We start from the raw sequence: 68,288 nt of genomic DNA, 5'->3' as shown, positions 1-68,288 counted from the left end.
AGCCCACTCTAGTAAACAGCCTCCTGCTACCTGAAACCCATCACGGAACAGGGGAGAGGCACACCAGCAGTGTCTGCAGGGCTCAGCAGAGCATGGGGGAGGGCTGCTAATGAACTCAAACCCACTGTAGATGGTGCTGCCAGGCTGGGATCAATGGGTGCCCTACAGTCTCATTTTGAGGTGGCTAAGTGACATGGGCAACATGCACAGCACCTCTGACCACGGCACTAAGTGCATTTCAGCCTCTCCCTGCTCACCCACCCCTTCTCTCGCCCTTTCGCCTTCCTCAGTTCAGAAGTGAACCTGTGGCAAATAGGGAACTAGAAACAATGAAGTTCCTTGAGCAGCAACACATCTGAGTCGGTGGCAGAGCTGGAAACAGAACCACGGGATGACTCACTCACTGCACAGCACAACCAGCACCAGGCTCGGGGGAGACAGAAAAGCCAATTTTGGACCACACAAGCTGCAAGTCACGTGCCTGGGAGGCCAGGAGACCTGCTAGCACAGAAGCGCACTCACACTAGGGGAGATACGTGGTAACCGGGTATTGCTGTTTATTTTACACAGTTCTGTACAAACCAGCATTTACACGTGTATACAAGTCCTTATACAGAGTAAACCACCTGAAGAGAACAGTGTCTTTCAGCAGGGCCATCCTGGCCTCCTCCGTGAAGGTGTGAAAAGAGAATTAAACTGTTGCATTCCTGCAGAGCCTGAGTGGAGGCCAAGCACACCTACTGCCAGTCTCCAGGGACCCTCAGCCACAGCAGGGTACTGAAGGCGCAGTAACCCCTCCAGGCGGGAATGAGTTTACACATGGGCTGGAAACCGCTCTGAGCGTGTAAGGCAGGGGTTCACACTTAGGTGTGGGAAGTGTTGACTGGATCCCCAAGCTGTGCTGGTTTCCAGCAGCATCTCCAGGCTACCTGCTAGGCCTTTTGATCTGTACATGCAAAGGGAAATCACACAGTACACACAACACTCAGCACCACAACAGGTCCCTGCAATGGCACCTTCTGTTGCTTTAGGCATATGGAAGGCAGGCAGGGATGTTTGTGTTTTTCCCTCAGGAGTCAGTAACATCAAGTCTCCTCTTCCCTGTGTGTGGTGGAGGACCAGAGAGCTGGAACAGGCACTGGCAGCCTGTAACTGACGCATGGGCAGAGGGTTTCAATCTTTAACAAACGTTTTTCCTGCCAACTGCGTCTGGTGTTGGAGCTAGAGCTGTTGACAGGAAAAACAATGTTAAAAGCCGACTATACCTCTCAACGGCTCAGTATTTGCTCCTCGACCCTTGTGATATCAATCCTACCAACTCTCTAGTTGCCCTGCATTTGATAAGCAAAGGCAGGTGAGACAAGACCTGAATTTCTAATGTTTAAAAAAGAAAAAAAAACAGATTTTCAGCTGGGTGTGGGAACTCCTTTCCAGCTACCTTTACACAACAGAAAAGGCCAACCCCCCCCCCCCCCCCCCCCCCCGTATTTTAATTGTAGAGGTCAGGCAGGAGTTGCAGAAACCCCTGAATTAGGAGCATAAACCCCACTGAATGGGACTTGTACTTCCAACTCATCTAAGTGCTTTGGAAAAATCCTCTCACACACTCCCTCTCCTCTTAATTCCCTGCCTGGGCCTATCACAAACCACACCAAGTTAAACAAGGGCCAAACACTGCAGAAAGGCTCAGCCCTTTTGGTAGCTATATAGGAAAGTATCTTCTGTCTCAATGAGATCAACTGCAAGTATCCAAGGTGCCCCTGATGGAACCAGGGTCCTGGGTTTGTATTTAGGCAAGGAAGGTAAACCATGTGAGCAAATAACCCCGGGCTGAGTGCCCTCCTCTTCTAGCAGTGGTTTGTTTTTTATAAATAAAGTGCTTCATTTAACAGCTCTCCCCATACCCCCAACTCCATTTATTGCTACACAGAGGATGCCACCAGCAACTTCCCATTGGTTGGGCTGCCCACTCCCATGCAGCTGCAAATTGACAATACCTTTTACACATGCAGCATGTTAGATGACAGGCTGGCTAAGGGGAAGAGTGATTGCTTGAGTGGAAACAACCTGATCAGTGACTAGCCAGATGTCACTAGAAAGCAAGGTGCCCACAAAGAGGGGCCAGCAACAGAAAGGGGAATGGTGCAAATTTCCTTTTTTTTTTGGTTTGTTGAATCAAAACATACCACAGACATCAGCCACTGCAGAAGCAAAGGGCAGTTTGCTCAGAGCCCTGCTCCCATCTGAGAAAGTTATGCTTGTATATAGGTGAACACTGCTATGTTATCTAGGCACTGTTACTTCCTTATGCTGCAGTTCTGAATGGCATGGTGCCTTCAGGACTGACAGCACAGTCAGAGTAATTCAGATATAAAATTGACTGCATTAAGAATGAATAAAAGGCTCTAAATTACTGCAGGGCACAAAGCTCTAGTATATTCAGATTTCCTTAACTCTTCAACCAACACCTAATTTCTAGGTGTGTAACTGCTGGAAACGGGGACAGATGGCATTGGGTGGGATGCGGCAGGGGACAGTCAGTCACCTGGGAAGCAGTGGGGCAGGGTAAGGGCACTTGTGGGAGGGGTTAGCAGCAGTGAGGAGGAGGTAGAGATGTGTAGTGTCTATTGGCTTAGTTTAAGTTAGACAGTACTAGGTGCCTGGAGGTTTTTGGGCTAGGAGGAGGAGAAGCTGGCAGCAGATCTGGTGAGCAGCTGGGCTCTAGGCACCTGGGGTCAATTTTTGGAAAAGTCACTCAGCTGCAGCATTTTAAGGGTTGATGCGAAAGTCTGAATGGTTAGTTGGAGAGACATTTTAAAGGGGCTTCCAATGGCAATGGCTTCTGTCCTGCCACAAGCTATTCTGCATGGTGGAAAGATTCTTTTTTTTATTTCAAAGGCTGTGTTTAAAAGTGAGCAATTGAAATGGCTTCTCTAGGTGTGGTACCAGGAGCTGGTGTGGCCGGGCAAGTAACTGTTCACACCTGGGACAAATCATTCACACTCAGCCCTGTCTTATCTTGCTGAACTAAAAGAACCGACTAGCTTACTACCAGTCCAGCTAGTGTGGCTGGCTGAGAGCTGACCTCTCTCCAGCAGACCAGAAAAAGCCCACAGATGTTCCCTCCTGTAAACATACCAGACTGGGGAGATTAGGACACTAACTTAACTCATGCAGTTATACAGTGGTGATAACCTTGAACCCTAGTGTTAGTCAAGGGGGTCTATTCCCAGGAGAGGAATTTGCAAAGAGGGCTCTGCTCTACTAAAACATTGCCTACAGAGCAAGAAAAAGATCCGAGTGTTGGTAAGACCCTGACTCTGCAGAAAGCGGAGTGCTCTGCGGGAGGGCAGAAAGGGATGCTATGGGAACCTGAAAGCTACTTACACCGTTTGTCAGGAGTCTAACCTCCCCTCAAACCCACTGAGTTCCCAGACTGATTCCTGGTGCAGATGTGACCGCTCATCTACCTGAAAATATTTAGTCATTTCCTCTCCTGTTACACTCTGGGGGGAGAACATCAGAGTGCTTCAAGAGATAGACACACACAGAGCTCTGCAGGTGTCCAGCCACTGGGTGTGAAACCTGACCCGCCAGGCTGTTCCATACACGGCCAGCTCAGGAAGCGTTCGCTTCTAATTCCTCAGAGTAAGAGAGGAGGAGTTTCCTTGCTGCTCAGGGAGACAAGAACAAGGTGAGCATCCTCATATGGTGAGCACTACTGCTGGGCCAGTCCCCCTCCACCTTGGAGACAAAGGCAGGTCGTGTTATGGAGAGCAGCAGGACTAGAAAACTCTCTACGCCAGGCATTTTTAGACAAGTCCTTTCAATAAAGGAAACACCGGCCTCTCCTGCCATGGCAGGACATGACCTTTAAAGTGGCAGAGCACCATTCTCCCTCCATCAGGGGAAAATCTGCAGTTCAAACTTGGGTGCCCATTCTAGGGCACTCTTCACCACGGCAAGAGCAGCTGCCCCCAGTGCCACCGTCAGCCCCATCACTGCCAGCTTGACAAAGCGATTGGTCCTTGGTTTTGTCAAGATGGATTTTGTCCGTTCCTCCACTCGGAGCCGGTCTCTGATGCGCTGTCGCAGCACAGTGTCTGGTCTCTGCTGGGCTGAAGCCAACTCAAAGTCTTTAAAGGTGGAAGCAGCGGTCCTGCAAGTGAAGAGACAGAAATAAACAGAAAAGGATTTGAATGGGTCCTTCTGCACTCAGACACCCTTAGCCCATGGAAAGCTGCTCCAAGCAGGATGAGCATTGCTCAGCATACTCCACCCCTGCTGGCTGAATGAGAGCGATGAAGGAGCAGGGACTGCGAACCTACACTGTCCTGAAAGCAACTAACTGAAGTGCAAAGAGAAATGTTGGTAAAAACCACTGCTCCACAAGATACTGCCAACGCCACAGGGACAAAACCAGAGGGCAAGTGACTGCAAAGGATGGAAACTGGTGTTCCAGACAGAACCCAAAAGAGACATTTGTCATGGAAAAGCAGCACTCTGGAGTAGTGAGGCCCTTTCAGCTTTGCTGGTTTGATTAGGCATGAACAGAGCATGACTAACACTTGAAAACAGTTAATGGAGGGTAGGTCCCTCAATGGCTCTTAGCCAGGCTGGGCAGGGATGATGTCCCTAGCCTCTGTTTGCCTGAAGCTGCGAATGGGCAATGGGGGATGGATCACTTGGTGGTTCCCTGTTCTGTTCATTCCCTCTGGGGCACCTGGCATTGGCTATGGGACAGGACACTGGGCTGGATGGACCTTTGGTCTGACCCAGTAGTGCCGTTCTTATGTTAGTCAGCAACTAAGTACTGTTCTGCTGGTGTTGTATCCACCAGCCTCAAGAACAGTCCATCCAACAAAGTGAGAGTATCATCTTAATACCACATTGAAACAAAGCTCTGTTATCCTGACCAAGCGCTACGGAGTTTGGATTTGTGTGGGGACCAAATGGCAGAGAGGAGCTTGGGCTTTTGGACCCCAAGACGAGGAATCCCAGCCCACAGAAGGAATGGATCCAGCAGGCAAGGGGCAGCACAGTGAGTGCCAAGGGAGCAAGGAAGCTGTCAGGGAGTTTGTGCAGAAGAGGAAAAGGCAGAGCCTGATGGAATGAGCCAACCTGCATGGCTTGGTTTTCTTTTAAAGAGCTGTGACCAGGTGAAACGGAACATTCTGCCTGCCCAGGTCAGAAGAACGAGGATTTAAAGCACATGCTCTGATCCCAGTCATACTCCATTCCTGCAAGCTCTTTCTGAGATGGACACTGGGCTTCCCTCCTGAGCTGCGCTAATGCTGCGTGCTGGGAGTCGAACAGCGAAAACGCACGCTATCTGGCACTCACCTCTCAGCACGCTGCTGTGCTGCCTTCCTGGCAAGCTCCGACGGAGGAAACTGGACGAAGAGATCCCCAGCTCTGCTAATCAGGGTCTCATAGGGAAGGTCCTGTGGGATCTGGGACAAGAGATGGTGGACAGAGGCCATGTCGCATTCGCAGTCCAGAACCTCCTGCTCCCGATACAAGACGATCTGCAAAGGGAAGGAAGCAGCAGCTCAGTGCTCCAGGGTAGAATGGTGCCCTTTCTGTTTTCATTCATGACTGCTGCCTCTAGTGCCTGGAAGGAACTTGGCCTGCCATGAAAAGGGACTGCCCCCCACCCCCACCAGTTCTTAATGAATTCCAGGATCCAGCCTGGAGGTGCATATTAGAACATCACACTCCTGGGTGAGGAGACATAGTAAGTTCCCTCAGCTGCTCTGAAGCCATGAAAAGCTCCTGCCGGAGGTGCTGTGGCTTTGAGAGCAGTCCAAGACTCCTGATCAGGCCCAGTCAGTGTCTGAACAAGGCACCCTGGGGTGAAACTGCTTTAGAAGCGACATGTGCTTAGGTGGCACTCACATAAATGGCACATGGACACAAATCAGAAACCTGCTTGCAACCAAGCCCTTATTGTAAATAATGCCTTGGTAAGTCTCCATCTCAAATTGCAGTGGCAATGCCAAGAAAAAGAATTCCAGTCAGTATCGCACCCAGGGTCTGCCCAACACAGTCACTCATTGCTGTAGTATGAAACAACAGGCTTAAATTTGCTGTATGTCCTGCCTCCCTCTTAGCCACACGGTGCAGCCATGACGACTGCCCTGTATGGGAACAGCAGGAAGGTGAATACAGCTGGGATTCCACACCCAGGGTTCAGAGATCAGGGCGGTGGGCAAAGAGGGACATGTGATGTTCTTCACTAAAAACACAGTGAACTCACTAAACCCCATTCCCTCGGAAAGGGCTTTTGGTACACCTGACACTCTGGATGGAACACAGTCAGAAGCCAGTGCTGTATTCACTAGCCTCAGCTGTATAACTGTTAATGGTGCACACTGGTTCCCTTCCGTTACAAAGTCACACCAGCTGATACTGACCACAGCAGCGAAGTAAATGGGCATCAGTGGGTGACATGCCAGGAAGAAGTCATACAATCGCACCACATGGCGGAAGTCAGCCAGGACATGCCCAAACCAGGTGATCAGCCAACTGAGTGCAAAGATGGTCCCCACTTCAGCACTGTGCAAACAGAAAACACTCAATCAGACAGCTCATCTGCTACCAGAATCTCCTTGGCCACACCTCTCCAGTGTGGGTAAAAGTACCTTCTGGTGATCCCTTAATGCCAGGGGCTCCTCCATTTCTGGTAAGGGACAGGCCATTGGTCATCAGTGATGAGAGGTTAGGGCCCAGCCCACCACTGTAACTGTGTTTCCCTCCCCATGACAGACAGATGCTACCACCATGGAAATGCACAGTAACTGCACCACATACACTCAGGTCTTGGAATATCACCCGTAGCCGAGGATTCCCTCAGTTCCCAGATCACCACCGTGTGGAAGCGGTTCATTCAGAGGACACAGTTCCATCACAAAGGTCGGGAGCTTGACCCTGGAATCTCTCTTCAGAAGGGTTTTAAAGACAGTGATGTGTGCTACACCTGCGTATAGCAAACTGCACGGTACGCGTTACAACCCTTCCGGCAGGGCTCCCCACCCTGAAGAGTTACCAGCCCCTGGGAGTCTGCTGCCAACCTCACTACAGAGATATTGCTAGCGCAATGAGCAGCGCAGCCATGGGGCTAGTGGGCAAGGGACTCTGAAAAAAAGTTTCCCACCTCTGCTTTTCTCTGGAGAGGTCCCCTGTTCTCAACCCACTGCCATTTTTGAAAGATGCCCCAATTATCCTCAGGGCCAATGATAAACTGCAGAAGACCCCAGAGGAGATGTCTCAGCACCCACAGAACTATACAAATGAGGCAATCAGAACTGACTAATTAGAACTGTGTCCCACACCAGCTGCTAATCATTTTGTCATGCAAGCACAGAGGATAAGGAGACAGGGTGGTGATGCCACAGTATGAACCAGCCCTCAAGACACAGTGTAATGGCTTCAAAAGCAAGGGGCAGCTAGGCTGCCGGAAAACCAAGGGCCACAAGAGTTTCCTCATTTATCAGCAGTGGGGCCACAGCTCCACTTTGAGGAAAGCACCGCTGTGCTGCGCAGGTCCTGAACCAGCTGAGCCACACAGTGCCTTGGAATAACACCAGGAGAACGGCAGGGCTTGGCTGGGAGCTGCTGCTGGGCCCCGTGAGAAAGCGAAAGGTTTGGTGAATCTTGACGTACCTTTGCATGAAGTCATGGAGATCAGGGTTCACCTGGTCTATAATGAGCATCAGGTAATTTAAAATGTGCTTGGTGTTGTCCATTGTTGGGTCCATAAAATCCCTGCCATGAGACAAGCAAAAGCTCCATCAGGCAACAATGTCATTCTGGTCCCATTCACCACCATGGGCGCACAACACACAGCAAATCAGAAGTTAAGACACACTTGCAACCTAACTGACCGCTGGGGTGGGACTGTCCCTACTACTGCATCTCAGAGGTTTTGACCCTGCTGCATTCCACCCCTTCCAGCCTTACAACAAGGAGTCAGAAAAGAGCCAGGGACTCTGCCCTAGCACACCCTCTTCCCCGCAACAGCCACCTACCATTAGCAGTAACAACTGCTGGTCTACACACAACCTTGCACTGAAATTACAGCACTGATTTTATTCACACCTTTTGCTACGTCCGTGCACACCTGAGTGTGGACAAGCCCAGAGTTAGGAAAGTAACATTAGCATAACCCCAACGCCTTCCCAGGGCCAAGGGTTGTAGCCAACAGCTCCCCACTGAGGGACTGGAGAAGACTCCCTTCAAAACCAGTCCCACTGGCCAGAGGCTGACTTCCAGCTTGGCTGACACACACAACTCACTCAGACTCAGATTCTCCCATGGTACCTGGCCATGCTCACTGCTGAGCAGGTCCAGGACAGCCTATTGCACTGCATGAAGTGGGCCATTGTGTTAGGCCACGCTGCGGGAAGCCCTGGACATGACAATGAAACAGGCGATCCCAGGAGGAGCTATGAAGTGGATTTTTAAGCTGCAGAGGCAATGCATTCCACGCTGACATTAGAACAACCAGCCTCAGTTCAGCTGTGCCCTCGGTATGGCTCTCTGTGAAGCCATGTCATTACCACTGCAGTTTCATAGCAGCCCAGGGCCTTGTTAGCACTGTTGGCTAAAAGCAGCCAGTCTAGTCATGCTTTGCTTTTTGGGCTCTAGGGGCTTCTTTGTTTTCCCTACATTTCCAGACTCTTCCCTATGTGAATGGCAGGAAAGGCTTCTCCTCCACAACATGCGGCTTCTGACAGGGAAGGCAGGCAGGAAGCTCCTTGTCACCCCACTCTGCAGGAGACATGCCACGCATGCCCAGCTGAAGTACCTGAGGTGGTGAGTCGAAAGCTTTTCCACAAGCGCAGTCGCCAGTCTCTCCCCCACGACCAGCAGAAAAGTGACCACAATGTCATGGTAGCCCTGGTAGTAGTGCAGCTGGGGGTTGCGCTGTAAAACCTGCAGGATGATGTCGATCAGTTCTTCCTGGAGTCCTTCCCTCTGCTCATCTGGCATCCCTGTGGGGACAGCAGCAGATGGGTCTAGTACAAGGCTGAGTCAGAGACCTGACAAGGTACCTGCCACATACTGCGTCAGTCAACCCACAGAATCCCAGGAGCAGTCTAATTAGCTGTGTCATGCAGAGACAGCCACAATCTCAATGTCCTGACAACTGTCAACAAACCCTAACTGAGAGTGGGGCATGGTGCTGTGGCCTGAGCATGGGACTAGAAACCAGCAACTCCTGGATATTAATAGTCACTTTGCAAGGATGGGGTGGATCTGCTAGTATTTGTAAAACATCTTGAAGGCTAAATTACATTCCATGCCTGTAAGTGCTGAGGATTTTAATTATTTTTAATATTCCAGAAGTGCTAATTAAACTAACCCCTTTTCATGGAAACTGTGCTGAGTTTGCAAAGCTCACAGAAGCCACTGCACTGCCCACGTATAGAGAGGTTTCTTCTGCCCACTGACAGAAAGCATCTTTGGAACAGAATGCTATGTGTAGAGAAAACTGTATCCACCTTTTGCCAGGACTCCTTTAAGTAGATACAGTGCCCTATGGCAGAACAAGCTTTACAAAATCCCAAGCAAGGTTCTGACAACACATAGATCTCTTTTTTTTTGTCTTATGAATTCTAAGCATTGTCAGAATATGGCCGTTCAAAAGCAATATGGGGTTAGCAGAACCTCGAGCAACAGGGATCTGCATGGTATCCACAACATACTGATGATCTGAATATACTGACTGTTTATACAAAGGAAAAAAGCAAGCAGTGAAAAGCAGTTTCTGCCCAGGAGCAACAAACAGCTGCTCTGCAAAGTCAGATAACTGCTAGTGTAAAAGGGTTTATAAATAGCACCAAGCACCAACCAACCATATAAACTAAGAAAAGCAAGGAGGTTTTGTTATTATATGTTGAGAGCTGTTATACATTGGTGCATGAGAGTCACTGGAAGGAGCAGGCCTTGTGCAGGAGGTCAGACTAGATGATCAGATTGGTCCCTTCTGACCTATGAGTCTATGAGTCTATGAGTCTATGAGCAATGATTAAAAAAACCAAAATCCAAGTAAATCATTCGTGAACTCAGGCTCCTAACCCAGACATGTTTCAGCCCAGGATACATGTAGGAAAATGGTAAACCCCTTCAACGCCATACATGAGTTTGTCGCATCCTATGAACAGCAGCAGAATGGCCAGGGATGGTAATATCTGAGTCAGGCCTCTCTAGGTACAGGGCGAGTTTTAACTGTACCAGATGGGCTGGCAGAATGAATCAGCAAGTTAAGGGTGAGAATTTAGTGTGGAAAGAACATGTTGAAAAACAGCTGCAGTGCAAGCCTGCAACCATATCTGAAAAGGGTGTTGCTGCAAACAGATCAGAAAGCCCTTTCCAGAAGACTCCATTTCTACGGGCCCCTGGAGTGCTGGTCCTGCAGATCTGCTGTGGCCCCTGAAGTGAGATGCATCACATGGACATGTGGGGACAGGGAGCTCCTGGTTCACATGAAGCTTCCCTGCTATAAACAGGAAGACCATCTCACCGGGTGGGAAGCGGCGCAGGGATCGCCTCACATCCAGTAACACCTGCTGGTAGTCTTCATTGTCCTCTCGCAGCTCCTGTCCTGATGCAGAAAGAAGAGCATTACAAACCCACCCAGGTCACTGAGTAGCATACAGAGTGCGTTAGAGGGAGCTGGTTCATAGAAGGACTCTGCACAAGTCAAGGGCATGAAATTTAGGCCCCAAACTGTTCAAGTCCCCAATTTTAGATCCCCATTTTCACTTGTTACATGTGAGCCCAGTACTGCCATACATTCTGGCAGTGTCAATACCAATTTATGACATTCCAGTGCGAGAAAATAGGACACTAATTTCTTTGCTACAAACATCATTTTGAGATCCTTACATCATCATCTTTCCTTTGTCCTTTGGCATAAGTCTTTGCCCCATCACCATACCACTGGAGTAAGGCAGAATATAGCTCTAAGACACTATGTAGGGGTAGAGGCAACACCACACAGTTTAATAAATAGAAATTAAGTGAAATTAAGCATGGGTAGCTAAGATATTTATACACAAGTCTCCTGCAGCTCTGCACTTTTAATACAACCCTAGCTACTCAAGGACAACCAGGAATGCACACTTTGAACATTCTGCTCACAAAAACCCCATCTTACCCTCTGGGAGCTGTGGAAGTAAAAACCACTGCATATGGAACTCCTCCAGGTGGGCGTGTCACTAGAAAGCAAATTTTCCCTGCCTCAGATGCAACTTATTCTACATACAAGCTTCAATTTACAGAAATTTGGCCACCGATTCACTCATGCCGAGGACAGGAACCTCCATTTAGTATTCAGTAAAGCCAAGCTTCCATTCACGATAAAGGTAATTAAACTAGATATGTTTGCAACATGGCAGCTTTTTGCTACCGGTTAACGTGCATTTTGCAAACAAATTACACCAGACGGCACCAGCTGTGTTCCAAACACGCTTACTTCCATCAGTGTGGCCCAAAAGTAAGAGGGCTTTTGCAGTGCAATGGAAAAATAAAAAATTCAGGTTGTTCCTGGATCTGCTATTCATATAATTAAATATGCAACGCAGGTGAAACCACGGGAATCATTCTGCACCACAAGTATGATTCTCAAGCAAGTGCAATGGAAAAGGCATCTCAATTTACATGAAGAAAATGCGAGTTAAAAACAGCCCAAAGATCACTAGAGTTTTTCCCAAAGCAGCAACGAAAGGGCTTCTCTGTACCTGGAGCAGGAGGCAGATCATCCATCTTCACATTGAGAAGCTTTGGCCATACTTTGCAACGAATCTCATCTGTCAGGAGACCCCCTTCACTGATCGCCATTCGTCTGAGTGCAGCCACATCAATGGGATCGGTGTTCAGGGCCTGACAAATCTCAGCTACTTTCCTTTTCTTCTTAAAATTATACTCTGCAAGAGGAACAAAAAATAAAGGGTCAGGATTACAGCTATTGTCCAGCATGCAAAACAAAGGCACAGACCGGATTAGCTCACAGATGCAAAGACCATGTAAAAAAAATTGATCGAAAAAACATGTTGGGTCACCCCAGCTAGAGATGGGAGAGGCCTAGGAGATTATTCACTCTGCTTCCCCTGCAGGGCAGATGATATATGACTTATCACTGGATACCAAGAATCTTCACCAAAGGCCAAGCATAACAACGGCACTTTCACCACTTAAAGTGCCAACTCCGCTACCCTGCTTCCAGCTCTGCAATTCCTTCACACCCTGTGAGATCTCACTGGAATATAGGCTCCTGTTCTTCAGATGACATATGAATTCTGAAGTGTCAGAGAAGCAATCACTAATGTTCTACAGGATCCCTTGTCCTTCAATTCTAATGTCAAAAGAACTGCCACTGCACCTGACCCAGTAGTTACTATTCAGAGCCACTCTGCAACTGTTTGTCTTCCACTGCTGGGATGGCTCAGCTTCCAGCTCAAGCGTTTCATAAGACTTGTACTCTGAATTCCTACTGGCTGGCAGCTAGACTCTAGTATTGCTGAGCTGAGCTTACCCCAAATCAGTACCTAGAAATATCACGTAACTGAACATTTCCCCAATGCTGCCATATGTGCAAAGGAGCATTTACATTAGAATTATACTCAATTTCCATACAGATCATACCTACCCACCCCTCCGGAGTGTTGCAAGAATATGCCAATTAATATTTGTAAAGTGATGTCAGGGCTAAGTACTGTCAAGCAAACATACCATGATGCCTTTATAGGACATTTGATTTTTAGGGACATTAGGTAGGGAAAAGAATGACACACACAATGCATGTAGTGAACTGCCTGTTAACAGGTTAAAGGCATTATACAGGATACAGAAATATTTCCTTAGAGCAGATTCCAGCATGGCCATATTTGCAGTGGGTTACTTGCCAGCACTATGCTATATGTGGGAAAAGAAAGGCAACTGAGAATCAGCTGATTTCCATATCCTTTGGCAGCAAAATCCTTCAGGACACCTGAAGGTTCTGTTTGAGAGCCATAGTTCCAGTGAGTAAAATGAGAGAGTACATCTAGCCTGCCTTCAAGAGCTTTTCAAAATAGATCATGTTTATGTGACTTCCAGTCTAAACTCCACTCTCATCACCTATTATATCACCCCTTTGATTTGAACTGCATCAAACTGGTACTAAGTCAGCTGGATGGGATTTTTTTGGGGGTGGCTGGACGGGGATGGACTAAAACTGGCCTAATGGAGATAACTGTTGGTTTTCCCACCATGCTTTCACTCACTGCAGTTTACAGCAGCCCTTTGAACATTGGATATCAGAAGTGTTTCCTCTCCACTGCTCTTGCACCCTTGTCTGCTATTAGAGAGTTGCTCCTGGGTGCTCAGTTTACAGCATTATGTTCTGAATGAAAGAAATGAACAGGATGACAGGCTTTTCAAAGACCTACAAACAAGTCAGTAGCTCAAGTGGTGTATGATACCCATCTAAACATCATCCCTTTCAAAACTCATTTTGTATAGCTTGTTTTTCAATCAAGATGTAGTTCTGTTAGGTTTTGATAGGTCCACAACTCCCTCTTAAGAAACAAGTCACCTGATGCCAGTAAACAGAGAAAGTTATCAAAACCTCACCCAGTAATTCTCCTCCCTGCTGCATACCAAGGTGTTAGTGTGTGAACAGAAGTTACCTCCTTTCTACTCAGCTCCTGCCTACTGAAGTCAAGCTGTAATGTCAACACAAAAACAAGATTGACACATAGTGAATGAATCAGGAAGGAGAGAAAGCTTATACAAGAGAAAGCGCAGAGAATTTAGGAAGCAACACCTAGGAAAGAAAATATATGCTGCACTGGCCTCCCCCACATTACATTATTTTTAAAGTTTACCAGCTTGAAAATTGAGAACTGTTGTGTGGGGGTGGAAAGAACATGTTTTCAAACATGTTTTTGATCCACCAACAATTTCTACTCAAATCTCTAGCAAGTATCAATCACCACCACCTTCTCTGAGGACTTGGCTACACTCGAAACTCCAAAGCGCTGCTGCGGGAGTGCTCCCATAGCAGCGCTTTGAAGTGCGAGTGTGGTCATGGTGCCAGCGCGGGGAGAGAGCTCTCCCAGCGCTGCACGTACTCCACCTCCCTGTGGGGATTAGCTCCCAGCGCTGGGGCACTGTTTACACTGGCGCTTTGCAGCGCTGTAACTTGCTGCGTTCAGGGGTGTGTTTTTTCACACCCCTGAGAAAGTTGCAGCGCTGTAAAGCGCCAGTGTAGCCAAGGCCTGAGAGAAATGTGCAGCCAAAGGGATAAGGTAGGTTTTGCTACACAAGTAATTCCAAGTCCTCCATAAAATAAGGCTCAGCTGGATTTTGTTTATGTCCAGGACTAAAGGTGGAGCTCAAAGCCCTTGACAGATGCTCTTTTACACAGCTGTACAAATAGAAAGCTACAGAAATGAAAAAACCCAAAGATGCAGATGATCACCTAGGATGCTAAAGGGCTATACAGAGATGGGCACCTGTACCAGTGTCTGATTTCACTTGTTACAAATACTCTTGGAGGGTAACAAACCCTTTGCCTGGGTCATCAGTGATGTAGGTTCTGCTCCAGACTTGCCTACCCATGGGCAGTGGCTTTAGGATACACCGTTCAAGAACCCCCTACACTTTTCAAGGACAGCTCCCGACAGAAGCATTCAAGGCGGTAAACAACTAACAAATCCCTTCGCGGTCCTTGGGGTTACTGCCAAGAGAGCGCGGCTGGCGTGTCACTGCGCCATGCCAGGCCAGGCCAGGCCGCCCCCGGCTCGCTTTGCAGCCGCCCAGCACGGGCCCCGCCAGGGCAGAAGCTGCCGGTGTTGCTGTTCGAACAAGCCAGGGAGAGAACCGCCGCTGCGGCCCAGCGTGGCGGGTGAGAGGCGACGGTCGCTGCCTGGTCCCGGCGGGGCAATGGGGGGCGCCGGGGGCCAGGCCCGCTACAGACCCCCCGAAACGGGGAACAAGCCGCCGAACCGTCGGCCCCGGGGGTAGGAAAGCTCGTTTGTACGGGGGCTAGAGTCCGGCCGAGTTCCGCGGGCTTCAGGGAGCCCCAGCGTCGGGGCCGGGCCAGGGGAGCACCGAGACAGGCGGCGGGGGCCGGCCGGGTCAGGCAGCGGGGGACGGGGTGCGAGGCCGGGCGGCGGGGGCCGGGCCGTGGGAACACCGAGATAGGCAGCGGGGCCGGGGCCGGGCCGGGTCAGGCCAGGCCAGGCAGCGGGGGCGGGGGAGTGCGAGGCCGGGCGGTGGGGACCGGGCCGGAATAACACCGACACAGGCGGTGGGGGTGGGGGCCGGGCCCGGTCAGGCAGCGGCGGGGGCGGGGCGGGGCCGGGCCGGGGTAACACCGAGACAGGCGGCGGGGGCCGAGGTAGGCAGTGGGGGCGGGGCCGGTCCGGATCAGGCGGCGGGGGCGGGGCCGGGCCGGGGTAACACCGAGACAGGCAGTGGGGGGGAGGGGTGCGAGGCCGGGCGGCGGGGCCGAGGTAGGCGGCGGGGGCAGGGCCGGGCCGGGTCAGGCGGCGGAGGGGGGTGAGAGGCCGGGCGGCGGGGGCCGGGCCGGGGGAACATCGAGACAGGCGGCGGGGGCCGAGGTAGGCAGTGGGGGCGGGGCCGGTCCGGATCAGGCGGCGGGGGCCGGGCCGGGCCGGGGTAACACCGAGACAGGCGGTGGGGGGGAGGGGTGCGAGGCCGGGCGGCGGGGCCGAGCCAGGCTGGGGAGCGGGGCCGGACCCCCGAGCGGCGCCAGGCACGGCCCCGGGGGCTGCTGGGACACGGGAGCTCCGGAGGGGCGGGGCTTGCAGAGACCCCCCCCCAGGCCGGGGCCGCGCGCGGGGCCCAGCCCCCCAGTACCGTGCGGCGCGATACCGTCCGGCGACGGCCTGCGCAGGGACATGGGCTCCGGGCGCCCGAGCGCATCCCGGGCGGGCGGGGCCCGGCTCCGCTTCCTCCGCTAGCGGCGCGCGGCCGCCTACGTCACCGCGCCGAGCGCTTGCGCATGAGGCTCCCGTCCCTTGACCAGGGCGGAAGAGGCCAGTAGAAACCACTGCGCGTGCGCCTGACCGACGCGGCCGCCTGAGAGTCCTGCCTGCGCGCGCTCGGGACACGTGGCTGTGAGCAAATCGGTGCGGGGCGCGGGGCCGCGGGCAGCGCGTCAGATACCGCTGCAAGCCTGTCCCTCCCCCGGCAAAGGCGGGCCCTGCCCGCTTGTCTGCGCTGAGAACTCGCTCCGGGTAAAGGAAAAAATGGCCGGACTGACACTAACAGAACGATGAATATTCAACACCAGCATCATGTCTGTGCTTTGTGGAGCAGCGTCCTGGGCCCCTAGGAGAAAACTGGTCAGATTACTTCATTCCACAGTAAAGGAATGTGAAAGTTCAGAGTGTCTCGGAAAGAGTTTCGGCAACATCAGAAGTTCTAAGCAGAGCCAACCACCCTAAAGCATCAAATATGGTAAGAGGACAAAGCTGATCACATTTAGGACATCGTATGGGGTGCCACCAACATGACTTCAACATCAAGTAAAGTCCACATGGACACCACCTGGAAAGAGAGAGGGTGACCCAGAGAAAGAAGCCAAATCCATCAACTGACACTCAGAAGGGCTCCTCTCTACGGTGCAAACAAAGATGAAAATAAGCAAATTGACCATCAATGATACTGTACCAGAACAGCTGTCACAAGTAGTTGTACTAAGATCTTGTCTGAGAGACATACAGCAGAGCTAGCCAGCCACCCTGGAGTTTTTTTTACTTCTAATTTGCTTTTAATTTTTTCCCCTACATTTCAGGCCCAGTTTAATAGTATCATTCATTTACATAGCACCTCATCCACTAACACTTTACAAAAGGGAGTTTTTGCAGGTATGGACTTTCTTCAGTGTGTATTTGTACAGCTTCTGGCACAATTAGGCCCTGATCATCACTTGGGATCTTCTTGGTGTTAAAGACAAACTTTGAGATTGCATCACTTGCCATTTAAATGCAGCCAGAATCTGGGTTGTAATGTGACAACTTTTTAGCAGCACACCAGTAGTTTAGGCCAGGAATTAAATACCCGATCACCAGAAGCTCAACATTTGCTTTGCAAGACAAAAATCCCTTTTCAGTTAACTACATATCCTCCATCACATTGCTTGTGCTCCTGAAGTTTCATTCCATGGATTAAGAGGAAGGGCTCCACACACTCCTAATTCCAGAATTTGAGAGTCATTGCCTTAATTCCAGCTCAAACTGCAGGGGCAGTTTGGGTGCAAATATAATTATTCGAATTATCCCCACTCTCCTACACAAAATCTAATACTTCCAAAGACCAACATAAGCTTTTTGGTGACCACACATGACCAGGACATTTATTTTCATCCTGCACTCAAGTGACAGTATTGCCAGCAATAGCATGCCCTTAATCGCCACAGAGACTGACTCAGAGGAAAGAATGCACCCCCCAAATCAACCCCACTTCCTGCAGCACCTGTGCGCTCTTTGGAGGCCTCCATCCAAGCTCTGACAAGCCAGGACCTGTTTGCTTGTGTGAGCTTGGAAAAACAAGGCACAAAGTGGCACAGGTACAGAAGATGAAAAAATACTGTCTGAGCAGGGCACAAATTTCTGCAGTATTAGAATGAATACAATAACATTTCATCTTTATTTCCTTTTATGGAAGACACCAATGTAATTTGTGTAAAATCAAAGCAATTTAGTATGCATGTGCAACTAGCTGCAGGTTACTGTACTGCTCACTCTGCAGGGATGTTTTTGTTTCAATGTTTTTATTAAAAAAAATTAAAGACCTCCATGGCACCACCTCTTCCCAGCATGGTTAAGTTTAGTTATAACAATTACAATACAATTACAACCAATAAAATCGAGAAAAGAAAGTCTAACTTCAACAAAAAAGGGCCACTTCAAACAAGATAAAAAAGCTTTAAAAAAAAAAAGACCTTGAAGGTTAGTTGCCAACAGGACTAATATATTGGCATTTGATTTCCTGCCATTTAACACAATGCAGAGACAAGTAGTACTGAGAAACAAGTGTTCCAATACAAGGTATACAGATGAGGTAATCTACAACACAGAAGTTGTTACAATCTGTAAACCCCTTGCCCTCCCATCACCACTTGGACACACTATCCCAGTCTATTTAGTGGCATGCTTGTGCAGTGAGTCGGATGTAGCATTTTATATAAAGAGCTTGTGTCACTTCCAGAAGGGAGTCCTTCCATTCTCATCTTGTTTTCTTGCTCTCTTTTGCAAGGCTTGATGGGCATGAGAACCTTCAGCTGTTTGTGGTTTCCTTATTATCCAGCCTTATCTACAATTATGCTCTCTTAGCTAGGAAGAGAGCATAATTGTTTTGATTTCCTCATTTACAAAAAATAAATTGGTTAAGTGTCCTGTGTAGCTCCTGACCTAGTGCAAACAAACCACAAGTGATATCTTTGCCATACTTGGTGCTTTTAGCTACTGCACATCAAGGAAACAGTCAACATGGTCCGATTTTCACATCATTCTAGGATATAAAAATATTAAGTACAATACATTTCCACGGATGACATCCTGGAGAAGAAAGCTACCCTGGTGTTCATTAAAAATTCATCTCCCATTTAGGTGATCCTAATGTAAAGAGGACTATGGGTTCCATGCTGGGCAGTTTCTCTCAATTTAATCCAGCCCATGTACTCAACTTACTTTGCAGAATTAATTGAAGCAATAAGGAAATAATGGTTGAAACCCCACCACACAAAATTAAAGTGGTAGGTGCTTATAGAACAAGCAGGGGTGAAATGCCAAGGCTTCAGGACTTGTTGCAAGAGCCAGAAGAGTACTCAATGCCCAGAACAAGCAGCTGCTGCAATGGCATTAAAATGAGGATCCAGAAGTGATGGGTGCTATTGTGCTTAAAGTCTCTCTAGTAGAGCACCTGACAAGCTTAAGTGGTTTGATTTCAGTGAACAGCAATGCACAAAAAGCTGGGAATTGTTTCCCTACCACAAATCCCAGCATGGTGGAGAAACAAAAGGAGTTCTATGGCAAAAGATCCTTATCCCAGGAGATACTTTGGCTTGTGATGCTTCTATAAGGCTTCTCTGCATTGCTCACTACAACAGATCATTCAAAGGTGCATATGAATAGGAAAGCAGCCTCCCTCAATATGTGCAGGCCTGCAGGCCACTCCTGTGTAAAAGTGTGCAACACCAACCCAGTGAGACCTCTACACAGGGAACTTAAATCTAACCTTGATAAATAAAACCAAATGTTTATTTACACCAAAGAATTCCAACACTGGATCTTTCACATATGAAGGACAAAGTATATATACACAGCAAAGGGTAGCAAGGCTGTAACAAGGGTGCTTTGTCATCAATAGTAATATCTGTCCACAATTACAGGTCTACCATTTCAGTTTAAGTTAGTCTACTCGCTTCTTCCTCTCAGTGCATATTTACAAGACTGTGAGGTAACCAGTATTCTCACCACATGGCACATGAGGGTGGGGGTGCTGGGTGATGACTCAATATGTGACTTGGCGCAGTCTGATTTTCCAGCTCTTTAAGTAGCCACCATTTTGAAATCCGTATAAACAATTTAAAAAAAACAATATACCCAGTAACAAATTAATTCCAGAATTCCAAGCCAAGGGACTGGCCGGAAGAACCTTATGTGGAAAAGGTACTGATTAGAGTACAGTTTACCCTACTGAAGCACCTTCAACAGGAGATGGCAAGAACGTCAACTGGATCAGTAACTTTATGCTTTAAGACTAAAATTACATGCAAGGGAGAGAGTCGCCGCTCTGGTTAGCTCCTAGAGAGACATGATTCATACAGGACAGAATAGGGTTTTAGGCCTTATCTGCGCTTATTTCTTATAAGTTTTTACCATCTCTACAAACTGAAGTTGTCTCCTCAATGTACCCCAGTTGAGTCATATGCAGAATATGGTGTTAAAGTGACTGGTACTTTAAGAATCCCCCTCCCACTGCCTTGTGAAGATTTGGTCTGGCAGACTCCAGAGAAAAGCACAAGACAATCTCCTCACAGTGTGAGCTGGTGGAGGAGTAATGGTGGGACTATGAAGAGAAGAGATTTCCAGCAGGATACAACGGCCTGGAAACGTAGTTGGTTCATCTTTGTTCTCAAGTGATGAGGAGTTTGGGAAAAAAATTGTCCGAGAAATATTCCATCTGCAGTATTTTCAGGGATTCCCCTGAGTTATGAAAAGTTCAAGTAAAAAAAAAAAAAGAAAAAAAATCAGCCTATAATAATTTTTTTTATATAATGACTGAACTACTATAAATCCACAAGCAACTGTTCAGACACGGTGCCTCCAAAGTGTTCCATCCCCTCCCTTCCCCTGCCAGGTGCAAGCTGCAGCCTGGGGATAGGTAGAGGGGGAACCTCTTCCCCACCTGACTCAGCTCAGGCATTTGGAGACAAAACCCATCACTACTGCTGAGCTCCTGCAGCAGCCGGAACTGGCATCCCCAGAGTATTGGTGGCAGAAATCACGGGTGAGCCTGCTAGAGGTCCAAGGGGCGAAGGTGTTGGCACTGAAGAGATCCCTGAAACAAGACAGTTCAGCATGAATTAAAGCAGGGATGGCATATCATACCTGAGGCAACCCAATATGCTTCTAAAGGCCAGCTACTTTGGGAGGCCACTTTAGTGTGAGTGTAACAAAATGCCACTATCTTCTAAAGAACAAGAGGTGACTGAAGAGCTTTCATTGGCCTCTAAACAATCACCATTGGTCTCAAATGGTGAGGGGAGAATCACGTTTGTACACGTCTCCTCTTGGGAGCAGACACGCAACGCTGGATAAGTACTATCCTCCCATCTCAACATCTTTCAACCCTGCCCCAAAGGCATTCAAAACAATAGAGCACTTTCTTGTGAATCAAGCAGGGACCATGGCAGGTTAGTGAATCTTTACTCCTGTTTCATCCCCAACTCGTTTGTACCCCCTTACATAGGTCATACCCTGGGGCTGATGGCTAGTAGCACTGCCTGCAGAATTCACTAGTCCTGATTGCTTTCCTCACCTCCCATCTCACTGTTGTACAGGAAGTTTTACAGCAATTACCAAGAAGGAACTGACCTGACATCATACTTGCGCTGCTGACAGGAGTGCTGCCACCTGGCATGCTGGATGAACCCATCCGAGCCTGGTCCTTCACAATGGGATCTAAGAACAACATACAAGGGGTTAGGTTTTGTTCTGCCAGACAGCATCTCAGAAGCACAAAGCCTGTATATGCACTGCTAACTGATATATAAGTATGCACTAAGCATTTTTATATGAGATGTCAAATTGTGCCCTTGGGTGCACAGAAGCAAGTCCCTGACTTCAGCAGGAAATGCACACAGATGTATGAGGGTAGCATTTGATCACTATAAGCTGCAGTAATGCAGCACTCTAGTCTCAGTGGGTGTGCTTGACATAATAATAGGCAGCTGAGGGAAATGCATCCAAAGTTAGTCTGGGAAGGAAAGATTAAGGGACTTGACTAATAATAAATTGATCTCTGAAAGTGAGTTTAGTGGATCAGAGACCAAGATTTATCTCAAATTAACAGATAATTTCTAAATACAACCCTAAGTTGTTCAGTGTATTGAGGGTTTAACATGATACTATAACTTCGGGGGTGACAATTACTTTTTAGGTCTTAATCTTTCATAAAAAGCCTGTTTCATTAGCTGCCCCTTTTCTTCCCAGCTTCAGACTGACAGTGCCCTACCCATGGCTGATAATAAAAAAGACCCAGAGCCTGCTTCTGCAGCAGCACAAAGAACCATAAATGTTTCCCTGGTTGCTGCTGAGCTACAGCTGAGCAAATCTTGAAACCATTTTTCTGCAGATATTTTGTTCATATTTGGAATTCATATTTTGCATTCGCTCTTCATGAAAGTTCTAGCACTCAAGCTTTAAAATCAAATTTTTTAGCTCTAACATTTGCCAAAAGCAAACTAAGTTGTGTATTAAGTTGCAAAATTTTCATTGTAGACTGTATTGCTTAATTGTACGAATCAATCAGGGACCAAGAAAACAACGTGACTAGTGTTACTAAGCAAATAATCAGATTTAACATTTTTGCAACTATTCACAAAAAATCTGCGGACCAAGAATTATTTGTTGAAGAAATCACAAATAAGTTTGAACAAATGTATGAGAATTTTGCCATACTAGCAAACAAAATATAGGCAAAAACTATACATTAAACAACAAAATGGGATGAGATACTATTCATTTGGTTTTATTAAAACACAGGAGACAGGTAAGAAATCAGGCATCTGTGCTGCAGTCATCACCAAAGCAGCACCACTAAGTGTCTTCATTAACAGGCTGATTGACTGGCTTGACAATACATATACCACAACTCATTCTCCATCCTGGGAGTGCCCTTCCTTCCCAGAAGGGCAAGTCCAGGCTGGCTTAGGTGTAATGGACTACCTCATCTAACACAGTCAGAGGCAAACAATCTTTCAGATCCTATGCAAGCATCTGGACAGACAAGGCTCAGTTTACAGCCACTTGCCGCATCTCCATCATTAACCAATAGAACCAGCAGCTCGAACAGTAGCAAAACATGAGAAGGTTTCTACTTACAGAAGTAGGGGTGTTCCATGGCTTCTCTTGCTGTGAGTCGTGACTGGTGATCATACCGCAGCAATTTGTCTAAGAAATCCAGAGCTTCTGGGCTCACCAAGTGTTGGTTCTCACTGTGAACAAAGCGCTCCCATCGCTTACGGGAGTGCCTGTAGAGTGAGGAAAGTCAGATGAGTGGAGTCTGGAACACCACTGTTGAATATGGCTTTTCCTCTTTGGAACAGGGCCTGCTGGCCAGGTGTATGCCACAAGAGATACTGTCACTATTCAGTGAGGCAGCAAATATGATCAGAATTGTACTGGAGATTAGAAAGTTGGAGTACACCATGCCACCTCTTGGTGGCACAGTAGTCAATGTGACTTCAGGTTGTGAAATTAACTCCCAGACCACACTGCGTACTGGTCTACACTAAGGGCTTGTTTACATTACGCACTGGATCGATGGGCAGTGATTGATCCAGCCGAGCGCTCTCCCATCGACTTACCACAGGAAGTAGATCTAAGTACGTACTTGAAGTTGCGTAACTTAGATCGCTCAATCCCCACCCCCCCAGTGTAGACCAGGCCTGGGTTATGCAACTTTAGCTACGAAGTCAACATATTGAGATCTACTTACTGCAGTGTGTTGATGGGAGACGCTCTCCCATTGATTCCCCTTGCACTTCTCATTGAGGTGCAGTACCGGAGTCGACGCTAGAGCGATTGGCAGTCGATTTATCGTATCTATATTAGACACGATAAATCGACCCCCACTGGATTGATCGCTGCCCATCGATCTGGCTGGTAGTGTAGACAAGCCCTCTCTCTCCCTACTCCACCTCCCCCAAAGTAGTTTTGGTGGATGTCACCACTGAAAACGATCACTGTACTAGAAAAATCTACCTCATCCTAAGCAGTGATTGATTTGCTGTAACAAAGTCAACAGCCACTGATCAAATTCCCCTGAAGAAGAGTGGTAGCATCTGCCTAGTCACTAACTCCAACTGTACATTTATTGCCTACAAGATCTCCCAGAATCTGTCAGCATCTGTCCTTAGTCACATCTGCAGAGACAGGATTCTTTTCAAGGCAGCACTGCTCTACTGGATTGATATCACACAAGAACCAGGTTAGTTTTAGGAGCCCTACAGCTGCTTTCTTCCTAGACAGTGGTCTGTGTCTAGACACAGCACTGCTGCCAGAGCATTAGTTTACCTGCTCAAAGATTTTGGGTTGATCTTAAAGGTTCCTGGCTCACCTGCCCAAGATGTCATTGAAGCGTGGATCCAGCTCAATGTTGTATTTGTCGATGTAGTCATATAGATCTTCTGTCCCCAGCACCTTGGCTATCCTCACCAACTGGTATCAAACAACAAAAGATAAGCCACTTTGAAGGGGGAAGAAGGATGTGATACAACCATCAAGAAAGTAACACAGTATATCCTCTTATCAGCACTGAAGTGCTATTCCAGAACAATGAATCCATGTTCAGGGGTGGTCTTGTGGCTCCTACTCCCCAGACTGCATAGGATCACAAATATAGCAAACATGCCCTTACCGATATTCAGTTCTTCTGGTCAGTCATGTCAGTCTATTAGAGAAGGGCATGCAGTATTCTAATTCAATTTGTAGAGGAAAAGTTTCAAAATAGCAACTGTGTGGGAAGGCAGGAATAAAACCGGGGAAAAGGCAGAAGCACCAGAATGAGCCACTGAAGGGCAATACATTATCTTAGAGGGCTCAGGAATGAACGTCTCTGAACAAGGCGGCCAACATTCTTTAACTTCACATATCAGTTTAGGCACCTAAATCCATGGGGATTAAGTGCTTAATTTTAGACATGTTCCATTTGAAAGTTCTGGCTCATGGTCCTACAGCCTATGTAATTCTGGTGCATAAGTACCAAAAGGGGATAAATAATGAACCTGGTGTGAAGTCAGTCACTTTACTGAATAAGAAAAACCATGAAGATACTGGGTAAGTCTGAGAGCAAGACTGAAGATTGGTATCAGGAAGGACTTTTCATATAATGTTACTGGTTCATGCTGTTCTGAAACACACAGTCTACTATGCTAAATAGAACCATTGCTCTTGATGAGAACAAATATCTTCAGATACAGCAGCTGAAACACAGCTCAAATGATGTACTGTTCCTTCTAGCCATACATTTCCATTGAATCAGTAGATAAACGTTACACATTGAACAGAGACTAAAACATGGCTTCAGATTGAGAAAAATAGTGACGATAAATGCTAATTCTTCAGTCCCTTGTGATGGCTGGAAATGCAAACCAGAAACCTGGACCATGGGGATTGCACCTGCTAAACTCACCTGATCATAATTGTCATGGCCATGGAAAAATGGTTCCTTTCGGAAGATCATACTGGCCAACATGCAACCCAAGCTCCACATATCCAAACTATAGTCATACATCTGGAAAAAACAAAGACATGACTCACTCCTTCTGGCAAGATAACTTCTTAAGTGACTCCAATGCTAAAGAGAGCATTGTCCAAATGATATATATGCCAGATGATGTTAGGAATAACGAATGAAACGTGCTCACACAATACGATCCTAAAAAACCTCGTTTGGCTCTAAAAACCCAGTTGCTCAAACTGGGCTCTGGGAACTTAAGAGAACAGTGACAGTTGTCCTCAGCTCCATCTTTCTATCTTGATGGAACTGTAACAAGGTGTGTGAGGGCTGCGTTCACTGGAAGTAGATAATATGGAATCGATCAATTGCCAGGTTGTGTTGCCAGAGAAGTAATGTGAGGTAAGCAAGAAAGAACAGAAACAGGTTGTTTCTCACCTAGGAAAAATTGGCAGGTGAGAAATTGGCTTGGCCTTGGCCCTGAACCAGAACAGAACCTGGGAGTGCTGGGCCCCTTGGTCAGTTAGTAACATCCTTCCAACTCTAGCACACAGTTTGTAACCCTCCACAATGGAAACAGCCTGTAGCTAAAATGAACTACAGCAATAACCTCTCTTTTTAGGATTTTAATGGCTCTATTTAGTAATTTATGCCATACATTTAGTTACCCTGAGTGTAAACATGGGTCCAGTTCAATTCTTTGTATGCTCTTCCTTAGTACAAGGCTGGTCCCCTTATCTTCCCTTGCTTCTGAAATCAAGGAAGCAGGCCTGTAAGTTTTTTGGCTCTTCTCTAGAGCCTCTTAGAAACATTAATCTCTCCAATACACTGGTGCTGAATACCCTCTGCTGCTTTTTTTCCCTGCATTGGAGGACAGGTCCTCCAAGGTTCTTGAATTCTGCCAAGTCTTCAGATGGTCTAGTTCCTTAGTGTCCTGCTCTGGTATGGTACTGGGCTTCTGTATAAGCCAAAGTTAAGCAGCTTTGGTCTGAACCTCACTTATGATTCTTACCTGATAATCTACAAGGAGTTCAGGTCCTTTGAAGTATCGGGAAGCCACTCTGACATTGTACTCCTGGCCAGGATGATAGAATTCAGCCAGACCCCAGTCTATTAGCCTCAGCTAGAAATGGAAGAGGAAGAAGAGGTAAGAAGGCCTGGTCTGGGCCTTGGCTCTCCAATTACTTTAGACACCATGTCTCAGAAAATTTGAGACTAAATTGGGTCTTTTTAATCCGCTAGAAGTGAGATCATGAACATCTGTGTTGATTCTTGGTAGAGGATTAGTCTAAACTTGACACTGTTACCCCTCTATCTTTGTGCTGGAAATACTTAAACCCTTCCCACCCCCCCAACACACATTTGAGATTATTTGAGCAAGTCAGAGCATTGCATTTCAGTTCCAAGATCTAACGTAGTAGAAGGAAATTTCTTAGCACAAGCAGCTTCTGTCTGGGTTAACAGAGTGGGGATGTCTCATACAAGATCAGTTTTTGAGGGACAAAGGAACCACATTATAGTCACTAACATAGCTAGACTTGCAAGTAAAAGCAGTCGCCACATTCCAACCACACATAGGAATCACCTCTGAACGCATGTACACGTAATCACCTCTAGCTATACATGTTACAGTATGAATTACAACATGTGAGGAAGAGTCGTCACTTAAACAGTTGTAATTCTGTATAAAGTTTAACTGTAGCTATTCAGTTAAAGGCTTTTTACAGATTTTCATTTTAGATTTATTCACATGATGGAAAAGCTACCACTTTGAGCCTTGATCTCTGGCAGCACCACAGCGCAGTGATGGCATGATGGAGGTGCTGTAGATCTGAAGAAAAAGTGAAACCCAACCAGCATTCTGCTCCTTACCTTTCTGTGCTCATGGTCAATCATGACGTTGTGGGGTTTGACATCTCTGTGCATGATCCCCATGCTATGACAGTAATCTAAAGCCTGTGTATAGAACAGAGGAAAGGAAGAAATCATTCAACGCAGAATTCTTTTGCACCCACTCTGACCAAAGCACAAAGGAACGACACCATTTTGTGTTCTTTGAGATCTACTCCCTTGTCAAGGCTCCCATGCATAGGAAAGGAGGAAGCTGTATGAGGAAGGATTCCAAAAATAGATAGCTGCCCTACTTCAGACAGATTTATGAACTGAGCCAGTTGTAAAGTTAATACTGGTTACAGGAATAATGTTTGAGAAACAGATTTCTTCAAACCCAGCAGGTGGGGAAGTGTTTTCATGCATACCCCAATCTCACCACACAGCAGACCTGACTATCATCCGAGGTCTGTTCTACTTACTCATACTAAAAAGAAAACCTATAGAACTTGCTTTTCAATACCTTCTCCCCAGGAGTGGGCCCATCAATATGTTTTGGGGAGAGCAATGCTTCTAGCTTCACCTCAGATGCCTCCTAATGTAAGTGGAATGTCAATAACGGCCGTAAAAGCAGAGCTATAAGGCACCATGGACCAAACAGGTCTTGCTTCCTTCAAACTCTGATGAAGGGGGGAAAAGGGACACCTCCCATTTGCATAAGAAAGGGGATTTTGTGCTGCAAACACACTCAGTTCACAGATGACATTAAGGCAGGAAGCCAGCACATCACATCTTCCAATCCAAGTTTTCCTCTTTCTCAGGCTGTAAACACACATCTGATTTAGTATTTCTGCTTGTCTCAGTGTACCAAAAAATTCAAAGGCAGCAGCCCGTCTATACCCAGCAGGGCTAGAATATGTGGGAACAAGGCAGGCCAGTTCCTGTAAACTTGATATGAGCCCTCTCACTTCTGTCATTCAGAGACCTGATCCTTCTGCCATCTGCATTTGTTTTCTATCACTGACTAGTCATGCCAGCCACCGTAGGACTGTACTGGGGGCAAATCCCAGATCCACACAAAACTGATAAAAAAAATCAATGAACTGGAGAACATCCACTTACCTTCAAAATCTCATACATATAGAACCTAATATCATAGTCTGTTAATGTCTGGTACAATTGCTGTGGGAGAGAAGGACATCTCTTCAGTGTTAAGAACACAGCAGGAAATCACATCCATGCCAATACAGAATAAAACAACCAGGTTCCCTGCAGCTATGTTTTTCCAGCTGCATTCATGGCAGTGGCAACATTTCCTCAATCCACCAGCCACTCAGCACTGCCCCCTTCCTCCTATAATTCAGCTGTATCGTTCACCTCTAATTTTGGCCAACGTAAAGCTCACTTCCAAGAAGTACAGTTCTGATTTCATTTCCCACAGACACCCTCAGCCCTCGAATGCAGTGTCATAAAAAGCAATGGCTTGCAGGCTGGCTCTCAGAGGTTGAAGATTTCCGCAGAATTAAGACAACTATTCAAGATGGTGTTAACAAAAGAGTGGCCATAATGGGTCAGACCAATCATCCATCTAGCCCAGTATCCTGTCTTCTGACAGTAGTCCATGCTAAATGTGTCAGAGGGAATAAACAGACCATGGCAATTATTGACTGATCCATCCAGTCATCCCAGTCCCAGCTTCTGGCAGTCAGAGGTTTAGGGACACCCAGAGCATGAGCTGCTTCACTGATCATCTTGTTGAATATCCATTGATGGACCTGTCCTCCATGAATCCCGTTAACTTTTGGCTTTCACAGTCTCTTGGCAACAAGTTCCACAGGATGACTATGCATTGTGTGAAGAAGTACTTCCTTTATGTTTGTTTTAAACAAGCTGCTTATTAATTTCTGTGAGTGACCCCTGGTTCTTGTGTTATATGAAGGGGTAAATAACTCCAGGGGTATGTCAAAAGTGGTAAGGGCAAGCAGCACTGAACTCTCTCTCCACAGAACTGAAGCCACAGTAACATGCATTTTCACATTTCAAAATTGGGAAGTGACCAGGGCAATGAATGTTGGGGAGATTCACCTGCTGCACAAGAAGTGTTTAACAGTATGGGACTTGGGATCAGGATTCCTGGATTCTATTAAGTGTTCTACTACTGAGTCATTAGGAATGAGCACATTACAAACTTCTGTCCCAGGATTAACCATCTTTAATGTCAGGATAACATGTCAAAAGGAAACAGCGATTGCATTACCTGCCCAAGACAACGGTACTAGTCCCACCTCTCCATAAATAAAAGTTAAGGGAGGTGGCTTTCAAATGGAAAAGAACACAATTACAAGCAGATATCTCAAACTGTACCTTAAAGTCTGTGTTGTTTACATGTTCAAAAACCAAAGCAGGGGTCCGGGACTAGGGAGAGAGAAAGAAATATTTAGCTATGTTAAATCTTTGTACACGTTATGAATCTGGTGATTTTCTATGATCATCACTAAAATCCCTTCCCCCCTGGACAATTTACATGCTCCAGTTGCTTTCTGGGATTCACAAAGAGATGGCAGAGCTCAAGTCATCACTACTTTGCATTGGCCCTGTGTGTGCAGAATGAATTCACACATTTCAGTTCAGTCCCTTAGTCTAGAAGGGTAAGGGACGGTTTACACTGAAAACTTACATCGGTATAGCTGTGCATCTCACAGATGTGAAAAATCTATGCCCCTGAGAGATAGAGCTATGTCACCCGCACCCCCAGCATAGATAGCGCTAGGTTGATGGAAGAATTCTTCTGTCAACATAGTTACTCCTCCTGTTGCTATAGTGAGTGTCTACACTGAAGCACTGCAGCTATGCCGCTGTTAGTGTTTTAAGTGTAGAAAAAGCCTAAGAACTGGTCTCTGGATGGGGTAGGGCCCTCTGAAAGAAGCTAAACTGATTAGAAGGCTGATCTGATTAAGCAATTTAAAGACAGGATTTAAGAGCAGAGGGGAAAGCAGAGTGAGGACAGGTCAACACTGAAGTCAAACCCAGCAATTTGAGCGCCATCCCTAAGCCGTTTATACTCACCACAGGGTCTTTTACGATGTCTGCAAGGGTGATTATATTGGGACCACCTCGCAAGTTCTCTAAGATCTTGATTTCACGCTTGATTTTCTTCTTTTTTACTGGCTGAAGGAAAAAACCCAAAGCATTGGTAAAATAAAACATTCCAGTGAGTAAGACAAATGGAAAAGCTGCAGCTCAGCATCTGTCTCTCTCTCTCTTAAAAGTGGCTGTCACAGCCCTTCTGGAATTAGGTTAAAAAGCCAAACTTTCCAGTTTCATTATCTGATTTTGCATGCATTAGAAGGAGGGGAGTCTCAGACCATCTCTCCTTCCACTCTCAGTTGTACACCCACTTGGTGAGAGCAACAGCTAAAGCCACTTATTACCTGGAAAGGTAGCCAAAAATACAAAATGATCCTGATACTATCTATATGACCAGACAGCTGGAAATGAGTAGTAGTACCATGTGACCAGCAAGCTCTGAGTGGAACACCAGCAATACAACCAGTTTGAGAAACTCCGGATTACAACAGTTCACCAATTAAGGCTGTAAGATATGTGCGTTCCAGTGCAAGTGATCTTTTATTAGCCAGAGACAAGAAGCCAGAGTCTTTGGCAGTTAGCAATTGAGAGCCTACCTCTTGAGTCTGCATTTTAGATGTAAATCTTAACTATGGTGACATTCTGTAGAACAGAAAAGCAATGCTCTAAGGTTAGTAGTCACTAAAGTTTAGCTCAGGGGTAGGCAACCTGCAGCACGCAAGCTGATTTTCAGTGGCACTCACACTGCCTGGGTCCTGGCCACCAGTCCGGGGGGCTCTGCATTTTAATTTTAAATGAAGCTTCTTACACATTTTAAAACCCTTATTTACTTTACATACAATAGTTTAGTTATATATTATAGACTTCGAGAAAGAGACCTTCTAAAAATGTTACAATGTATTACTGGCACGCAAAACCTTAAATTAGAGTGACTAAATGAGGACTCGGCACAGCACTTCTGAAAGGCTGCCGACCCCGGGTTTAGCTAATCCGTGGTCTTAAAGAGGAACAATTCCAGCTTGACTCTTGGGTGTTTTGCCTCTCTGTTCTTAAGGGGGAAATAGCCAGAGTGCTCATGGGGGAGGGAGCTCATGGCTTCACACAGGGCAAGAGAATTTTCTAATCATCCTTTTGGTGTCAACAGATTATGAGCTCAGCTCTAAAAGCTAATGTCTGGTGTAATGGCGTTGATCTCAAAGAAAACCTACTTTCCTAATGAAGTGGGGAGAAAGCCATGGCAGCACACCGCGATACAGAGTAGCTCCTTGGAAGGATGGATAGGCACAGAAGCGGATAGTGCTACAAGCAGAAGTTTCCTATAGACAGATTTGACAAGGTAGACAAGCATGGGGCTTGCACGGATGGACTGAGAATAGTGCTGAGTTACAGGAACCTCAAAGGGGTTCCAAGTACCACTCAGTGACATTTTCCATAACAGAATTATTTCAGGAGACTCAGATGTTCTAAGCCAAAGCCTTGCACTTTATATGTACCTAAATACCCCAGGGATAGATTTCCATCTTCCACACGGTCCCTTACTCACCTTGAGGATTTTAACTACTACTTTTTCATTATTTGTGATGTTGATGGCTTCAAACACTTCGCTGTATTTGCCCCGGCCTAATTTCCGAACTAGCTGGTAGTCATCTTGATTTCTGTGAAGAGATAAAGGCACAGAGTCCACAAAGAGCTCAGTCAGTCCTTTTTCATTCACAAAATTATCCCTCTACAAACATTAGCTCTCTGCCTCGTCTTTTATAAAAGCTAAGTAGTATGGCTGACTGGACTCCTCTTTCTAAAATAAAAGATCAAAGACTGATAGAGAAATGTGGAACCTCACTTTTCCACCTCAATACAAATGCAACCCAGGTGAGTAATGACCAAGAGTACCTGCCATTTGATAATTGCCTATTTGTAATGATCCTGGTTTCCAAGTAGTTCCTCCTCAGCAGGAGTTCCTCCCCCCCCCCCCCCCCGCGCAAAAAAACCTTCATACCCGGAGACCTTGAAACAGTCTCATAGAGAGGTCAAGGACTGAAGGGACCATGTAGACAGCTACCCTCACACAGGGAGGTGACCCCTCCCATTCAGGGCTGAAGAACATTGGGAGAGGAGTGTAGGAAACCTTTCATTGTCATTACCTGTTTTGCATCTTTTTTTGGATAGGGGATTTATTTCCTGGGATGTCACAAGAACCAAGTTCACTTGAACTGATCAGCAAAAGAATGAGGAGTACTTTGTGGCACCTTAGAGACTAACAAATTTATTTGAGCATAAGCTTTCGTGGGCTAAAACCCACTTCATCGGATGCACGCAGTGGAAAATACAGTAGAATATATATTACACAGAGAACATGAAAAAATGGGTGTTGCCATACTAACTATAATGAGACTAATCAGTTACGGTGTTTCTCCTCCAACAAGTGACAAGATAAACCCAGTACCCAATCTTTTCCTTGAGTGAAGGGCTGGGAAAAATGGTGTGTTTCAGTTGAGACCACCCCAATACGTTTGTTTGGTCCTTCCAGCACAGACTTGACATGTATGACTTCCATGCACATCACAAAATCTAACAGACTGTTAACATCAATTAAAATTATTAAGGGAGACAGCACCAAAAGTGCTATAAAACCTGTTTAAAATGGACTGAGTCTGGGGCACTGCTTATGCTCAGAAGACAACGTGTATTTCAGGTACAAAACTTCTCCAGACCCTTGCAGAGAGCTGACTAATGAGATTGTTACAAAGTGATATACACAGAGACACTGTAAAAAAAAAAAAAAAAAAAGTCTCTTCTATTATCACCCAGTTTACAGAGGTACCTTGCCACCTTTTCAAATTATTCACCCAGAGCTAAGATCTTAGTTTCTCCATCACTACTGAAAAGCAACTAGACTAAAGGAAGGAGGGAGCTGCTCAAAGTTTTCTTATACTGCTGTGGTTTTAAAAGTGACAAGAAAATCTTTCAGTCACTGAAGGGGCACTGTGCTATTTCTACAATTGACGATAAACCTTACAACCCTAACGTACACCATTCATACTAAAATACTGGCAAAATGCAAGAAAAACCTTAAGTATTACAGGTGCTCGAACTGATAGCTTCCCACACACCACTCAGCCAGATCCAACAAGAATCAATCCCTGCCCAGCACAGTCAATACAAAGTGCAGACACTTACCCCCATTCGACAACATGTGACTCATAGTCCCAGTACTCTCGGGGTCTGTGCGTGTTTACGTCAGTGTAAACTCTGGCCCTGCTTGGCACGGGTCCTGACATGTCGGACAGGTTGCTGGGTGGGGTTATATTAGGTGTTTAGAGTTCTAGTAGCCTCTGATCTCAAAACCCGACACAGGGTGAAGACCTTGGATGGGCCTTTGGTTTTTCCCACTATAGAAACAAAACGAACAAAGGTTAAAATCTCAAGGCAATATTAAAATGTTTAAGTTAATCATTAAAAGCTGTCCAGCAGAACTGGAAACTGGCCATGGGCCGGAGATCATTCCTCAGGGCTTGAAAAACGTATTTGCTTGCTCACCCTGAGTAAGTGGGAAGGAGCACTACCCCATCCATTTTAGTAGATTCAAAGTTTCACTTTAAAAAACTTTTTTAAACTTTCATGGTTGCAAATGGGAATCAATGCAGCATGGTCTGAATCTGCAGACAAACTCCTAGTTCAGCCATGTTCTGAAAGCAACAACATCCAACTCCTTAATCCTCCAGTAGAGAAACAATGCTCAAGTCACCATGTGTTGAAGAGCCCAATCTACTATATCCACATTATGAGATGACGTATGTGACTGGAATACACCACCTATTTGTAATACAGTGATAAATGATGCTGCATAATATAGGGGGATGATGGGAAGATTGACAAGTTTTCTGGAACAGACTTTTTATAAAAAACTATCAATATTTTGTATTTAAATATTTCAATCTTTACTTATAATCGTGTGTGTCTAAGAACTATAAATGCACTGGGGCAGAAGTAGCCTATGATTTTGTTCTTTGAAGTGCAAATATGCATGAAAGAAGAGGGTGAAACATTTCTTTTCACTCTCCCGTCCCTATGCTTGTTTTTTTATTAAACTCAACCCAAGAGTTTCAACCCGATTCCAGTCTAATCCCAAAGTTATTTTATGTTCAGAAAATTAGTTTTCCATCTACAGCCAAAATACTAGGGAAAACAGTAAAAAAAAGTGATGTTTAGAAATGAAAGACCTTTTGGGTGTCTAGAAACACTTCCTTGCTTTGGCCTCTACCAATCTCTTGGGCGACTGGCATTCAGAACAGAGATCTTCAAAGAGGTCTTCTGTTGATGGGGCATTTCAAAGTGGTGAGAGACTTACCCAGCATATATTTAGTAAACACTGTCTCATCTTATCCCAGCTATTGTGAGTACAACCACTCAACTAAGAGCAGACAACCCTTGCCCAAAGGGATCCCTACCCTAATTTAAAACAGTTTGCTACTGATTTTTCCACATCCAACAAATCCTAAACCTGCAAAAAGCAAAGAAAAAAAAGTCACAGAACGTCAAGACTTGTGCACGTTTCACTGATCATTCAGCACAGTTTTATACCTTCTAGAGTGAGAACTCCTCATGGCAGAGATTGTGGCTTTTTTACCTCTAAAGCATCTAGAACACTGTGGATACTATGTTAATGAACAAAAATATTGATGCTTAGTGTCCTAGCCAACGATCCCGCAGTAAAACAAATCCTTCTCTACTGCTTCCCAGTGCTTGTCATCTGTAATCTACTCCATCTCCTCCACTGAGAACAGACATAAATCCAAGCATTTTATCTGGACTAACATGCAGGAGATTGCTTTTATGACCACATATATCCATTTTGTGGAATGGAAAGAATCACTGGCCTTGAGTCACTGCTGTGGCTTCTCCATGCCACTTAAGGAATTAGCTAGAAACTAGATAAACAACTTCTCTCCAATTATGTATTTAGATAAAAGTTAGTCACCTCCATAAGAGCTCCCATACCTTGCGTAAAAAAACCCTGAAATCTGCTTCAGAGCAAGGATCCTTCCATATCTAAGCTGGAAAGTTTGTTCTGAACACAAATCTCTTTGAAAAGGCTTGTGTCAAACAGAAATAACCAGACTTCGTAATATAGCTTACTTACCCTCTCAAGAAATAAAAGTATAAGTTTAGTAGATTTAAAACACGCCTAGGACCTCAAATGCAACCTAACAGCAACAAAGTTACTGAAGTCAGCCCAACACTCCTTTGAATATTTTTTTCTATTTTGTGGTGTAAAACTTTTCCAACTTCCTCTCGTTCTGAGAAATAGCGGAGAAGGGTCTATGTTCATATTCTTCTGCACAGACATCCCAACACTGACATCCTCTACACACAAAACCCAGCTTTGACACATTAAACTTAAGATCAAACAAGATACACCTCTACCTCGATATAACGCTGTCCTTGGGAGCCAAAAAATCTTACCATGTTATAGGTGAAACCGTGTTATATTGAACTTGATTTGATCCACCAGAGTGCGCAGCACCGCCCCCTCTGGAGCACTGCTTTACCGCCTTATATCCAAATTTGTGTTATATCGAGTGGCATTATATCGAGGTAGTGGTGTAGTAACAACAGCTAGTCTCTTGGTCCTCATGCTTTTAAGGGCTCGGCACGTACCTCAGGGCTTGCCTACACACAAAAGTTGTACTGCTTTAACTTTACTTGTATAGTTAAAGCAGGACATCCCCAGTGTTCATGTTGTTATATCACTATAAAGGTGCTTATACCTATGGAGCTATTCCCATATGGGAAAAGGAATAAACTATACCTGTATAAGACACTTTTACATTGATGTAACTGTGTCCAGACTAAGTGCTGCATCATTAAAAACCTGCACCTGGCTGACAATTATTCCAGTATAAGAAGTGCGTAGACATGGCCTTAGTAAGACTGATCATTGTGAGCTACCCAGAGTTTTAAGCATTGATTTGAAACTATTCCCAATAACTTGTGACTCATCACTAAGGCCTGCTGCATTAACCAGAGGAAATTTGACAGGCAGAGGAAAATAATTTTGATCACTTGACAATAAAAAGTTAAGACTTCAAATCTGATTGTCCTACAAGAAAATGTGGCTCTCAAAGTTGTGGTCTCACATTCAAATGATTGTCTGACAACACTGCTCTGCATCTTGCTTGTTAGGAGTATTGCAAACAGTTTCTCATGTTCTCGTTTTTTGTACGACTCTCACTGAGCGTTCAGTTAAGCTTTGCCCTTGCTTTAATGTCAATTAATGCCACTGCAATAACCAGTCAGAATGAGTCACAACAGACTAACTTCAATTCCAAGGAAAAATTTTAATATTTAAATGTTATGGGTAACTTCCATCTAGTCTGAGATCTAGACCTGAACACACAGCATAACTAGTCTTACTCCTCCACAAGAGCCACCTATTGTTGTTAAATGCTCATGCAATGGTCTCAGCCCAGAAAACTTAAAATATCACCTAAAACTGGGCTGAGGATCGTGGCTGATTACTCCGATCCTCAGGCAAAATGGAACTGTCCATTGTAAGGGTAAAGCTCATTTGTGCAGAAGATAGCTCTCTCAGGAGCAGGTCCAGTATGGTGGAATGAACCTCAGTACCACCTAACCCACCACAAACCTCACCACCTTTTGCTCCAAATGCAAGGCATGCTTTGACCTTGCCTTTGGTAATACAAACACAGCAAAGTGTACATATAATCCATTAAAAAAATCCCACACAATATCTCCTTGGTAGGAGGAAGGGAGAAAATCATGCAGGAGAGACACTAGTCACATTGCTGAATGCACTTTTGGAAGGCGCACAGATCCTATGGTATTGGGCACAGTACAAGCCTAAAGAGACTAGAGTCATGATTATTCCTAGAACAGGTACCAATGCTCATGATCTTATATTAGTATCCATAAATTAAGAATAGCTCTCACAAGGTTATGAGCAAATTTAGAGACCACAAAGCACCTACAGCTTCTCAGATGGCAGGCTCTATAGAAGTGACTAGTATTTATATTGCACCACAGGTGTGCATTACAGGACACTCACCCTTCAGAGTCATATTAAGTGAATCCTGGGGTTTGCAATCTTACATTTCTTCCCTCCTAAAGAGGGAGATATTTCCTGTATCCTTGCATATCCTCACCTCTTCAACTTAAGGGGTGAGGCAGAACACTTGCTTAAATCGGGAGGGCAGGGGACATGAGGTTATTACATGGGGGTCGTGAGCTGTCAGCCTCCATCCTGAAACCCTTGCACTCAGAGGCTTGCTATGTGAAAGTGGTCACCAATACAGAAGTTTGAGAAACACCGGCTTACATGGCCCCAAATAAAAATTGTTGCTAGCTTCAGAAAACAGTTTTGGAAAAGAAGACAGCTGTATTTCAGAATGGTCCACAACCCACCCACCCCCAAACAAACCCTTAGAAGTGTACTATTTAGATTGTACAGTCAGAGGCAGAGATTTGTCTCTTCCTTTGTGCGGAAGGCACTTAGATCAGAGTGGGCACAATCTAAATAATTCAACCATGTATGTGTTGCAACTTACACCTTGCCCCTTACAAAAACCACAGGCCTCTATTAATATTTTGTAGTCTAAGTGTCTACTGAAGTAATAGCTCCACTGGTCAATTAGCGACCAATAAAAAGGGAACAAAGAATACCTGGGAAATTACAGGTCTGCCAGCCAAACTTTGATACCTGAAAAGACACTGGAACAAATTATTAAATGATCAATTTGTAAACCCTACAGGATAACGGTGGGAAGAAATAGCCAACACGGATTTGTCAAGAACAAATCATGCCAAACCAATCTAATTTCCTTCTTTGACTGGGTTACTGGCCTAGTGCAGTGTCCCCTCCACCCCTCCTTGGGGCAAAGGGACAAGCGTGGGTTTAGAGCCGGAGGCGTGGGGCTGGTACTGGAGCCCTGGGCGCAGGGCCAGGAGCTGAGCAGGATGGTGCTTCCTCCCCATCCACCATGGGGGCTGGCCCAGGTCCCTGCTGTGTCCCCCTGAATGTTCTTCAGCACCCCCCTAGGGGACAAGCCCCACAGATTGGGGACCACTGGCCTAGTGGATAGGAAAGAGCAGTAGATGTGACATCTTTATTTTAGTAAGGCTTTTGACACAGTCCCACGTGACAGTCTCAAACAACCTAGGAAATGTACTCTACATGGTTACTATAAGTTGGGTGCAAAACTGGTTGAAAGACCATATTTAAAAAGTAGTTATCAATCGTTTGCTGTCAAATTGAGAGGCTGTATCTAATGGAGGCCCACAAGGGTCAGTACTAGTCAATATTTTTACAAATAACTCAGATAATGGAATGGACATATCCTTATAAAATATGTGCATAACCAAGAGGGGAGGAGTTGCTATCGTTTTGCAGGACAAGATAAGAATTCAAGACAACCTTGACAAATTGGAGAACTTGCCTGAAATCAACAAGGTGAAATTCAATAGAGAAATGCAAAGTACTACACTTAGGAAGGAAGAATCAAATGCGTAACTACAAAGTGTGGAATAACTGGCTAGGTGGTAGTACTGCTGAAGAGGATTGGGAGGTTGCAGTGGATCACAAATTGAATATGAGCCAATAGTATGATGCAGCTGTGAAAAAGGCTAATATTCTGGAATGTATTAACAGGAATGTCATATGTTAGATACTGGAGGTCACTGTCCCACTCTGTTCAGCACTGGAAAGGCCCCAGTTGGAGAACAGTCCAGTTCTGGGTGTCACACTTTGGGAAAAAAGTTGACAAATTGGAAAGAGTCCAGAGAAGAGCAACAAAAATGACAGAAGGTTTAGAAAACCTGACCTACAAAGAAAGAGTAAAAAACTAGGCATGTTTAGCCTTGAGAAAAGAAGGCTGAGGGGAGCTCTGATGAGAGTCTTCAAATATCTTAAGGGCTGTTATAAATAGGACAGAGATCAACTGTACTCCATGTCCACTGAAGGTAGGACAAGTAGTAATCAGCTCAATCTGCAGTTAGGGAGATTTAGGTTAGCTATTAGGGAAAACTTTCAAACTATAAGGATAGTTATGCACTAGAACTGGTTAGAAAGGAAGGTTGTGGAAGCCCTATCATCACTGAAGGTTTATAAGAGCAGGTTAGACAAACTCCTGTCAGGGATAATCTAGGTATACTTGGTCCTGCCTCTGCACAGGAGGCTGGACTACATAACCTCTTGAGATCCCTTCCAGCTCTACATTTCTATGGCTTTATCAACAAGCCTTGAACAGCACCCTGAAGCATGCTAAATTTAGGTTGGGGCACACAACCAGAGAGACAAGTCCCAGATGTATAGACCCGCCAGAAAGCATTCCATCCCCTGCCCTTAATAGATGACAAGCCAACTGCAGAAAGCAATTTACTATGTAAGGACAAAGGGAGAGGTAATTTCTTAGGTGACTCTTTTGGACTTTGTCCAATGTAACTAACATTCTGAGCTATACCCAGAAACAAGCAAGTAGAATCTGTTCTCTGCACTGGTTAGGTGCTCATAGTGGCTCATACCTAGGGCCCCCTACCAAATTCACAGCCATAAAAAACACGTCACGGACTGTGAAATCTGGTCATTTGTGTGCTTTTACCCTACGAATTGGGGGTCCTGACCCAAAAGGGAGTTGCAAGGTTATTTTAGGGGGGTTGCGGTATTGCCAACGCAGAGGTAAGGGTGGCAATACTATACCATGCCATCCTTACGTCTGCATTGCTACTGACGGTGGCTTTGCCTTCAGGCTGGGATCCTAGCCAGCAGCCACCACTCTCCAGCTGCCCAGCTCTGAAGGCAGCGCTACTGCCAGCAGCAGTGCAGAACTAAGGGTAGCAATACTACAACCCACCCCTACAATAATCTTGCGACCCCCCTTCCCCTCAACACACACACCACACTCCTTTTTGGGTCAAGATCCCTATAATTACAACATCATGAATTTTCAGATTTAAATAGCTGAAATCATGAAATTTATGATTTTTAAAATCCTATGACCATGAAATTGACCAAAATGGACCGTGAGTTTGGTAGGACCCTACTCATATCATGGGCTGCAGCATTTTGCGGTAACTGCAACATGCAGGTGCTTTTTAAGTGTAGCTCCAAGTAGAAGTCATTGTGATAATGCAGCCTCAAGGTTACAAAGGTGTGCATCATCATCGCACTGTCTGAATCACAGATATGACAGAAGCCTCCAATAAAACGTAGAATAAAGACATATTTACTGGTGCATTTCAGAGCAGCTCAGCTGAGTGGGCCTGGAGCACCAACTGAAAATCTCTAGCAGGAGAGAGTATTATGCCCTTGCAACAAACTAATATTACTGTAGGAAACCATGCAGCAATCATCTAAGGCCTAAGGCCATGAGTGTGGCTCTGCATGACCTGCACAACTAGAAATTAGGAGTGCAGATAGATGGAAAAGCCCCTGAAGTGTAATTATACACTGCAAGAATCCACACCTTTACTAAAATGCACTTAGTATACTGCAATCTATTAAGATCGTACATTTCAAGTCAAAACTTTCATTTTTATTCATCTCCTTCCCCTGCTCCCTCCCAGCAGAGTGCCAGTGACTTTCTATTCATGCAATTAAATAGCTAAAGTTAGAAATCTAGCTGGTTGGATGTACAAAGATGCAAGACTAATTAGCAATGTTTCAGCTGGTTAATTTTCTAAACTGAGATTATTTATATTATCGTACTGCCTAGGAGCCCAGCCACTGACCTGGACCCCATTGTGCTCAGCATTGTACAAACAGAACAAAAAGACAGTCTCCCACAAAGAACTTACAATCCAAGTATAAGACAAGACGGATGGAGACAAAGATTTGGGGGATGGAGGGGCGGCGGGGCAAGAGAGAAGGAAACAATGAGAAAATATCAGTCAGCATGATATGCAGTGGTCTCTACACACCAGCAATCTAGTCATTGTCAAGTTTTGTAGGCATAATAGCAAAGGAGAGTTTTCTAGTAATACTCTTTGTAGAACTAGCTGATGCTAAGCTAGTCTAAACTGACTTGGCTGTTTTAATTTGAACATGTACAGGGATTTAAATATCAATAAGAATTCTAGAGTGCTCCATCTGGTCTAGCTTTTTCTAGAAAAACGATTTCATCATTTTGTTGAAAAAAAGTGAGTCATACTAGTCAACGACAGGACAAATCTCACAGTAGATGGCTTCCTAGGTCATGTAAAAATAGCCTGACACAGGATGTACAGTATGAAGAACTCCTCGGAAAAGGCACCTCAGAAAACCACCCCCCACTGGAGATTCCCCATCAATTCCACACAAACTTCTGGGACTGGAAGGATAAATATGTATTTACCTCCACAGTTCTGTATGAGGAAGAATGAGAGAATTTGACAGTAGTGGTCATTTTTTATTTTAAATGTAACATTACTTGCATATCTTCCATTTCCTTTAAAACCAAAAGTGACCAGCACTGTCAAGTCTCTCATCCCTTTCGATAAGAAATGTGTTGTGGGTGGGTTGGGGAGGGTTAATGCATATTTCATCCCCAATCGCAAGAGGGAAAAATAAGATGATTTAAGTTCCTGGCCAAAATGTACTGATACCAACATGATTAGGCAGTGTGGTAGGCGGGAACATGCAAAATACAGTTCAGCCCATAGCTGTGAGGAAGAAAAGCTGCACTATGGACAATTCAAACAGCTGAGTTGTACCTAGGTCAAATGAGTGTAATGAACTGGTTACAAAACCACAGTTACACTTGTACTGTGGATAGAGCCTATATGTAGCATGTGACTTGTTTATTTCTGCATGAATGCTATCATCTCCACTTCCTCCTGCCATCATTTATGCTCTCAAATCTGGGTGGACACATCTCCCTTCAAACCAAACAGCAATGAAGCCAACAAAAATGAACTAAACATTCAGTATGTCAAACAAAAATGATGGGAAAAAGCACAAGACAGAACAGAGGCCCCTGTCCACACTATTTCTGACCTGTGATTGTGTAACAGATTAAAAGGCATTAACAAAGTGGTCACAAGCAATAAAGTAAAGTTTGTTTCCATACAGCAACTTTCTAGCCTTAACAATCTTGTTTGTGCATCTGCACATACCAAATTGTCTAACAATACTGTTCATTTAGGGAAAATTTAGCTATCCGTTAGTGAATCTCAGAGACTAGAGTACATGGAGGAAATGCAGTGTGGCACCAAGGGGAGTGCATTGTTCCATGTCCAGGATGTCCTACTGCACACAGAGCTAGGAGAAAGAAAGAACCACCAAACTAGTCACATCAATGTTTTGTGGTAAGGGGGAGGAAGACTGGGTCGTGTCCACATTGCAAAATACAGTGTTCGCTGAACTGGTTACAGGAAGTCAATCACGTGCCAGAGCCAACCATGACAGTTAACTGATTCAACACAAGATGTAGCATGAACAGGGCCTAAAAGCAACAATGGTCACTGCTCCTGGTTGCGACAGGTATTTGAACTCCCTAATCTTCAGCAGAAGCACATGTAATACTGAAAAGACAGACACATGGAACCAAGTACCAGCAGCTGGATTACTCTAATCTACAGTTCACATTACTATCCTCACCAGATACTAAAACAAAATAAACAACTTGCATCTGACAAGTGGGTATTCACCCACGAAAGTTTATGCTCCAATACATCTGTTAGTCTATAAGGTACCACAGGACTCTCGCCATATGGAATGGAAATCTATCAACCTTGTTGCTTTTTACAGATCCAAACTAACAGGGCTACCCCTCTGATACTTAAAACAAAATACAAAATTGTCATCCTGCCCACAGACACAAAAAACATCCTGGGGCACTAAGCACTGCAAAGCAAGGAAGCCAAGTGTCACCAAAGCAAAGCATCATAGTACTTGAGGCCCGAAGTAATGCAGTACAGCCCTGAGGAAATCTCAGCACCTCTTCATAAGTGGTGGATGTAACCACTGATTTCTAAGGACTTGGAGAAGGTCCACCTCTACCACAAACCTGGTTTAAGTGAGAATCACAGTTTTGGGTTTCTAGGCAATGCTGTATTGGAGATCAGACAAACTGTGGTTAAAAGAGGGGTGAAGGAGGAAGAGTCGGGCTTTAGAAAGATTAACGACTGTTCAATACTAAGGATTTGTCTACATGGGGAAACTGACCAGCATTGCTAAAGCAGCTTAATTCAGAAAGATTCTGCAATAGCTGTAATTCCCAGGTATGAACACTACTGTGGAAACTGGTATAGCAGCGGTCCCAAACTGTGGGTCATGACCCTGTTTTAATGGGGTCGCCAAGGCTAGTGTTAGACTTGCTGGTGCCCAGGGCCGAAGCCCGAGCCCAAGGGCTTTAGCCCTGGGTGGCGGAGCTCAGGTTACAGGCCTCCAGCCTGAGGCTGAAGCCCTTGGGTTTCGGCTTTGGCCCCCCGCCTAGGGCAGCGGGGCTTGGGCGGGCTTAGGTTTTGGTCCCCCCTCCTGGGGTCGTGTAGTAATTCTTGTTGTCAGAAGGAGATCATAGAATATCAGGGTTGGAAGTTCCTCAGGAGGTCATCTAGTCCAGCCCCCTGCTCAAAGCAGGACCAATCCCCAGACAGATCCCTGAATGCCCCCCTCAAGGATTAAACTCACAATCCTGGGTTTAGCAGGCCAAAGCTCAAACCACTGCAATGAAGTTTGAGAGCCCCTGTGCTATAACTATGCTGGTCTATTTCCCCAGGCAAACAAACTCTTAGAGACTATTTGAAATTTTCCTAACAAAACGGAGAATGGACTTATCACTATTTCATATAACATCCTTATTGGAAGTACCCCACAGAACTTAATTTATCCTATGCAGAGTAAAAGCATAAAACCACAGTTAAATGAAATATGAAATGTATAATTGATTAATTGTATTAGAGTAGCAGCTAAAGGCACCGATCAAAGATCAGACACAATTGTGCTAGGCACCATGCACATTACAATCCTTTTTTCTATACCTGTTAAAAGGGATTAAATCAGTTCTCTAACATTCAAGTCAGTAACAAGATGCAAACTGTATGCCATCTCGAGAGCTTGACTCTGTAGGTTAGGACACAAGAAAGGGAGCTCACCTCTAGAATGATGAGAAAGCTGAGACTGGGATGCTTAACGTTCTATTTAAAAAAAACATTTTGATTAGTTTAAGCCAAAGTTAAATTAGCCATATTTTTCTTTTTTTAAAAAAAGAAAGATTGATAGCTTTTAAAATCTGTTCTCATTAATTTCAATAGTAAGCCCCTCATATCAGAGAAGTGTTTTCTAATGGGTGGTGTACATTAACACCACAAAAAAGTAATATTAATTAATAAGATGTGTGTCAATTCCTGTGTCAATTTACTTCTCAGTAGAAGAATTCTATACAAAATGTCAGCAAAATGTAGCTGCCTATGAGATACCAGCATCCTTCACAGTTCTAGAGACTGTTTTGAAAAGGCACTTTGTATATTTTATTGAGAGCATAGCTAAGTTATGGGAATGCATTTTCCTTTTCAGTGGAAGTTCTTCTAGCACCACGCTCTCCTTGCAGAAAATTCCAAGCATAGGATTCTTCAGGGCCCTACACCTAAAACAAGTGTCACACTGAGTCTGAGTGCTTACATTGACACTAATTGAACTGGAAGCCAAGAACTTCCCAGAAGACTGGTGGCCTGAGGAATGTTGCAACAGCTAACACCTGACCTTTCTGAGTAAGTGTATAAATAAGACATCCCTGGATACAAACATCACTAAACAGTAACAATCCACAGAGTGGGTAGTAGAAGCACTGCTTCACTACTTCCACCAGCAGCAGAATATTACCAGAAAGCTACGAGTTTATCTTGACAGAGCACCGCTGAACTCTTTTCAATAGTATGTCATATGACCATTACAGAAGATGACCTAGTTATAAGAGCCAGACTAAGCTGGCAGAAAATGTCTCCAGAGGAACACGATGAGCACTAACAAGATTATCCAATTTTTTAAAAATTATTTCTTGTGGCTGCCTGTTGCCTCCAGAGATCCAGGGAAATCTTCCCCTCGCTTCATTATCCCTAGAAAGTGCATATACCAAACAGGTTTCTCTAAGAAAAGAACTAGAGCAAAGGCTGATTACTCAGATGGGTCCAAAGGCTTTCCACTCACTCCTACTTTCCCCACATAAGCTTGTTAACAGCTGTAATTGTAGCAGTGTTCATGCAGCTAGGAAAGAAAACAGCCTGCTCATTCTGAAATACCACTTTTCACCAGGTATAGGAGAGGTGCAAAATGATGATGAATCACCCTCCTCCCCACAAGTGGCCTAAGGAGCAAGAATCCTTTCCAAACTTGCATCTATTTGTCTACCACACCACTGGGGGGTAAAATACTATCTTTCAGAATTAAGGTTTAGGTCCATCTCTGAAATAACCAATGTTTACAGATGTCCAGTGTAGTTACTGGAAACATTCCAAAAGCAGTTGACTGACATACAAACTGCCTGTTATCATTCCCTTTCCTCTAACCTCTGTCTCTTTGTCTGGCTAACCTCAGCTGTGGGCTCCCTGGAGTAGAGACTGTCCTTGTGTCTGGAAAGCGCTTAGCGCAAAGTGCATGTTACTCTAAATAAAATAGCTAGACACACTGTAGATGACTTCAGTGAAGCCTATCTGGTCAAAAAGAAGGCAGTCTTTCCTTCACTCGGTACTCAAAAATCCCATTCTTAACCCTAAAATAGAAGAATTAGTGACTGCTGTGTTATGCATTACAAACAAATTCATTTTGGCAATAGGGACTTGGTTTGCATATCTACAGGATACAGGAACTCCAGCAATCTGAATTTTTCATAATCCAACTAGAAATGGAAATTGGCTTGGATTTACCAGGACTGGTGTTTTGCATCTTTTTTTCCAGAAATCCATTTGTCCGTTAAAGGGATGTCAATTTAAAAATAAAATCAGTTTTTAAAATCCAGACAAAACATTCTATTGAAATTCAGAGATTAAAAACCCAACCCCGATAGACAAAATGTTTATGTTTAGTCCGGGGTGGCCAAACTGTGGTTCACAAGCTGCATGGGGCTCTTTTACAGTTAAAGTGTGGCTTGTGAAGCCCCCCACGCCTCCCTCCCATTCTCCACCTACCAGACTTGTGGGGGGACCTCTGGACCTGTGCCTTGTAGTGGGGTGGTGGGGTAGGGGCTTCTACCCAGCAGGGAGGGAGGTCACAGGGCTTCAGCCCTGCGGAGTGCGCCTGCTGGGGACCAGGGCTTCAGCAGGAGCAGGCGTGCCCCGGCTCTTGAACTTCTGAAGAGTGTCATACGCAGCTCTGACGGTTAGTAAGTTTCGCTACCCCGGTCTTGTTCTCCCACCACTGTTGCCTCCTGAGCTACATTTTGAGCCAAAGCTATCCTTCCAGTCTCCTTTTAAATGGTTGGTGGTGCTCAGCTGTGGAGAAATGAGGAGTCAGATTTTATAAAGCCTGAAACCCTCTCTGTCAACTGAGGCAACAAGGGAAGAGTTTGCAACTTAAACTCAAAATAAAATGTGATCAAGCCTTTATAACTGGAAATGGCAGGAAAGTTTAGTTCAGAAATTGGCAGTAAGTCTCCCAGAGTAATTCCAGCATTAGCACACTCTCTAAACTGACACTGAAGGCACTAACGATACCACAAACACCCTAACAGGTCAGTGGGCTCTTCTGCTGAGAAGTCAAAGCTGTATCTGGCCATAAAAGAGAGTCATCCCATTAAAATGGAGCAGCACAGTTCAGTGGACAAGACACAGGACTGAGAACCAGGAACATCTGCACTGTAATCCCATACTTGATGCTAGCTTCCTCAACAGTCTAAGGCAACACAAGTTTTCTGCTTTTGTTCTGCCATCTGTAAAATGGAGAAAGTACCACACCTATCTGACAGGGGTGCTCACTGAGGCAATTAATCTGCTGATGTTTACAGACAACTTTATAAGGGCTACACACAGATCCCTCCAATGGTCCCCAATTTATCTGGGCAACTATCGCATGCAAAACTTGCGTGGTAACCAGGAGGTTTCCTTCCACTCTCTCCCACTCCATGCCCAACAAACACTTTATGTAGGCTGTTGACTTTGGGAGGCTCTCCCTCCCACACCCCAAAAAAAGTCTCACTGATCCTCTCTTAAATAATAAGGCTAGTTCTGTGCATTGTAGTGTGCTTACAGAAGTCAGTTACATAAGAGCAGTGATACTCAAATCTCAGTGATTCAGGAACCAAATTAGCAATCAACATTACCAAGAAGAATCACAGTAGTGTGAATTCATTGTTTCATTTACCGTTTTATTTATATAATTCTCACAGCAAAATGACCATATTCTACAATTGGTTAACATCATAAAAGCATCTTGACTGATTAATAATTAAATCACACTGTGTTTTACTATCGAGTGCTGCAAAGAGCCACAGAAGACACATTAAAGAGCTGCTTGTGGCTCCTGAGCCTCCATCTGAGTCTCATTGCATTAGAGGAAGGAAAACTATCTGGATTTGTTTCATTGACCCAAAAACTCTAAGACCTGTTCTAGATTAAGTCTACTGAATTATCTCAGGTTCCCAAGGCATCTGTATCACAACTAAAAGTTCAACCCCAAGTATTCTCATTAAAGCACAGGCTCTTTCATCCCCACTTCTGAATTGGGCTGAAGGAGCTTTCATCCTATTGTTCCATGTTATCCTCAAAGTATGGCAGGTGTTAGTGCTACATGTTACCTAAGAGACTGGCAGAAGAGAAACTCAATCCAATTTTAAACGCTTTATTAACATACCAGAGTAAACTAGGGTTGCCAAACTAATACATCTAGTATAAGACAGTGGTACATATTAGTGTCCTTTTCCCCACACATGCCACATTGTACCAGTTGGTGCTGTGCCACTAGAATATCATAGCATACAGGATAACTGAAGGGTGCAAGTCATGCACCAAAGGCTGAAAGTCATGGAATGCATAAAAAAAATATATACTTCTGCAAATTTGTAACAGACTCCACCCAAAGCAAAAGCGCTTGCAAGAATTCCAATGCAAAGCCAATCTCTCTCTCATCAGTCTGCCAAATATAAACCTTGTTCTGCTAGGGCTTTGGCCAGCCATATCCAAACTATAACCCTTTATCAATCTTGCAGCTGCTGGACTTCTCCACCTGGCAACAGTAAATAACTGCTCCTTCAAGTCAGAAAGGGAGACTTTAGCACCACTGTATGCATGCAGATGTGGTTGCCCCATCTCAACAAACACATTGGAATTGGAAAAGGTTCAGAAAAGGGCAACAAAACTGGTTGGGGTATGGAATGGTTTCTGCATGAGGAAGCAGCAGAGAGTCCTGTGGCACCTTATAGACTAACAGACGTATTGGAGCATGAGCTTTCATGGGTGAAGATGTTGTGTAGGCCAACACTATAACAGGATTAAAAAAAGAACTAGATAAATTCATTGAGGATAGGTCCATTAATGGCTGTTAAACAGGATGGGCAGGGATGGTGTCCCCAGCCACTGTTTGCCAGAGGCAGCGAAGAGGTGACAGAGAATGGATCACTTGGTGATTCCCTGTTCCGTTCATTCCCTCTGGGGCACCTCGCATTGGCCACTGTTGGAAGACAGGATACTGGGCTAGATGGACTTTTAGTCTAACCCAGTATGGCGTTATGTTCTATATTCACTTTGCAACTGATCTCAGACTGGATTAACAACTGCTTCCATCCAGCTGAGTTCTGGAAAATCATACCCTATCTAGAAACTGGGCTTTTCTTGTCATTAATTAGTAAACAGACTCTAAGAGAGCACTGATATGCAATCTCCTACCTGGCTCCCTCATGGATTATTTAAGGAGAGTGCTTTCTCTGGAGTTCACACAGCAAAGCCACAGCTATTTTAACTATTGTTTTTTGTTTGTTTTTAAAGTTTTTAACTAGCCCATGTATTGGCAGAGTTGGAAAATACCACCACCACCAGAAGGAAAAAGATCTCACTATCTAGATGTTTCTCCTCAGGAAATCCTCATGGCTGTTTGTTCCTGTCAAGTAGGTAACATTTGTAAACTTTGTTCAACAGAAAATTAGTGGTAACCATCAGAAATTGACAGAACTGGCTGCAAGACAAGTGACTGCAAGTCATTTCAACAACATTCAGGCAGCATCAGGAAAGAAACTAAGGCAGAAAAAATCTGTGCCACTCCCAAATCCTAAAGCAGGAGATGCAATACATAAAAATATTTTCATTCATACAAACCTGATACTTGAACTTCAGAGAAGTTTATATATAAATACTACAAGGGGAGAAAAACAGTCGTGGTCCACATAAATCAGAGTTTGTTAAATGCCAGCTATTGTGTTACTAATACAGTATATGGAAAGGTTGCCCTGTATAAAAATTATTGTTAGATAGGGCAGCTCTCAGACAGAGCGGGCAATTGAAATATATCCACTGAGGAATGCGTCACATGATAATTCTGCATTTCATACCAGCACTTTTGAAGACAACTAAATCCACAAGACTAGCAGTATTCAACAGTCATTACAACTCGGTAGGGATATGAATGCTGAAGTCCATCCTTAGCATACAAAATATTAAAACAAAAATAAAAATCACACAAACTGTCAATTGCTGTTCTAAGGAGAATCTGTCCTCCATCTTTGCAACATTCTTCATACCTACTAACTGTAAGTGAATCCAACTGCCTCAGGTTCATTTATTCTGAAAACAGTACCAAAATATGTATATGCCTCTGTCAAGAGGGACATACCTAAATGCCCTAAAAAAGTACACTATAGTGGAGATCGCACTGCTGTTAGCAGTGACCAACCTCATAAGTCAACTTGTTCTGAACACTTAGGCATCTCACTAAAGTGGAAGTTGAACTCCCTTTTGTCAAGGTTCTCATATTCTGCAGCAAACTGAACATAAAATCTGAGAGAAACATGGTGGGTTAGGTAGTATGTTTTATTGGACCAACTTCTGTGGTTGAAAGACAGGCTTTTGAGCTCATACAGTGATCGTTTTCAGGACTAAAGAAGAGCTCTGTGTAAGCTAGAAAGCTTGTTTCTTTCAGCCACAGAAGATATTACCACACCCACCTTGTTTCTCTCACATCCTGGGACCAAGATGGCTAGTACCACTCTAAAATCTGTGGCACTCTTGTGGTAGATTAAAACGAAAGGAAATTTTGGCAAATAAGGTTTTCGTTGAATGAAAGTTAAAATAATCAGTACAGTGGCTCTTGTTTTTAATATTAAGCTCAATGTGTTCTACAGTATCCTCACTATTAGTTGTCAATATAAGCTAAAGAATTTTGTAACAACCACTCATAACTACACTGTAGAAGTCATCAAGGAAGAGGACTCAGGTTTTGGCAACTATGTATGGTGCATTTGGCACCAAGGGAGTTCACAGGAGGCCGTTTCCTTGTAACCAAAACAAGATGATCATTGTGATGATACTAGATGATCATAATGGTCCTCTCTGGACTTAAAAATCTAGGAGTTACTTCTCACTATAAAGAGCTCAACCCCACCCCAAGAGCCCCGTAAGGGGGACAAGTTAACATAAGCAATTCACTATCATTGGATAAAAAGAATAACACATTTGATAACACAGAAACAGATTCCCATGCCTCCCTAGAGATAACATGAAACATGGAAACTAATCACACCTGCACTGTCACCTACTCTTACTCCTTTCACATCCTCATTTGGTTAACACACTACTGCTCTCAGTGCACCCCCTCTATCACATCCTTAACACTCAAAGCAATTTCTTCTTCTACCCTGAGAAAGTACCTTTACTACAATTTTTGCCTGCACCCCAGCCCCAGGAGCTCATCTTCATTCTCAACTCACACACCTCCTGACTATGAAGTGGCAAGCCTTCCCCGTCACTATAGCCCTCATCTCCATTGCCCCAGCTCCATCCTACAATCTAAAGTCCCCACTTTGACCACCCAACTGCGGATGGTCTAATCCCTTTTCCACACATCCATATTCCCCCAGGATCTACTCCTCTCCTCATTTTTATTATATAACCTCTACCTTATGTTTCACCCCAACCAAAATGTATTTCCCTGTTTTCTCCATGAAATACTTCCCCTCCATATCAGCAATTTCACTACCCTTTCTCCATCCAGGACCTAGTTTCCTTCAGTTTACTACATCTAATCCTGGCCATACTAGATCACTTGGTTCTCCACTGATGTCAAATTCCCCTCTCTTTTTACTACAGCCATTGCCAACACACATTCCCACCCCCACTGCAGATTCACTCCCTTGTTTTGGAATTCTCTTTATAACCTCTTTATAACCTCCCTCAAATCATTTTTAGGATTAATACCTTCCCAGAACAAACCACCCACTCCATTATGGGATTATACTTGAAAGAAAGTGATTCCTCTTCAGAGAACACATCCTACTTAGAAAAATACAGCCAGGAGAAGTTTATACTATCAGCACCCCAAGAGATTTGCACCTCCGCATGCCAAGATTTTGGAGGATGTAGTTTCCACTAATGTGTAGAAAATATCAAAACCTGTATCTACCCCTACTTATCTCCCCACCTCTGAGCTGCAAGGGAACAGACCCCCTGACCTCCACCACTCAAAGGGCTACACCTCGACCTGAGAAGAAGTCCACCCTCACCCCTTAGGCAATACACCCCTCTCTGCTACAGGTGTGAGTAGAGGTTGACACCTAACTGTCCAAGGAACAGGTAGGACCTCCATCACCACAGGAGGATGTAAACCCACCCACCTCACAGATCCATCTATCCCCAAGATAACTATGAAATGAAGTTTGCCTCTCTGTCAGATGTGTCTCTCTCAACAGAAGAGGGATATATATACTGGATAGATGTTTGATACTTACCTATTACAGATGTCCATGGTCTGTGCCAGTGGAGCCAAACACCCAACCCACGGGGTAATTTTGCCTGCCTCAGGTATTACATGGCCCCATGAATATCTGATTCTGCATATTTCAAGTGTTTTTTTTTTTTTGAAGAGTATATTTCTAGCACCTATGTCTACAAAGACAGTCTTCTAAACATGAACTGAGGGCTTGTCTACGCTTGAAACGCTATAGCAGCACAGCTGCAGCTGGGCCACTGTAGTGCTTCAGTGTAGATACTACCTATGGTAAAGGGAAGGGTTCCTCTGCTGGTGCAAGTTATCCACCTCCCTGGGAGGAGAGAGCTAGGCTGACAGAAGAGTTTTTCCATCCACCTAGAACTATGTACACCAGGGTTTGGTCATCTTAACTATGCCACTCAGGAGTGTGGATTTTTCACACCCTTAAGCAATGTAGCTAGGTCAATATAATTTTTTAGTCTAGACCAGGCCTGAGTATAAACACCTGCAAAGCTGATGTGTTGTCTCCAGGTGTCTGCAAGTAGCCTGAAACAGCAACTGTAGGAGAAATGTGAACTATTCCCCAGTCATCTCAATGGGGTGTTGACTCTTAAGCTGATTATGACACTTTATGGGCCACTTTTTCCAAATAATTTAGGTCATGTTGTGAACCAAATTTGCACAGTTACCATATTTATGTGAACAAATGTGGTAACTACAGGTGAAACAAGCATAACAAAAGAGAACAGGAGTAGTGTGGTCCTAGCAGTGCCCTCCACCACTTACTCCCCACTAAATGATGCAGATTACAACAGTAATTTTCTTGAGCTCCTCAAACCTGCATCGTGTTCTAATAGTGCAAAGCCCTGCATCATTGTAGAGTCCACTGCAGTCAATGGGACTCCACATGGGCACAGAGGACTGCACTACTGGACCTTGACACAAGATCAGGGCTTAAAAGTTTAGCTAACATATAAGGAGCATATTCCATCATCAGCCTTTGTATAAATCTCCCATTGTTTCCAGTGAAAAACTGGCTAGAAAAATGTATGTGGCCTAAACATTCTTACCCAATCGGTCCTCTTTAAAAAAAACAACACGTGCTTGAGCAACAGTGATATAACTTGCTATTCCAACAGAAGTATTTTGAACCAATTTTCAGCTGGGGTGAGAAGAGCAATGATAGGAGCTTTCCTCAGGACACAAACCCCTGCCATCCACAGAGCTGTGAAGAGACTGGCCAACCACAGCTTCAGGGGCAAGAGCACACTCCCAGTGAAGCTAAAAGAAGAAACAGCCTATTTCACATGGGGAGAGGATATACTCCTCTGATAGCATTAGAGATGGACCCTTCCTCTTCCCGCCCCTCATCGTGCTGGGGCAAGACAGATCCTCTCAGCCAGGGGAACAGTCACCTCCCCCACCCCCGAACTGATAAGGGACGTGGGGAGGATACTACCCCTCTCGGGGGTATATACCTTGCCAACGGAGCTGGGATGGGGAGGGGCTCCTCCTCTCCAGGAGAATATAGACCCCCACCCACTTCCGCCCCCCAGAGAACCGAGAGGCCTCCCTACCCGTCCCCCCCAGACAGAACGAAGAAGCGGCCCACCCCCACCCCCACCCATCAGGCAGAGCTGGGAAGGGGCTGGGCCCCTCTCCCCGGCACCCCCCATCCCTAGCCGGGCCGGGCCGGGGGTAGCCCCTCCTCTGCGGAGGGAAGGAGGATGAGTCTCCCCTCAGGGCACCCCCCTGCCAGCCCCCCCCTCCAGGGGCGCCCCCTCCCCGCTCAGGGCAATGGGGCCGCGGGGCTGGGCGAGACAACGGGGGCAGCCGCGGCCCCATTCCCTGTCCCCGCCCGCCGGGCCCCGGCAGGAGGGGTCGGGCCCGCCGGTACCTGAAGCGACCGCCGCTCTGGCCTCCCTCCCCACCGGCCTCACACAGACAATATGGCGGAGGCACAAGGCTCGGCAGCCAGCCGCAGGGACCAGAGCGAGGCTGGCCGGAACCGGAAACCCGGCCTCTCCCCCAGCTCGCTACGTGCTGCGGCGGCAGCGGAAGCGGGGAGCGCGGGGCGGGGCTTGGCGAGACAACGGGGGCAGCCGAGCGCACGCGAGGAAGCCACGCATGCGCAGTATGAGACACTACGGCACTGCCTTCTGGGAATTGTAGTTCTCTTTCCTTCACGGGCGCCCTCAGGCGCTTAGGGCTCAGCTCCTCTGTTTAGCCAGACTCTGGTGTCACGACTTCATGACACTGAAGTGCCAGCATGTTGCATGGGCTTCCTGGCAGGGCAATGGCGGCAAAGCAGTCAGCATCGATGATGTCATTCCAACACATGAACTCGCTGCGTCAGAAAGTGATGGCGTCAGACCAGAATATGATGTCGACACAACAGTTTGATGATGTCATATCATAATATGATGTCAGCACCACAAAGCATGATGATGTCACGTCGAGCCCACCACAAAGTGATAATTGCCACTTCAGAATGTTCCGATGGCACATGCAATAGTTACAGGGTCACATGCAATGTCTCTTTGAAACTGCTTTGTAAATTGGAGATGCTGTACTGAAGCAAAGTGGTGCAGTGCTGAAATGGGATTTGAATGGAATGTTGCGTTGTCATGAAAAACATCATGTCACACCGATCATTTCTGCAGCCCAAGTGTTCTGTCAGGATGTGTCAGTGGTGAGCAAGCTAGAAACACATAACTTGCCCTATAAAACATGACAGTCTGATTGACAATACTGTTTATAATTTTCTGTTCTTCAAAACTACTTTTGGCTCCGGTCCTGCAAAGACTTATGCATGTGCTTAATTTTATGCACAGTGATCAGGCTCCTAAAACTGCAGGTGCATAAAATTAGGCCCAGGCATAAGTCCTTGCAGGATCAGGGCCTTTCCTGGTACATTTTTGTATCATCTTTTGCAAAGTGTGTGGAGGGGAGGGAAGAGGCGTTTTTTGTCCTGTTTCAACTGTAAAAAAATGCAAGTGTAAAACCTAATGATGTTAGTCACCATGTTTTGATTTTATTTGCCCCCATCCCCACCCCGCCCCACCCTACACACATGGATATTTGGTTAAACTCAAAAAGCAGCTTGGATTTAAACTTTCTAATATGGCTTGGTCCTAGATCTCTAGGATGAGAGTGTCCCAGTGCCAGAAGTTAACTCCCACCCAAGTTCCATCATGATATTGATCATTATTTTAGAGGCTTTTTTTCAATTGTTTCAGATGTTTATGTACTTATTTGTAAATTGTAAACAAGCTTTGTCCAATTTGTCACTCTTCCTGGATTTCCAGGGCTATTTGCAGTGTTATTAACAGTCTCAGCAGCCAAGACTCAGAGGTAGACTTGTATATTCCACACTGGTTGATGAAAGCCTTGAAAGGAATTAGGTATCTGTTTCAATGATTGTCCATCTCTTGCCCAAATACGCGTCTGCTGCTGTAGAATAGGAGACAGCCTTTAAATCTCATGAGATCAGCCCAGTCATTCCCTTAGTCTCTGCCCTTGTTGGGAGAACAGGGCTCTGTGTAGAAATGGGGTGAGGCATTCCGTAGGCTGTGGGAAGCACAGATGGTTCTTTAAAAGTTTCTTTTTAAAACAGCACATCATCTCATGGGGCCATGGCCATAAGAGAGGAAAATAGTCTGTTCATGGAGTCTGCCACCAGGTGGCAAGTTTGAGCTATGGTTCAGAAGCTGTTACTAATCCAAGCTGTACATTCTTCCCAAATATTTTTTCTCTGGATGGATGTTCAGAGAGCTGTCAGGTCTCTGCGGATGCTTTTGTTGCAGCAGGGGGACACTCCTAGACATTTGGGAAAAATGCATGGCCCAGCGAAGTCAGCACATACCTGCCTTTCACCTCAAAGGGGGAATTGATTAAAGCGAATATTCCTATAAATACCCAAGTCCTTGCATAATTTACTGATGTGAGTAGACCCATTGAAGTCAAACATGTTTTTTTGTTTGCAGGATCAGGACCTGAATCTTCTCTCCTCATTGCAAAAACTGTCACAGAGCTGGCATTTTCTGCTCAGCAGGAATCCACTATGGACATAGCAGAAGGGCTGAAGGTCAAGATAAAGGTACATTGACTCAGACTGGGGATGGGGGAAGACTTGAAGAGTAGAGGTGCTGTGGGCCTGTTTGATGTAGATTAGCAGAGGAGTGAGGAGAGCTGGACTGGAATAGTAGAACTTTTGTCAGCCAGGATTGAGAGATACTGGCGCTAGGTGGAGACTGTGATGGTTCTTGGGGTATCCTGGACTGTGAGTCAGCTTGTTACCCCATGATTCTAGCAAGACGTAGGCTTGCCCATGGTGACTGGGTGTCTTCTCCCTACACCCCCAGCCTGTTAGCCACTCAAGCACTCTCCTCTGGGAAATGCAGGTTAACAAGTGGTGCACCCCAGTCCCCAAGTCCCTTTCTCCTGTGATGTTCAGCCCCTGACATTGATAACTCACAGAAATCCCAGATCCTCTGCCCCACAAGGAGCAGTGTGCCCCAGTTACTAGTTTTACCTTAAATCACTGCTCCTATATAATGCACAGCACTTGTGAGCACTCATAATAAAACAAAAGTAGGTTTATTTAAGAAGGAATAGAGCTTCAACTAGAAACAAGAGACTGGTAAAAACAAATGGTTACAATACAAAAAAACCCCATAGAATGCACACTAGGGCCTACAGTTATGAATAGTTACCTTTCCTAGCTAATAAAGTAGGTTGCAGAGCTGGCTGGTGTCTTAGGAATCAGGAACTAAACTTTTGATTAAAACATCCCCATTGTACAAGATGTTTCTTCAGTGAATGCATCCAGGGTGCCTGTCTCCACTCAGGGTTATACTGAAAATTCTTGTCTCTGTTCATAGACAGGGCGAGTGCTCTAATCTGTTGTAATGTTCCCTTTTTATCTCCGACTGGTTTCAACTGTTTGCAGCTGTCTCTGATGGTTTTCCTTTGATAATCTTGGGATTGAACAAGACTGGACAACTAAGGCTTGCATTACATCACCAGCTAAACAGGGAGGGATGAAAACTCCCTCCTGCTTGAATGGCCCATCATTGAGATATGATAGCCCCTGGTGACTAACTTTAATTATAACTAACTATAAAGCAGACTTTCCATATACCTACATTGTCCTTAAATATCACCTGTACACACACCTCAGAATGATTCTGAGTCTTGCCAAGTTATGAACTTTCAGTAGATACCTTACGTGTTACTCTTTATGGATAAATGCCCTGGTTTAGTGAGTTTGTCAGGTCTGAGACCAGAGTTGCTTGCAAAGAAATGGGGACCCTTTGCCAAGGTGGCAGTGTGTCCCAGAGCTGGAGTAAGACTGGTGGATTGGCTGAGCTGTGTATGGTATGCTTGTAAAGTGCCTGGTCACATTGGGTACAGATGCTCCCTGTGTTACGCAAACCCGACTTACGCAAACCCGCACTTATGGAAAAAGTTCCGTAAGTTCCGTAAGCATTTTTTTTTGCATAATTGTCGGTTATATGTCCCTGACTTACGCGAAATTAGACTTACGCAAGGCGTTCCGGAACAGAATGCTTGCATAAGTCGGGGAGCGTCTGTATATCTAGACTGCACACTAAGCCTGAGTCTGTGGGAACCGATATTTCCAAGTCCATGCTGAGCATCCACACTGCATTGTAAACCTGCGTTTATAGCTGCTGGGCCAAGGTCTCACAGACAGGCTAACTCATCATACTGCACTACGCTGACCTTCTGACTTGGGTCTGCTGCTTGACCTGTGTCCACACTGCAAAATGACAGGGCTTGGACCCGAATCTCAGCAGGACTCAAGCTCTGACCCACTCCCTAGAAGGGTCCTAGGAGGCTTGCTGACCTGAGTCGGACTGATTTGTATGCAAACAGAAGCGGCCCTTGGACACAAACCCAAGTCAGAGCCTGGGCTTAGTGTGTGGTGTAGACACACCCACTGGGTCTGGCTGCATCCATCGTGACCAGCGCTGCTCAGGAGGAGCCTAGGATAGGGGTGGCAGGGCTGAGCTACAGAGGCAGAGCTGTGTGGGCTTTCACAGAGCCCACCTACTGCCTCCACCCCTTGCAATCAGCCGCCAGTTTGCAGGACCAAGTTCACGAGTGGCAACATTGAAGGAACCAAGTATCAGAGGGGTAGCCGTGTTAGTCTGGATCTATAAAAGCAGCAAAGGATCCTGTGGCACCTTATAAACTAACAGACGTTTTGGAACATGAGCTTTCGTGGGTGAATACCCACTTCGTCAGATGCATGTAGTGGAAATTTCCAGGGGCAGGTATATATATGCAAGCAAGCTAGAGATAACAAGGTTAGTTCAATCAGGGAGGATGAGGCCCTGTTCTAGTGGATGAGGTGTGAAGACCAAGGGAGGAGAAACTGGTTATGTACTTGGCAAGCCATTCACAGTCTTTGACACCATCAGCTCAGGATTAAACAAATTAAACTGTGAATGGCTTGCCAAGTACAAAATCAGTTTCTCCTCCTTTGGTTTTCACACCTCAACCGCTAGACAGGGCCTCATCCTCCCTAATTGAACTAACCTCATTATCTCTAGCTTGCCTGCATATATATACCTGCCCCTGGAAATTTCCACAACATGCATCTGACAAAGTGGGTATTCACCCACGAAAGCTCATGCTCCAAAACGTCTGTTAGTCTATAAGGTGCCACAGGATCCTTTGCTGCTTTAGCAGCATTGAAGGAGAAGAAGGGAAAGCTGTGACTGACTCTGCAGCTGCCCCGTTCTCTTTTCTCACAAGCCGTAGTTTCCAGACGTGTCTTGTATGAAATGACTAGGTGACAAGGATGTGAGCTCTGGCCTTCTCCTATGGGTGCAGTGCTGCTTCCTCTCAAGGAAAGCCCCTTGATACCTTGTTTCACTCTGTTCCCATTTCCACCCAGCCCCCTTCTGGATCCCAGGCCAACCTTCACTGCTTTGCCTCTAAAGCACCATGGGAATGCTGCAAAACTGCGGGTTTCCTGGAGCACTTCATGTTCATCAGGGACATATAAGGGCCATGAATTCAGGGAACTGGTTCCAGCAGGCAGGGCCGGTGCTTCCATTTAGGAGACCTAGGTGGTCGCCTAGGGCACCAGGATTTGCAGGAGCGGCATTTTGCCGCCCTTGGCGGCAATTCGGCGGCGGGGGATCCTTCTGCGCTCCGGGTCTTCGGCGGCAATTCTGCGGCGGGTCCTTCACTCGCTCCGGGACCCACCGCTGAAGTGCCCCGAAGACCGGGAGCGCAGAAGGACCCCCTCGCTGCAGAATTGCCGCCGACCGGGAGCACAGGAAGGACCCCCGCCTAGGCAGGGCCGGATCCGACCAGGAGCGCGGGAGGGCTGTAGGCGGCTTCGGTGGACCTCCCACAGGTGTGCCTTCAGAGGGTCCTCTGGTCCCGTGGCTCCGGTGGAGCATCCGCAGCACGCCTGTGGCAGGTCCACCAGAGCCGCGGGACCGGCAAGCGGCAGAGCGCCCCCCGTGGCGTGCCGCCGTGCTTGGGGCGGCGAAGTGGCTAGAACCAGCCCTGCGCCTAGGGCGCCAAAAACCCTGGTGCCGGTCCTGCCAGCAGGGGGTCTACCCGATGGCAGAAGCAGTATTGGGGCACTGTGGGGATGGGGGAAGTGCAGTTGGGAAGCCAGGGAATTATGTGGACAAGGACCCCGGGCTCCGTCCTGGACGTAGCAGCAAAACCAGAGGTGCCGGAGCTATGAACTGCCAGGCCCAGAGGTGCTGGGGCTCTGAACTGCCAGGCCCAGAGGTGCCGGGGCTACGAACTGCCAAGCCCAGAGGTGCCGGGGCTCTGAACTGCCAGGCCCAGAGGTGCCGGGGCTACGAACTGCCAGGCCCAGAGGTGCCGGGGCTCTGAACCGCCAGGCCCAGAAGTGCTGCTGGGGCTCTGAACCGCCAGGCCCAGAGGTGCCGGGGCTCTGAACCGCCAGGCCCAGAGGTGCCAGGGCTCTGAACTGCCAGGCCCAGAGGTGCCGGGGCTCTGAATTGCCAGGCCCAGAGGTGCCGGAACTCTGAACTGCCAGGCCCAGAAGTGCTGCTGGGGCTCTGAACTGCCAAGCGCAGAGGTGCTGGGGCTCTGAACTGCCAAGCCCAGAGGTGCTGGGGAGCTAGGAACTGCCAGGCCCAGAGGTGCCGGGAGGGCTCAGCCCTGACAAGCCCTGGCACAAATTAAGCACTGGGTTTATGTCCGTACACTGGAAATGTCCTGCAAAACCCTGAGCCTGCTTCCCACCGTGGAGCTAAACAAAGCCAGATAAGTCAACCTGGCTGGCTGTGGAAGGGGTTAGAAGGGTTGTCTCAGCAGGGAAGAGGAGCTGTGCTTTCTGCATCAGTCACCAGCTCCAGATTGCCCTGGATGGAACTTAAATGAAGCACATGGGTTAAGGAGGTGGGTAAGACACGGGTCAATAATGGGATGAGAATCCAGAAACAACACTTCCTGGGTAGTGCAAAGAGAGTCACTCTGCAGTATGGCCCGATCCTCGTACGCAGAGATCTGATGATATTACTGGATAATGTTCACTAACCAAGGCTTATGGCTTTGTCTTTGATCTTCACATGCTGATAGTTTGTAAAACTGCTAAAACTTCCTAAATAAGTAAATAGATAAATACATAATGGGGTGACTCTTTCTCAAAGACGGAGTAAACAGCTTCCTCCCTCTCTCCAAACAAAGTCCAGGCCTTGGATCATTGATTCTTGGCAAAGGGCAGGGGAGATGGGGCAGAGAGAGCCACCTGCATTCCAGTGGAAAAGTTTCATCTGGTTTCTACTGGTTCCAGTTGCCCAACGAGGAACAGTACAATGGGTCTGTTAGTTGGCTGGATACTGGTTCCTCAGTCGGAACCAACAGAAACCAATAGAAACCAAGTAGATTAACTGCAGGATTCTTGTGGTGTCTACTGGAATTTGAACTAGGCGGGGAGGGGACCAAAGGAGGAAGGGAAAGAGACCGCATCCCTGTTGATGGGCGGATGGTAGTTGTGTGTGAGTGATTTTCTGGTAATGCTTCCAGACAGCATCTGATTTCCCAGAATATTCCCAGGGGGAATCCGGCGCCCCCTCGCTCACCTGACCAGATTTCAGACCCAGCCTGCCCGCTACCAGTAAACTCAACCTTCGTCCTTTTTTCCCTTCTCTCCCTACTCCTACGCTGTGGGTTAAACCTGAATCAGCTTCAGTATCATGCCCTGCAGAGACAGCTTTGTCCCTGGACCTCAGTGGCTGTGAAGAAGATTGAATCTCATGCCTTTTTCCGAAGGCTCTTGCAAACCCACGCCTCCTTGCATGTGGACCTGGGACTTTGCCCTGTGCTATCTCCTCAGAATCCCTGTTGAGGCTTGATTTTGGAGTTAAATTACTCTCTGAGCTTTGGCATGTTAAAGTCATCGTGATGGAAACACAAGAGCAATGCCTCTTTCTGTAGGGTCAGACTGGGTTGCAATCTCAGCACAGGGTGAAGGAGATCCCAAGTGTTAGACCCAATACTGTTCAGGCTCATCTGATTCCCCCAGGGCCCTGGGATTGAATTATCCTTGGCATTGCCCAGCGTCTGTGTTCTCTTTGCCTCCAGCCGCAGGCTCTTGGTCCCCCAGTAATACCTATTACCACAACTGCCCTCATGCAGCAAGCCCTTTTGTGACCTTTGCAAACTATTTTTCGAGTTTGTGAACCTTTATTTCCTGTAGACTCCTAGGCTTTAAGGCCAGAAGAAACCATTTTGATCATCTAGTCTGACTTCTGGCGCAGTGCAGGCCACATTTACAACTTCTGTAATAGACCCCTAACCTCTGGCTGAGTCACTGAAGGCCTCAAATCGTGGTTTAAAGACTTCAGGTTACAGAGAACCCACCATTTCCACTAGTTTAAACCTGCAAGTTACCTGTGCCCCATGCTGCAGAGGAAGACAACCCCAAGGGTCTCTGCCAATCTGACCTGGGGAAAATTCCTTCCCAACCCAAAATATGGCCATCAGTTGGACCCTGAGCACGTGGGCAAGAGCCTCCCGGCAGACATCTGGGGAGGAATTCTCTGTCATAACTCAGAGCCCTCTCCACCTAGTGTCCCACCATCGGCTGTTGGCAATATTTGCTGCTAGCTGTCGCAGAGTGGCTATATGCCATGGTAGGCAATCTCATCACACCATCCCCTCCATAAATGTATCAATTTAAACCCCATCGTCCCCCCTGCCAACACTGATTCAGCTTAGGAAAGAACTTTATTAACCAACTGGCTGTCAGGTCCAGCCATGAGGGTTCTTAGAGAAATTCAAGTGGAACTGGACTTGGGCACCTCTGGGTGCAGTGCAAGGTGGGTCGTGCTGCGTGGCAGATTTCTTAGGCAAGTGCGGGGACACAGCATGGTTAGCAGTCAACGCGAGCTTGCCCTTCTGAAATAGGGCACTGTCTGTCTAGAGCAAACTGATCCATGCACACCCCTGGGCTCGGCAGCCATGAGGAGCATCGGGCGGGTTTTCAAATGCACTCACTGCTCGGCTAACTCTGCTCCCATTGACGTCCATGGGAGAGGCACCACCAGCATGCGTGGGAGTGTCCAGCGGATGGAGGCTCTACCAGGAAAAGGCAACGCTGTTTGCCCAGTCATGCTCTCCCTGCAATACCAGCCAGAAAAGGCCCCTGGAGCTGCACAGCAGATGGGACCCTGCTGGCCCTGAAGCTGGGTGGAGGCATGCTGGGTTTATTTAGCACACTGTTCCTCTCTGCAAGGCAGATTGGTTCATGGGGAGCGAGGGCACAGGGCCCTGGCAGGGAGATACAAGCCTTCCACTGCTAGGCCACTGGTTTCAATCTGGCTCAAAATGCCGGTAACCAAAAGCCGTTGCCATCCGGAGGCTGTTCAGCAGCCTGTGTGCAATGAGCTGGTGTCTGCCTGGCCAGTCCCAAGGAGGCACAAGTGCCCACAACACCCACCATTCTGGGTCCTCAGTGGGAATTGACCCCAGGCCGTCCAGTGGGGAGAACGAGAGCCTCTGCCCCTTGAGCTGCAGAGACAACACCTTTGGCTAGGAGCTGGAGTAGACTCTTATCCTCTGTGGACCAGCCAAGAGCCAATGTGTAACATGCTGCAAGTGGTTCACATCCACCCCAGCTGGCTTTGGCTGGCTCCTTGTTGGCAACCTCTGCAGAGAGGCCAAAGAGCAAACAGGCCATGGCGACTGAACTCCCCTCTCCCCTTCCCAGCATTGAGTCACTCTGACCGGGCAGGGTAGCCGACAGCCCCACTACTCCTCCACTCCTGCAAACGTCCAGGAGTGGGTGACCCACTCCTTCAGCTTCCTAGGTGGGCCCTGCTCACTGAGCCATGCCCCTCGCCTTTGCGCATGGAGCCCCCCATTCCCCACACAATTGAGGTTATGTTGCTGGGTCTCTGCAGAATTCTGCACGGTCTAGCAGACAGGCAGGAGCCAGGCCGGTGAGGCTCCACCAAACCTTGGCCCAGCCCTGGACCTACCTAATGGAAACCCTGCTGCACTTCACCCTGTTTTCCCACTTCTGTGGGAGCCTCACCCACGGGAGGAGCTGGGAGAGCTCCTGCTTTCCCTGCTTGCCTGGACTCTCCCAGCCCCTCACCCGGGGTCATTCCCATTAGGTAAAGGAGCAGATCGTCTTGGCTTGGGTATGTCCCTGTTTTGCTTTCCTTGTATTGTATGGACCTGGGTCATCGAGGAAACCTTACAGGTCCTTCTGCTGCCCAGTGGTCACTGGGGAAGCCCAGCCCCCTTCCCCCCATTGTCAGAGTGCTGGCCGAAGCCTCCCTCCTGGCTCCGGCAGCTAAAAATAGCTCTTTGTCAGGCAATTGTTCCGACACCTAAGCTGCAGCATTGACGTGGGGGCTAGGGTGGGACAGAGATAGAGACGGGGTAGGTGGAGATGGAAGGGGCTGAGGAGCCCCCTGGGAATTGCTACAAAACATTCAGCACCGATAACAGCTCAGCGGCTTCTCAGCATCGGCCCCTCAGATGGTTAAATAGAATATCCATAAGCGAGGAGGGCATGGCAGAGTCCCCGCCACTCTGTCTCTCTCCCCGCCACTCCCCGCTTTCAGCTCTCTCTTGCTCCCCTTCCCTTGTCCTCCTCCCCCATGTTTGTCTGCCTCTGCCCCAAGTCTGCCCCCTTGCACGTAGTCCCGTGGCCGCACGGCCGACATGAGGGAGAAGGGGGATGAATCTTTGTCTCTCTGCTTCGCCTTAAAGTGGCTGCAAAGCTCTAGCCCCTTTGTTTCCTCCCCATGTGGCTGGCACGCTGCTCTGTGAGCTGGGTCAGAACCAAGCCCCTGGATCTGAATCACACCAAACTTCATCTGAGTGCTGGAGAGTGTTGGATTCCAAACCTGGACCCAGATCCAGATTTCACCACTGGTCCTCATCCAACCCTTGAACTTAGTCCTGGGTCCAAGCTTAGCAGGTCAGGCCCCTCTGTGATGGAGCGCAGAACTCGGGGGTTTCTTGCCATGCCCTGCTTCTCTGCCGATCCTTGTTGACTGTTGACTGCAGATGGCTCCCTGGAGCTGGAGGGGATTAGGCTTTCTTAAGGAAGTCCAGACCTCATTCCCACAGCTGAGTTTTGGACAGATTTAATCCCTACACCCCAGAGAGGCATTACTGATCTCCACGACACACTCAGTCAAGCTGCCTTCCGCTTCCACTCACACACACATGCAAAAATAAATTGGGGAGCGGTAGCTCTTTCATCAGCCAGCCTGTCGCTCCTGCTGGGAGGGCTTGAGCCTTCACTGGCGTGGTCCCCGGGGTGGGTCCAGTGTCTAATCCACTCTTTTAAACTCGATCTGTGGGACTCAGTGGGCTCTGCAGGGAGGCTGGGGAGAATCCAGCTCAGATTGTGCAGGAGCAGAGTTCTAAGTCTAGTCTGCCAGGTGCCCAGAGCTATCTAGGGGCCATCTTCTAAAATATACAAACCCTCCCCAAGCTGGGCTCCCACTTCTGGCTCCAGGAAATTCAAATAAATAAATAAACCCTCCCTGGTCCCCTTTGCAGCAGGTGCTTCCCCTCCTGCCAGCACCCTGAGTCCTTGGGAACACAAGGACCTTGTTATTTGGGGAAGAGGGAAAATATAAAAAGACATGAAAACCCTCTTTGATGAAATGAGGATCGCAAACCCAGTCATCTAGACTTTGGTCAACTCCACCATTCTGAACAGTAACTTTCTGATTTAGTGAGGCCCAGAATGCTTAATCCTGCCACAAAACCCACAAGCTTAAAACCCCCACTCAGGAGTCCAGCAGGAAACATTGGTAGTCAAGGGGCAGGTCTTCTCCACCTGTCTGCTCCAGTCCAGAGAGAACACTCTGCCAGGTCCTGCTCCCATATGCAGCTTCCCAGTCCAGTTCTGATATCAGCTCTGCTGCCAGTAGCCTGGAAGGTTGGAGCGTGGTGTAATCGGCTCCAAACTGCTGCCAGATCCAGTCCAGTCCAGTCAATGCTACTTGCTCCACATCGGGTGCAAAACAGACATTGCCCACCATCCCTGCCCCTTGCGATAGCATTCCTGATCTCTAAGGGAAAGCCCTTCTTCCTGGCTTGAGTTTTGTTACCAAACCAAAGTTCACTCCCATAACTCAGGGTGACCCACTGAGCCACTCAGGATATTTTTGCACAATTCCTGTTCCCGTTCATGAGTCCAGCCATCATCATCATCATCATCATCTAGGATTACTTATACAATCAGAACTTAAACAGATTCCAACTATAGCTACAAAACTCAGTAGATGAAATTATGGGCTCTACCAAATTCACAGCTGTGAAAAACGTGTCATGGACCATGAAATCTGGTCTCCCCCATGAAATCTTGTCTTTTGTGTACTTTTATGCTGGACTATATAGATTTCGTGGAGGAGACCGGTGTTTCTCAACCTGGGGGTCCTGACCCAAAATGGCGGCTTGGGGGGCGGGGTCACAAGGTTATTGTAGAGGAGCCGTGGTATTGCCACCCTTACTTCTGTGCTGCTGCCTTGAGACCTGGGTGGCCAGAGAGTGATAGCTGCTAGCCGGGTGACCAGTTCTGAAGGCGGCAGCACAGAAATAAATGTGACAGTAACCGACCATGCCATCCTTTGACCATGAAATTGACCAAAATGGAGTGTGAATTTGGTAGGCCCTAATTATAATTCATGTAAATGAAGATGGCCAGACTTGCCTTTTCTCCAGAATTCCATCCCTGAAAGTCTTCTGGCCCCAGGACTTACACAAGAGACACACCTATTCCCAGACCGCGATGGCTGGGAAAGGAATCCATTTGCAGGGGCTGGAGCTCTGGGTCTGCACCATGGCTGGCCTGTTCGTTTGCTGGGTATTGTGAGAGCCCCCTGCAAGTTCTTGCATCACAAGTCTTCTTTCCAGTGTCCCAAACCCTGCCACACCACACTGCGTTAGCTGTGAGCTCTACTGGCAGTTCTGGTCTGGGAATGCACCAGAAGTGTCCTGCCCTCACCAGCTTGGGGGCATTGCCTCCTGGTGTCAGTGACTGTGATGTGGTGGTCATGCCTAGTAGTTACAGCAGGAGTCAGTCACCAGGGTCAGAGCTGGAGGCCAGGGGCCAGAGCCAAGACTCAGAGACAAAGTGAGGAATTGGAGCCGCAGGTCAGGCCCAGATTATCTGGAGTGAGGCAAGGCAGGAGCAGGGCTGGGCCAAGGGCAGGAGTAAGGGAGAAGCAGAATTAGAACATGGTAGGAGCAAGGCTGGGGACAGCAGGCACAGGAGCCATCACACTCATGGGCAAATGCTTTGAGCAGCTGCCAAACTGCTGCTGCTGCTGGGCTTAAAAGCTGTTCCCTTGGACTTATCCCACCAGCCAGGCAATGCAGCTGGTCAGGGAGCCCACCGTCAGCCAGCCGTGCTCATTGGGGGCTTGGCCACAGGCTCTGCTGCAGGCCTTGATTCCTAACACCTGGTATGGGAATGCACCGGATGTGCCCTGCCCTTGCACGCTTGGCAGCACTGCAGCCCTGGTGTGGGTATGCAACAAATGTGCCCTGCCCTTGCACGCTTGGCAGCACTGCAGCCCTGGTGTGGTTATGCACCAGATGTGCCCTGCCCTTGCACGCTTGGCAGCACTGCAGTCCTGGTGTGGGAATGCACCGGACTTGCCCTGCCCTTGCATGCTTGACAGCATTGCAGCCCTGGTGTGGGAATGCACCGGACGTGCCCTGCCCTTTGCATGCTCAGGGAGGTTGCATTGCTCTGGCTTAAGGCTAGGGTGGGTCAGACGCCCTTTCTGTGAATCATCCACTAATGTCTGTCTCCCTCCCAGCTGTGTATGCATTCCACAGCCATTCCAGGCATTCTGGACAGGTTCGTTGGAAATGCTGAGTCTTTCTCAGTGGACTCTCTGGGCTGCACCCCAGCAGAAAAAAACTGGACTGGAATTCCTGAAGCATTCAGACCAGGAGGCTGAGCTCAAAAGAGGCAGGTCAGAGACTGCAGAGAGAGGGCCATAGGGAAGTCCAAGTCCAGGCCTTGTGAACCCCACCAGCAAAGTACAGAGGGAACCAGAAGCCCATGGTGGTGTGGGTGAGAAAGGCGGCCCCGCACCCTTCACCCACCCTGCCGCACCCCATGGGAACAGCTGGAGATCCCTGCAGTTCTCCAGCCTAAAGCACAAGCGTGACAACCAGCTCCCTAGTGCAATCGAGAAGGGAATCAGATGGGGCAAATGAATGAAAAGCTGCAGAGCAGAGGGGGCTGCCTATGGGGCCTGGGCCAGGCTGACGTGGCAATCTCTACAGATGGGTTGACATCAGCTCCAGTAAACAAGGGAAGGCAATTCCCTACACCGCTCCACACGTTTCTTTAAGCTCAGGGGAGCGCCACCGTAAGCGCTTCACTGCACAAGGACGTTTGAGGGCAACAGGCCCCTCCAGTCAAGATGGGCCCACCTTCTACCCCCTGTGCTCTTGTGTGCAGAGCTGCTGCCAGCCAGCATGGCAGCCGGCATGTAAAACTGGGGCTGGCTATGGAGCAGCAATAACAACATCTGGGAATTGCTTCAGGCCATCAGCTGGTCACCATAGGGGTCAGGAAGGAACCTTTCTTTCACACCCCCACGTGGCAGTATTGCTTGCTGGCTATGGCCCCGGGGGAGTCTGTTTTCTTACACCATCCCCTGCAGCATCATGTATCGGCCAGTGCTGGAGGCAAGACACCAGAGCTGATGAGCCACCTGTCCGATCCAGTATAACTATCTCCAGTTTACTCTCCTGGGGTCAGCCTCCTTCACTGAACTCCGTGGAGCGACATTGATGTACGCCAGCTGGGGCTGGGGCCTGAAGGAGCATGGAAAATTTGCTACCTGCATATCACAGCTTGCTATATGTCTCTGGCTGCCAGAGAATGATCACACAGGCAGGGAAAGGGTTAAGGTGCAGGACCCCTCCCCCCATTTCCCTCCCACCTTCACTTTCACATGAGCTTTCCCCAAGCAAGGGCTATTGTCTCTAGCAGGACTTGTTCATAACCACTGAGCCTGGGGCCCAGACCCTGGTC

At 46.7% G+C, this 68,288-nt stretch overlaps 2 protein-coding genes across 7 annotated transcripts; both read right to left on the bottom strand.

Moving 5' to 3' along the window:
- Window positions 1-540: 540 nt before the first annotated feature.
- On the bottom strand, window positions 541-15,977 carry TBC1D20 (TBC1 domain family member 20). 5 transcript variants are annotated; one of them, XM_050918359.1, is made up of 9 exons: window positions 15,874-15,943; window positions 13,621-13,712; window positions 11,748-11,933; window positions 10,529-10,609; window positions 8,810-8,996; window positions 7,666-7,767; window positions 6,417-6,558; window positions 5,344-5,528; window positions 541-4,159 (listed from the first exon to the last, which is right to left on the bottom strand). In XM_050918359.1, exons 2-9 carry the CDS (start codon window positions 13,643-13,645, stop codon window positions 3,904-3,906), a joined length of 1,164 nt encoding a protein of 387 aa, XP_050774316.1. In that variant the 5' UTR covers window positions 13,646-13,712; window positions 15,874-15,943; the 3' UTR covers window positions 541-3,903. The 5 variants fall into 5 exon arrangements, with proteins under 5 accessions (XP_050774316.1, XP_050774314.1, XP_050774315.1 ...); XM_050918357.1 differs by lacking the exon at window positions 13,621-13,712 and having other exon boundaries at window positions 15,874-15,977; XM_050918358.1 differs by lacking the exon at window positions 13,621-13,712 and having other exon boundaries at window positions 15,889-15,961.
- Window positions 15,978-19,258: 3,281 nt separating this feature from the next.
- On the bottom strand, window positions 19,259-53,730 carry CSNK2A1 (casein kinase 2 alpha 1). 2 transcript variants are annotated; one of them, XM_050918362.1, is made up of 14 exons: window positions 53,634-53,710; window positions 52,807-53,017; window positions 33,079-33,290; window positions 31,445-31,556; window positions 29,881-29,982; window positions 29,179-29,229; window positions 27,937-27,996; window positions 26,857-26,940; window positions 25,997-26,107; window positions 24,940-25,041; window positions 23,866-23,966; window positions 22,629-22,777; window positions 21,120-21,206; window positions 19,259-20,583 (listed from the first exon to the last, which is right to left on the bottom strand). In XM_050918362.1, exons 3-14 carry the CDS (start codon window positions 33,177-33,179, stop codon window positions 20,468-20,470), a joined length of 1,176 nt encoding a protein of 391 aa, XP_050774319.1. In that variant the 5' UTR covers window positions 33,180-33,290; window positions 52,807-53,017; window positions 53,634-53,710; the 3' UTR covers window positions 19,259-20,467. The 2 variants fall into 2 exon arrangements, with proteins under 2 accessions (XP_050774319.1, XP_050774320.1); XM_050918363.1 differs by lacking the exon at window positions 52,807-53,017 and having other exon boundaries at window positions 53,634-53,730.
- Between the last annotated feature and the right edge of the window lie 14,558 nt (window positions 53,731-68,288).

Source organism: Gopherus flavomarginatus, chromosome 11 (assembly GCF_025201925.1).
Source record: "Gopherus flavomarginatus isolate rGopFla2 chromosome 11, rGopFla2.mat.asm, whole genome shotgun sequence".
Taxonomy (NCBI): Eukaryota; Metazoa; Chordata; order Testudines; family Testudinidae; genus Gopherus; species Gopherus flavomarginatus.
This window is presented reverse-complemented; position numbering and strand designations above follow the sequence as displayed.

What these genes read in the sequence shown, in the direction of transcription:
- CSNK2A1 (XM_050918363.1), bottom strand. Translation starts at nt 33,179, where the DNA reads ATGTCAGGACCCGTGCCAAGCAGGGCCAGAGTTTACACTGACGTAAAC. An exon ending in TAAACAACACAGACTTTAAG is followed by an intron (nt 27,997 to 29,178) that starts GTACAGTTTGAG and finishes TCTCTCCCACAG; the next exon opens with CAATTGTACCAGACATTAAC. An exon ending in TTGACCATGAGCACAGAAAG is followed by an intron (nt 26,108 to 26,856) that starts GTAAGGAGCAGA and finishes TTCCATTTCTAG; the next exon opens with CTGAGGCTAATAGACTGGGG.
- TBC1D20 (XM_050918356.1), bottom strand. Translation starts at nt 11,985, where the DNA reads ATGCTGGACAATAGCTGTAATCCTGACCCTTTATTTTTTGTTCCTCTT. An exon ending in CCTGCGCCGCTTCCCACCCG is followed by an intron (nt 8,997 to 10,528) that starts GTGAGATGGTCT and finishes CTGTCCCCACAG; the next exon opens with GGATGCCAGATGAGCAGAGG. An exon ending in CTTTCGACTCACCACCTCAG is followed by an intron (nt 7,768 to 8,809) that starts GTACTTCAGCTG and finishes GTCTCATGGCAG; the next exon opens with GGATTTTATGGACCCAACAA.